At 38.5% G+C, this 72,089-nt stretch overlaps 2 protein-coding genes across 7 annotated transcripts; both read left to right on the forward strand.

Annotated features, from left to right (window-relative positions):
- Window positions 1-7,834: 7,834 nt before the first annotated feature.
- Window positions 7,835-13,293, forward strand: LOC114265917 (V-type proton ATPase subunit F). 6 transcript variants are annotated; one of them, XM_082920460.1, is made up of 6 exons: window positions 7,835-8,246; window positions 9,844-10,009; window positions 10,216-10,431; window positions 11,601-11,683; window positions 12,151-12,267; window positions 12,828-13,293. In XM_082920460.1, exons 3-6 carry the CDS (start codon window positions 10,380-10,382, stop codon window positions 12,927-12,929), a joined length of 354 nt encoding a protein of 117 aa, XP_082776586.1. In that variant the 5' UTR covers window positions 7,835-8,246; window positions 9,844-10,009; window positions 10,216-10,379; the 3' UTR covers window positions 12,930-13,293. The 6 variants fall into 6 exon arrangements, with proteins under 6 accessions (XP_082776586.1, XP_082776585.1, XP_082776588.1 ...); XM_082920459.1 differs by having other exon boundaries at window positions 7,890-8,125; window positions 8,191-8,246; window positions 9,844-10,431; XM_082920462.1 differs by adding an exon at window positions 11,101-11,182 and having other exon boundaries at window positions 7,890-10,431; window positions 12,151-12,272.
- Window positions 13,294-18,029: 4,736 nt separating this feature from the next.
- On the forward strand, window positions 18,030-43,721 carry LOC114316934 (proline-rich receptor-like protein kinase PERK15). The gene is made up of 8 exons (XM_028263636.2): window positions 18,030-18,636; window positions 19,949-20,497; window positions 21,431-21,517; window positions 24,788-24,858; window positions 25,539-25,615; window positions 41,281-41,422; window positions 42,190-42,351; window positions 43,324-43,721. The coding sequence occupies exons 1-8, from the start codon at window positions 18,102-18,104 to the stop codon at window positions 43,597-43,599; spliced, it is 1,899 nt and encodes a 632-aa protein (XP_028119437.2). The 5' UTR covers window positions 18,030-18,101; the 3' UTR covers window positions 43,600-43,721.
- Window positions 43,722-72,089: the final 28,368 nt, after the last annotated feature.

Here is a 72,089-nt window from a genome sequence, read left to right on the forward strand (position 1 = left end):
CGATGTTTTGAAAATGGATCGCCCATTCACATTCTGCGAGTTTTATGCCCATTTTTCTCGGCCTTCTTACAGACGTCTTCCAAAAATCGACCCCCCTATATCTCTTCCAGGGTAGTTTGCATGGCCATCATCTTGTCTGACTGCGTGAACCTTTCGCACTACTCTCTTATTCTCTACTACCGGACTTGCCGTCACGGTAGCTGCGGCTGCATCGTCTTCGACTCGGATGTGCTCATTGATGCGCTGCATTAGTTGGCCCATGGATGTCGACTGGTTCATGGTAAGCGAGTCCCGCAGCCTATGTCCGACTGGGAGAACCCGCTTGTATTGAGTGATCGCCAGATTGGTAGGGCAGTCGAGGATTTTGTAGTAAGTTTCCCAGTACCTTGCATTGTATGCCTTCAACGAACCTCCAGATTCCATCTTGATGCCCAGGAGATGGTCGGCCTCCTTTGGTATCCGAGTGTTGGTTTTGAATCTAGTGACGAATGCTTCCGCTAGTTGTTGCCACCCCTCTATACTCCCTTCTGGAAGCCTTTCAAACCACTTCAGGTCCAGTTCTCCCAAGCTTGCTGGAAATATGAGGCACATCAAGGCGTCATTGCGCCAGTGGCCAACCATTACTTGCCGGTAATGACTCACGTGCATGTACGGATCCATTTTGCCGTCGTACAAGGTGAACTTAGGCTGGTGGAATCCGGCAGGGAGCGGTGTACTCTCGATTTCTGGCGACAGCGGCGTAGTTGTAAGTCTCGCCAGCTCTTTGTCCACTAGTGCAGGGGCCATTACCCTAGGTGTTGGCATTGCCACTTCTTCGCTGCAACGAACTTGGGTGCTCAACCTCTGCAACGCCGGCACTCTTTGAGCCTCTCGACGGCGCGCCCTCTCCTCTAACACATCCCTCAAGTCTCTGGAACGGGTGGAGAAAGAGTATCGCAACGTCGACGTCGGGTGCGAAGGGTGGGAGGTGCTGTCGCGAGTGAGGGACTTGCCTTTCCTTGGGTCAGAATCCCCAACCCCATAGTTTCTAGTGATAGAGGGAGAGTGCGTCCTTTCCTGGCGGTGACTGCTAGGACGAGGAGACGGGGTGCGCTCACTGTGGTTGCCCTCTCCCGCAACACTCTTCCCCTTGATTTGGCATTTCAGCATCTCCATCTCAGCCGCCATCTTGTGGATGAGGGCGTCCTGGTTTTTGAGTTTGTGCTCCAAGTGCTGCGTACGGGACTCCCCCCGCCGCCGATGGCCCTCTGGACTCTTCGAGCGATCGGTGCTCCTCCCGCGTTTGCCTCGCGCACCTTGCGAAGAAGTTTCTAGGCCTGCCATGGCTGGAACATTCGGGGGGCCTTCTCTCCGTCGGACAGACTTTGGTGTGATACCATCAACGACGGATAGTGGAGTTTCGTCATTGTTGGCCATGGAAAATGGTCGAAGAAGCTTAAAGAGCAAGGTTTAGTATCAAAGACTTCCCACAAACGGCGCCAATTGTACGGGGGCGAAATATCCTCCACTTTCCGTACTCCTTGGACGTCAAGCTTCTCGTGACGGCGTCTATCTCTGCAACATAGAAATGGTGAGCTGCCCGGCGGTGGTGTGCCGGATAGACCCTCCGACGATCAAGTCAGACCATTGGAGGAAAAAAAAGGCTAACAGAGAGAGAGAGAGTGTTAGTGATAGAGTGAATTTTTCATACCTCTAACGTTCCTCTTTCCTTCTATTTCTAGGCTGGCCATGCAGCCTCAAGATTGTGCGCGCACTACCCCTGCTGTCCTTCCCTGGACAGGTGACAGTGCTCGCCTCTCACCACCTTACGCGTGTAAAGGCTTAGTTCTCCCACCAGTACACGCAGAACTGTCCAACGGTATTGATGCGTGCGCGGAGCAGATGTCCTCTCCCTCACGCCATTGGCTCAGGTGGCACACCTAACCGAAGTACCACGACCGGCCTATCCCTTGTGGAGAACTGTCACCACATGTACGCAACCGAGCTATGTGTCGCCGGCCTGTCCCTTTGGCAAAGGGGCCAAGAGGTGATGCCCATGACCGGGCAGATATTGACCGGTTTATTGTGGCTTACCAGTTTCGAGGCATGCCGGCCTCCATCCGTTCTACCTTCATCCGAGGTTATCTGGAATCTGTCCATCTCGGCTAACCGTTCAAAGGCATGTCGGCCTTCGCCTCGTCCTCGGTTTAGCCCGAGCTACTCAAAGCCCGGTCTCGCCACTCGACTGCGTGCCCTGCCAAATGTCTACAAGTCACAGCTCAGCCGGGCGTAGTTCACGCCTGGTCTGCCGATCTCCTTGACCGAGCAAAACAGATCCGCCGGCCGTCTCAGTAGAGGAAATAATGCGGCGCCGTGAAGTTTGTCACGACCGGCACTATCGTAGCTCGGTTGTACTAACTGTGCAAATCTCCCCTATCAATTGCCCCTTAATCCTATCCGAGCTAACGTGACTGGGATTATATTATAAGGCCGGGCTATACTTTTTGCTCGGTGATCCACTTTGCTCGGTTTAAGAACTCCAAGGCGAGAAACGTTCGCTCCGCGACTTGTTTCTTGGCGAGCAAGATCAGCTCGGCAAGGAACTCCAAAGAAGGAGAGCAAGGTCCGCTCCGCAACATCCTTCTTGGCGAGCATGATTAGCTCGGCAAGGAACTCCAAGGTAGGCGAGCAAGGTCCGCTCTGCGGCTTGTCTCTTGGCGAGCAAGATCAACTCGGTAAGGAACTCCAAAGAAGGCGAGCAAGGTCCGCTCCGTAACTTCCTTCTTGGCGAGCAAGATCAGCTCAGCAAGGAACTCCAAGGTAGGCGAGCAAGGTCCGCTCCGCGACTTGTCTCTTGGCGAGCAAGATCAACTCGGCAAGGAACTCCAAAAAAGGCGAGTAAGGTCCGCTCCGCAACTTCTTTCTTGGCGAGCAAGATCAACTCGGCAAGGAACTCCAAGTTCGGCGAGCAAGGTTTGCTCGATGACTTGTTCTTGGCGAGCAAGATCAGCTCAGCAAGGAACTTCAAAGAAGGCGAGCAAGGTCGGCTCTGCAACTTTTTTCTTGGCGAGCAAGATCAGCTCGGCAAAGAACTCCAAGGTCGACGAGCAAGGTCTGCTCGGCGACTTACTTCTTGGCGAGCAAGATCAGCTCGGCAAGGAACTCTAAGGTCGGCGAGCAAGGTCCGCTCGGCAACTTGCTTCTTGGCGAGCAAGATCAGCTCGGCAAGGAACTCCAAAGAAGGCGAGCAAGGTCCGCTCCGCAACTTCTTTCTTGGCGAGCAAGATCAGCTCGACAAGGAACTCCAAGTTCGGCGAGCAAGGTCCGCTCGGTGACTTGTTCTTGGCGAGCAAGATCAGCTCGGCAAGGAACTTCAAAGAAGGCGAGCAAGGTCGGCTCCGTAACTTCCTTCTTGGCGAGCAAGATCAGCTCGGCAAGGAACTCTAAGGTCGACGAGCATGGTCCGCTCGGCGACTTACTTCTTGGTGAGCAAGATCAGCTCGGCAAGGAACTCTAAGGTCGGCGAGCAAGGTCCGCTCGGCGACTTGCTTCTTAGCGAGCAAGATCAGCTCGGCAAGGAACTCCAAAGAAGGCGAGCAAGGTCCGCTCCGCAACTTCTTTCTCGGCGAGTAAGATCAGCTCGGCAAGGAACTCCAAGGTCAGCGAGCAAGGTCCGCTCAGCGACTTGCTTCTTGGCGAGCAAAATCAGCTCGGCAAGGAACTCTAAAGTTGATTAAAACCATCAACAAACCTCTTACCAAGTAAAATTCATCCGACAAGGAATTCCAAAGTTGATCAAAACCATCAATAAATCTCTTGCCGAGGAAAATCCGCCTTGCAAGGAATTTTGATTTTTCCATCAAAATGATTGTTAGTTGCCCATTGGACCGCACTAAATCTGCTTGGCTAGGCAAAAATACAACAATTCTCAAGAAAATGGTCTGCTTGTTTCATTGTGCCAATGGCAAAAAGGGTTACAAAAATATAACTAAGAACAAAACTTTAGATTGGCAGAGTTCGATGTTCTGAAAATGGATCGGCCACTCACATTCTGCGAGTTTTATGCCCCTTTTCCTCGGCCTTCTTCCAGACGTCTTCCAAAAATTGAACCCCCTATATCTCTTCCAGGGTGGTTTGCATGGCCATCATCTTGTCCGACTGCGTGAACCTTTCGCACTACTCTCTTATTCTCTACTACCGGACTTGCCGTCACGGTAGCTGCAGCTGCATTGTCTTCGACTCGGATGTGCTCATTGATGCGCTGCATTAGTTGGCCCATGGATGTCGGCTGGTTCATGGTAAGCGAGTCCCGCAGCTTATGTCCGACTGGGAGACCCCGCTTGTATTGAGTGATCGCCAGATTGGTAGGGCAGTCGAGGATTTTGTTGTAAGTTTCCCAGTACCTTGCATTGTATGCCTTCAACGAACCTCCAGACTCCATCTTGATGCCCAGGAGATGGTCGGCCTCCTTTGGTATCCGAGTGTTGGTTTTGAATCTAGTGACGAATGCTTCCGCTAGTTGCTGCCACCCCTCTATACTCCCTTCTGGAAGCCTTTCAAACCACTTCAGGCCCAGTTCTCCCAAGCTTACTGGGAATATGAGGCACATCAAGGTGTCATTACGCCAGTGGCCAGCCATTACTTGCCGGTAATGACTCACGTGCATGTACGGATCCGTTTTGCCGTCGTATAAGGTGAACTTAGGCTGGTGGAATCCGGCAGGGAGCGGTGTACTCTCGATTTCTGGAGACAGCGGCGTGGTTGTAAGTCTCGCCAAATCTTTGTCCACTAGTGCAGGGGCCATCACCCTGGGTGCTGGCATTGCCACTTCTTCGCTACAACGAACTTGGGTGCTCAACCTCTGCAACGCTGGCACTCTCTGAGCCTCTCGACGGCGCGCCCTCTCCTCTAACACATCCCTCAGGTCTCTAGAACGGATGGAGAAAGAGTATCGCAACGTCGACGACGGGCGCAAGGGGTGGTAGGTGCTGTCGCAAGTGAGGGACCTGCCCTTCCTTGGGTCGAAATCCCCAACCCCATAGTTTCTAGTGATAGAGGGAAAGTGCGTCCTTTCCTGGCGGTGACTGCTAGGACGAGGAGACGGGGTACGCTCACTGTGGTTGCCCTCTCCAGCAACACTCTTCCCCTTGATTTGGCATTTCAGCATCTCCATCTTAGCCGCCATCTTGTGGATGAGGGCATCCTGGTTTTTGAGTTTGTGCTCCAGGTGCTGCGCACGGGACTCCCCTCACCGCCGATGGCCCTCTGGACTCTTCGAGCGATCGGTGCTCCTCCCACGTTTGCCTCGCGCACCTCGCGAAGAAGTTTCTAGGCCCGCCATGGCTGGAACATTCGGGGGGCCTTCTCTCCGTCGGATAGACTTTGGTGTGATACCATCGACGACGAACAGTGGAGTTTCGTCATTGTTGGCCATGGAAAATGGTCGAAGAAGCTTGAAGAGCAAGGATTGAGTATCAAAGACTTCCCACAAACGGTGTTAATTGTACGGGGGCGAAATATCCTCTACTTTCCGTACTCCTTGGACGTCAAGCTTCTCGTGACGGCGTCTATCTCTGCAACACAGAAATGGTGAGCTGCCCGGCGGTGGTGTGCCGGATAGACCCTCCGACGATCAAGTCAGACCACTGGAGGAAGAAGAAGGCTATCAGAGAAAGAGAGTGTGTTAGTGATAGAGTGAATTTTTCATATCTCTAACGTTCCTCTTTCCTTCTATTTCTAGGCTGGCTATGCAGCCTCAAGATTGTGCGCGCACTACCCCTGCTGTCCTTCCCTGGACAGGTGACAGTGCTCGCCTCTCACCACCTTACGCGTGTAAAGGCATAGTTCTCCCACTAGTACACGCAGAACTGTCCAACGGTATTGATGCGTGCGTGGAGCAGATGTCCTCTCCCTCACGCCATTGGCCCAGGTGGCACACCTAACCGGAGTACCACGACCGGCCTATCCCTTGTGGAGAACTGTCACCACATGCACGCAACCGAGCTATGTGTCGCCGGCCTACCTCTTTGGCAAAGGGGCCAAGGGGTGATGCTCATGACCGGGCTTATATTGACCGGTTTATTGTGGCTTACCAGTTCTGAGGCATGTCGGCCTCCATCCGTTCTACCTTCATCTGAGGTTATCTGGAATCTGTCCATCTCGGTTAATCGTTCAAAGGCATGCCGGCCTTCGCCTCGTCCTCGGTTTAGCCCGAGCTACTCGTAGCCCGGTCTCGCCACTTGACTGCGTGCCCTGCCAAATGTCTACAAGTCACAACTCGGCCGGGCGTAGTTCACGCCTGGTTTGCTGATCTCCTTAACCTGAGCAAAACAGATCCACCGGCCGTCTCAGTAGAGGAAATAGCGCCGCGCCGTGAAGTTTTTCACGACCGGCACTATCGTAGCTCGGCCGTACTAACTGTGCAAATCTCTCCTCTCAATAACGTTTGGGAACACATTTATGATGTGGGTGTATGTAACGTTTGGAAAAAGCTTACTATAGCTTTTTTATGATGTGGGTGTATGTAACGTTTGCGAAAAACACATTTATGATGTGGGTGTATGTAACGTTTGGGAAAAACTTACTACAACTTTTTTATGATGTGGGTGTATGTAACGTTTGGGAAAAACACATTTATGATGTGCCTGTATGTAACGTTCGAGAAATGCTTAATATAGCTTTTTTATAATTTGGGTGTATGTAACGTTTGGAAAAACATTTATGATATGGGTGTATGTAACGTTTGAGAAAAGCTTACTATAGCTTTTTTATGATGTGGGTGTATGTAACGTTTGGAAAAAGCACATTTATGATGCGGGTGTATGTAACGTTTGAGAAAAACTTACTATAGCTTTTTTTGGGTTTAGTAGTGTATGTAGGGGTGTCCACGTTATTTATGACCCACACGTTTCAACCACAAAAAAAAAGGGTATATTAGTTAGAAAAACCATTCCATAATTACATAATGGGATCCTTCGGATCACATTACCAAAAAAATAGGACTTGGTCGTCTATTAATTTTAAAATGGGACTTGGTAGACTACAACTCTCCAAAATGGGAGTTTCCAATAATTTCTCCTATATTCAATTAGACTTTTGTGATAAAAATATTCTTTTTAGATATAGAATAAAGTACACTTTATCTCCTTGAACTATCATACAATACCACTTTACTCATTCAACTGAAAAAAGCTATATTTTACAATCTTAAACTATAAAAATTATATCAATGTAAGATTTTTAATAATGATTAGTTACATTAATTGATGAAAATTAATATGTGACTTGCATGTGACATCTCAAACATTATAAAATGCATAAAACAATATTATTCTTTTTTTTTCTTTCATTTCTTCTACTCAAGGCAATAGCAATGGTAGCCATAATATAGACAGATGTGGTTGTCAACGTTGATAGGAGAAATAAGTAAAACAGAAAAAATATATATATATATGAAAAGAGAAGAGTATGTCTTTTTTAAACAATTCACAAAGTTTGAAATATCATATACAGGTCACATGTCAATTTGTTTATATATTTATATATCAGATTATTAATGAAATGTTTACATTGATCAAAATTGATAGTTCTGGGTGATAACGTGTAACTTCTTTTAGTTGAGAGAGAAAGAAAATGAGTGATGGTTTAATGGAGTAAAATGTAGTTTGCTTCTATAGCTAAAAAGGTATTTTCTTCTTTGAGAAAAAAAAAAAAAACGCGACGGTGTTATCTTTTCTCCTTCATTCACTGCTAGAAATATGAGTTTTTGCGTCTATTTTTTTGCGACTGATTATTTAACTGTCGCAAAAAATCACTTTTTTCCATAACAATCCCGTTTTGCTTAACCCCCAATCCTGTTCTTAACTAAACAAAAAAAAAAAAAAAAAAAACCCCAAAATCGTGTAAAACTTGCCCTATCCCTTTCACTCTTATTTCCCAACTCTCTCTCTCTCTCTCTCTCTCTCACTCTTAAAACCTCACAAATCATACTGGTAATCTCACAAATTCTCCTCTCTCTTACTCGACTCTCCACTCTCTCTCGCTCGACTCCCACTTTGATGAAGATATGAAGATTTTGATCGATTGTTGATGATGGTTTGAAGATTTCGATCTGCTGTTGATGAAGATTTGGATCGATTCATAATCCGTAAGCCTAATTTCTATGTATGAATCCAACTCTTTGTCTCTGTAATCCCTGTGTCTTTTTTTCAGCTCCCAAATTCTCTTCGACTCATAGCTTTGTTCGATTTCGAAGATCAACATCAACGGTAACAACATGAATTTTTTCCAATTCAATTTATTATTATCAATGCGGTGCAGATTCTGATTTCGAAACATCTTTTTGATTCGAAGATTCATTTTATTTTTTATTTTTATTTTTTTAGATTATTAAATCTTGATTTGCTTTGGCTTTAAAACTTGATCTGAGCATTTCTCTAGATTGTTTGCTAAATTTCATTTAGTTTTTGAGCCTCTTGTTTGTATGCTAAGAAAATTTTAGGAACCAACCGAATTTCAAACTTTTAGTATTATGCTTTAATGTTTGTTTGGCTAGAAAATTGAAGCTCACCTCAATTAAGGTAAAAAATATATATATATATATATATATATATATATTTGTTTTCCTGTGTCTACGTTACATTTTCTTAGCAACCAAACTGAGCATAATTTGGTTAATCTTTGACTGATTTTTCTAGTTTATAATCTTGTTGTTCTGCTTTGAATTCTTCTTGGTTACATGTTTTAGTCATAGTTGATTTCTATATTGCTCTGTTTAATTTTGATTTCAAGCTCTCTCTGCAGTTTTCAATTTCTATTTAGTTTGAGAAAGCTCAGAAGTAATTTAGATCTTGAATTAAATGATGAATTACTTGGTACTGATATCTTTCTCTCTCGTTTTTGAATTTGAATTCGATTCATATAGCTAAATGCATAGAGTATTGAATATTTGAATGTGTGTATCTATTGTCTTGCAAACATCTTCGTGTCACAAATAATAGTCATAAATAGGGAGATATTGATATTTGTGGTTTGTTGAATTGAAATGTTTCACTATGAAGTGATAGATTTGGAATTGGTATAAAAAACAACAGGTCAAAACTTGGGCCCCAGCTCAAGCTTGGATCAGGTGCAAGCTTGGATTTGAGGAACATATATTTTCTGTAGAGAAATCTTTTCTTATTGTTAGTTCTCTTGCATATCTGCATGTGTTTATTTTTCGTAGAGAATTTTTGCATGTGATATTTTTGTAGTTTTCTTGATACCACAGCTGTTAAATTTAACTGAAACTTGTTGAAGTCAATGCTCATACTTGGACAGATTGATGTTTTGCTTTGGCTTCATTTCTGTGAATATTTTATCTCTGGAAAAATCGTGATAAGTGGACAGAAAGAATGATAGTGAGAATTTATGCTGACCTGCTTATTTAGAGACCTATTTTGCCTTAAAGAAACATACATTAGAATTCTTAAATTATATTGAATTCTTCTGTCTTTATCGAATGATAAAATTGTGCCCCAGATTCCTCTTCTAGAATTCAAAATATAAAATTATCATTAGATCTTCATTGGTCTCAACCTTCCAAGTCCAAAACCAGAAGGTATTATAAGTTGACATTACTACTGCCATTATTGTTGCCACCATAATTACTGTTGTTGCTTCTTAGATGCCCATGTCACTGAAATAGGGCTTCTAACCCTGGAAAGACCTTTGTCAAAGTGCACCCATATCAAATGCCCTTGAGTAGAGCTCATATTTTTGTTGTTATTTTCTTCCTTGAAATAATCCAAACTCTGTAACTCAACTGCTGGTTCGTATATTTGAATATTAGTCGTTGCGGTTTAACTCTTACTTTGACTCCTTCAGGTTCCACTACTTCGACCAATTAAATAGAATTAGGACTCCCTACATTTGTCAATTGCCTTTTGATCACCTTACTCATCTTCCTGGACGTGAACATCACCGAAATCGAGGGATAATTTATGCTAAAACCCCTGTTCTCCAGCAAAGTCTCATGGCAACTCACATTCCTGTGAGTAATTGTGAAAATTTCTGATTTTGTGTATCCCAGGGTGCACAGATGAGTGAAATACTCATCTGGCCTGATATCATATACCAGTCCTGGATTGATGGCTCTCTTGGGTCCAGCTCCAGTCGCGAAAACTCCTGTAGGTTTGTCTCCATCCATTATTGGCCTTCTTGAATGGTTTGTGATTTTCGCTGTTGTCATGATTGCAGATTTAATAGCTACTGGGGTCTATGTTGGATGAGCTAAGTGAATCAGAGCAACAATTCCACCGACATGTGGACAAGCCATGGAAGTCCCTGACATGGCAGTGAAGTTCACTCTTCTAGAATCTTCTGGAAGAGCGTTGGGGCCCAAGTTTTGAGGCCAGGCAGCGATGATGTTCACTCCAGGAGCAAGATTGGATTTGAGGAACATATATCTCGATGGTGAGTTTTTTGTATATCTCTTATTTCATATAGGAATGATGTTCACTCCAGAATCCCTATATTTAACATTTTAAACTGATTTTTGGTATCTGAAATCCATACCCACTAAAAAAAATTATCATTTCATGAAGAGAAATTGGCTTCATAATTAAATTGGACAAATAAATAAATACAAATAAGAAAAGATGAATTTGATGACTTGGGAGTGAACATAGCAAAAATTCGTGTTGTTAGTGGGTGACTCCATTGAAGGAGGTGTAGAAGGCTTTTTTGTGAGTGGATTTTGAAATTGACTCAAAGCTAGTGTACCTCTTTATTCGTTTCAACTAACTTTAATATGTAGAAAGCACTTTGATTTCTTCATCTCTGAATCTGTTCTCACTGTTCCGTCAGAACTTGGTCGTTGATTTTCCCATCTTATGTGAGTTCACAGTCAATAAATGTGCAGTGGATTTATTCTGTCTTCTCTTACGTTGAGTTCCCACAAGGATAATGTAGTTGCAGATAACAGTACTGATCATGTGGCTTGGTAGGTTGTTAAAACAGCATCAGATATGTTTTTGCTTGTCCTTGACATCTTGGTGTATATTTATGAAGGTCTTTAAGATGACTGCTAATGTGATGCTCAATATTGCTGGAGCTGATTGGAGTTAAATTTATCTGATGTAGGACACAATAACTGGATTTTTACTGGCTGGAGTAGGCAATGTGGATTTGCGGAGAAAGACAAATTACCTAATTGTGGACTCAAGTATGCTTTTGAGCTCCAAATGTTGTGAAATTTTAATGTTTTAGGCATATGATGAATTGAAAAGCTATCTCCAATAAATGACTGGATGGTCAACATACTTTAATTTTATGATAAAAGCATTAAAGCCTGTTAGTTACTCTTGTCATTTATGTTGTAGATTTTGTTTCTTTGTAACAGAATAGGCAGCTAAGGAGATTCAAAATTTGCTTTAAAATTGTTAAGAGAAAGAGAGAGAGAGAGAGAGAACTTGAGACTACATGGGTTTTAGATGCTGTTATACTGCTCCAAATTTTTGTTCTTGCCCTGTATCCTTAGTTATGGAATTAGAATCTGTCATTTCCCCCGAGTTAATTTCAATTCAATTGAATTTTTGGATATTCTTATTTTGGCTTATAAATGTTCTTTTATTATGGCTTAGAAACAACTGTTAAGCAAATTGAAGAAGCATTCAAGGCATTTACAACAAGAGAAGACGTTGCAATAGTGATGATCAGCCAATATGTAAGTTTTTGTTCTACTCTGCCATATTTTTGATTGATTTTAATGCTCTTATGTGGTATGACTTATGCATATGATTATAGTGCATGCTTATACCCTATCAGATGTATCATGAGCACCCTAAGATGCTTCTTTTTTCTTTTTCTTCTTCATTTAAATTCTATCATGTGAATGAGAAAAAATATTAAAAGTTTATGATGAATAAATATGGGTCGTGTCATAGATTTAGCATGTTACATTAATGTTTTAGTCAATGGGACTTCATACTTTGGTGCTGAATTTACTAATGCTTCCTAAACTTCAAGTTAAACCTTTATTGCAACATTCATATAAATCACAAAGTCCCACAATTATTATAGTCCGGTAGTAAGAGACGAATGAGTACATTGATTTTGTGGTGGTGTGATTTTTCATTTGTCATTTGATTTTGTGGATAAAACATTGTTTAATGCAACAATGTTCATCTTCAGGTTGCAAACATGATAAAGTTTTTAGTAGATAGCTACAACAATCCAATTCCAGCAATTTTGGAGATTCCTTCCAAGGACCATCCTTACGATCCAACACATGATTCTGTTCTTTCAAGAGTGAAGTACTTCTTCTCTGATTTTCCCATTTTATGTGTTGTATGCTTGAATGTTTGTTCTTTCTTTATTTATTTCTAATTTGGATTTGCAGATTCTAACAGTTTGTGGGGTTACTCTCTCTGTCTCTCTATCTCCCCCTTAAAATTTTAATTTCAGTTCAACTATTACTATTAGATCACCAATTTCAATATTTTAAGCTTACTAGTATTGGTAATGAGTTTTTGAAAGTCTTAAAACATTTTTTGCCTAGGTCAGTTTAGTGAAAGGTTAGATCTTTTGTGGAATTGATTAAGACTACACCATAATGGTAATGGGATAATTTAATCTCCTAGTACGCATCTTTTAACATTTTTGCTTTATTATCCATCTCACTAGCTAGTGGGGTAACTTGGTATTTTAGTAAAGAGTATATTCCCTTGCGTTAATATGGAAATTTTAGGCGTCACATGACCATTAATTTGTTATTAATGTAACATTTTTCAGGTTTTTATTTTTTTGGTCAAATTGATGAAATGAAATATATGAAGCTTGACACTTCATCTGTCGATTTTGTGTTTCAGATGCTAGTTGATGATATTGGTGATATAACAATTACTAATGATGGTGCTATAATACTCAAGATGTTATATGTTGAGCATCCTGCTGCAAAGGTGGAAGAATAACACATCCATTTGGCTGAGGTTCAAGACCAAGAAGTTGGAAATGGGACAACTTCTGTGGTTATTATATCAGTCAAGTGATCCAGCAGATAATGATGCATGGAAAGATAGTGACCGAGAAGCTTGACACTTTTTTTTTTTTTTTTCCTAGCCCAGTTGAATGGCTCTGAAGAACATTAAGAGTTTCAAGCATAAGAAATGACAGAAAAAAAATTAAAAATTCACTTGGTTGAGTTTATTTTTTAGTTTCTTGTTGATAGAATTCACTTGGATTTAATTTGTTCAATGTAGTCAGGTTTTTGGAAAGATCATAAATCATAACGATGTACTATTTATAAATGTCATTGAAAACTATTTGCGACGGTAATAAGATGGTCGCTAATACATTATAGGTAATTTTTATTCTTTTTTTGCGACGGCAAAACATCAGTTGCTATAAGTAGGTTAGGTGGTCGCAAATAATTTGCGACTGCTGTTTTGCGGTCGCAAAAAGTATTTGCCACCCCCACATTCGCGACCCCCATTTGCCGTCGCATAGGCCGTCGCAAAAAGTCTTTTGCGACTGTATTTTTATTATTTGCGACGGTTTATAACGGTCGCAAAAAGTACTTTTTTTAGTAGTGATTGTTGTATGAATCGCCAACACAAGCCACACTGTCACACTGTGCCTGCTTGGCAGAAATTATAATCAGCTTATTTCAGCTTTCAGCTTAATTTAAGTTATTTTGATGTATTTGGTTTAGCTTATAACTTATAACTTATAGCTTTTTGGAAGTCAGAAATCAGCTTATTCTTTGAGTGGAGCAGGAGATGCTTTGAGAATAAGTCAGAAATCAGCTTATGTTCATAGTTATAAGCTATAAGCTGTTTAGGCATAAGCTATAAACACTTTCCCACAGCTTTACCAAACAGGGCTACTATCAAGCTCACTAGCACGCACGAAACAAAAGAAAGAAAAAAAAAAAAAAAAATCCTACCAAGGTGTAAGGAGACTACGAAAAAGTAGGGGAAGAAATGGTGGAACCAAAAAGGTATTGACGTTAATGTTAATTTTGGGTGGCAATGGGAGATTAAGGTGTCGTTTGGAAACATGCTTTTTTAGTAATTTTTTAATTTTTTAGTTAAAATGTGAAATTTTGACTTTTTAGTATAAGTTGTTGGGTTTTTGACTTTTTAATTAAAAAAGTCACCTGCCAAACGAGGCCTAAATGAAAGTTTAACCCATTTAAACATGGATTTTCAATGTGTCAACCAATATTATATGATAAAATTTGTTAGGAATTATGATTTCAAGGACAAAATAGAAAATTCCATTCATATTTTTGTCAAACCATTACAAAGACTAACCATAATTTAACTTAGAATAAAGCTTGGGAGCTCGAAACCCCTCCCCCCGAATCCCCCGAAATTCAGGAGGGAGAGAGAGAGAGAGAGAGAGAGGGAGAAGAGAGGGGAAGAGGGCTCGCAGTCACCGTCCGATCGTCACCCGGCGTCCTCGCAGCAGCTCATCGCAGCGTCACCCGGCGTCGCCTCGCCCGATCGTCGTCTCCGGCAGCCTCCGCCTCTGCTCGATCGTCGTCTCCACAGCTCGATCATCGTCTCCGGTAGCCCCCGCCTCTGCCTCGCCTCCGCCTCCTCCTCCCCCTGTAATTAGGGCCCCCTCTAGTCCTCTTCCCTCCTCCTTCCTTCTCTTCTCCTTCTTCATCTTCTTCGTTTCTGATTGAACCAAAATAAAAAAAAATGCAAAAACGACATCGTTTCTGGGATTAGTGGGATTCGGGGAGCTTAGATTCGAGCTCCCTAGCACGACCCTTTAACTTATGGGTGCAATTTGTTATGCAATTATAATATTATATTGAAGGGAGTATAATGTAATTACATCAAATTTGCAAGATTAGAAGTATTTTCTCTACTATTTAGGGTTGCGAATATAATATAAATGATAAGTTATCTTTTTTTTTTCTAATAGTCTAAGCTCTTTAATGAATGGTGGTGTAACATATACTAATTAGTGTATTAAATACTGTACCAATATTAGTTACGACATTATTATTGACCCCACTAATTAATTACATTACAAATCCCAAAAACCTTTTAAATTATGTCACATTATCAATTGGTACATTAGTTAGTATACTAATTGGTACATATAGCATTATTTTTTAGGATACTTACGTGTAGGTCCTAATAAGTGGACTTATTGTCTAATAAGGCCTGGCTTGGGATGTTAGAAAAAATTCAAAAAATCAAAAAATTATAAAAAAGCAAAAAAGTCATTACTATTCACAAATTAAAAATATAAAAAAATTAATATACATAATATTTTAATACAAATCAATTTTACACTGTCAAAGGTACTGAATTGATGGGAAAGTACCGTGAAAGGAACAAAAAGAAAATTACATATATATATTCACTAAGTTGGACGGTAATGTTGGGCCCCGTGAGGACCCACCACGAGTACTGTTTTGATAATCCGAACCGTTCAATGTGTAGAACTCGTCTAGCACTATATGCTTGTAAAAAATCACGTTGATCGGATATTGCTAACAGCATGATCAAATCGATTTTGTATAAAAAATGGATGGTGTTATAGTTAATGGTTGACCAAAAAACTAATCCGATCAGATAGCTATAACTATCTGATCAACGTGATTTTTTACAAATTTATGATACTCGACGAGTTGTACACATTGACGGTTCCGATTAGCAAAATGGGACCCGTGGTTGGCCCCTACTGGCCAAAGAGTACCGTCCAAATGGTTGCCCGAAAAGGAGGCAACCATTTCCTATTACACCACTCTGCAAACCTTGCTGCCACCATACAGCCTACGCCATCAAAACTTTTCCTACACACTAATTTATATAATTTTTTAATACACATTTTTTGTAAAAAGTCAAAAAATTAATCAAAACATCCATATTTTTTTTCTTAACTTTTTAGTCAAAAAAGGCAAAAAATGCATTTATTTAGGACATTCCAAACAACCCCTAAGCCCTATGAAAAAAATTTGTTATATAAAAACGTCACTAATTATAAGTTTTAGTGACAATTTATAAAAATTATGACAAAAAAACTCGCTAATTGTCAATTTTTAGCGACGTATGTAAAAAATTGTTATAGCGATAATTTTACCAAGATTTATTTTTAATAGGACTTGATGAAAATTAAGTCTAATTATTAGAACTTATTGATAATTTATCCTTATTTTTTTGTCTTAATGAATTTGTGGTTAACAATTCACTCAGAAGCTAATCCCAATTACTCACCCTTTTCTTTTCTTTTGCGATTTTACAAAGTAATGCTCCATTTGGAACTAATGGAATGAAATTGAAAGAAAGGGGAATGCAAGTGAGCTATAAATTCTAGGGATAGTATATTATTTTTCTTTGCTGACGAAAGGGAGAAACAAAATAACAATCCACTTTCTCTTTTCCCTCCGAAGGGGTCATTTGGGAATACATGAAAGAAAGCTAGTTTTCGGTTAAAAGATAAAAAAAAAAAAAAATCATGATGTTAAAGTCAAATCCCATATTAATTTTTTCACTCATAAAAAAATGAAGTTTTAACAATTTTTCAAATACATTAACTAAAAAACTGCTAAAAAGTCACCCAAAAAACAAAAAAAAAAAAAAAATTAAACCCCAAACAATCATTCAAATAATTTTTCTTGTCTATATCTCTTTCCTTGAGTTTCAAACACACTAAAACGAAGAAAAGAGAGAAATGGAGAACACTTTTGTATTTGGTTGAGGGATTTAACGAGAGATTTGGAAAGAGAAATAGAAAACATAAATAAAATATAAATAAAACATACGTATATTTCACTTAGTTTCACACATTTTTTTATTTTCTTTTTTAAATCTTTTTCCAAAACTCCCAACTAAATACAGTAGAATGTGATTGTGTGGTTTGTATTTGTTACAGTTACGCCTATGAACATCAAAGCTGGAGAGCAATGACAATTGTTCGGTCATTAATGAGTTGTCCATATGAAGTCAACTCCTATCCACCCCAAACACTAAAACTGGCAAGCAAAACACACACACACCCCCCCAAAAAAAGAAGTTTTATTGATGAAGTATTAAAATCACCTCCTATAATCCATTTAAAATTCCTTAGCCAACCAATCAGTGTCTGCCATAAATATAAAAATTTATTAAATAATCTTTGAAAAGGTGGCACATTGTCTATGAAGTATTTGCGGCTAATGAAAAATCGCAACACACATTAAGTATGCTAATATTTATTTCTTAACTACATAGTTCAGATGAATCAGCATATTCCATTCGTAAAAAATTTCACAGCCTGGTTGATTTGAAACACCATATAAACAATGCCACATTGTAGTACTCTAAAACAACATAGTAATTACTCTAAAAACATAATAATAAAACTAGCATTAATTTTCCCTAGTTATTTATTTTCCTAGTATACCCTTATTTTTGTATGAAACACTATTAATGCGTGAAAGGTGTATTGTTAAAACAACTAACAAATGAAAGAAATTATTTAATAAATTTGGTGTACAACAAATGCGGTGTGTCTTTACAATAGTAAGAGAATACATAATCATTTTGATTCTTATGTTTTAGATAAGATAATCATATATCCCATACTATTGAATGAGCGCATGATTACGTGATACATCACACTTACTAGATAATTTCTCCACACAAAAAAAAAAAAGAAAAAAAAAAGAAAAAAAAAAAGAAATAAGTGAGAAAGACAACTCAAAAATGTTGGAGAGTTAAATTCCTTGTTTGTAGGAGATGAATGGGTGTGCAGAGCTTCTTTGTTGAAACTATTACCATGCAATCTCTTTTTTTCTCTCCTTTCTTTCACAATCTACCCTGCCCTTCTCCCAAAGGTATCTCTCTCTCTCTCTCTCTGTGCAATACAACAATAACATATTGTTGAATGCATTTATAGCATTATATATTGTTGAATACAAGTAAATGATGAAAGAAGACTATATACCTATCTCATTGGCATAGTTTTTTTCTTTTTTTTTTTTTTTTTTTCTTTCAGATTTTTGCATTTGCTTAATTTTAACCTAGATTGTTTCTATATTTCATTTTCTTTCTTGAATCTTGATTAGGGTCAATTATTGGAGAAGCGGTGGGGTTTGTCAGAGTGCTTTGTGGTAGATCATTGCAAAAAACTCCGTTAAAATGTCTTCCTCAAATGAGGATCAAAACTCAGGGTCTCCATCTCCATCACCACCTAATTCATCGTCGCCACCGCCATCCTCTTCAGAATCACCACCACCACCATCATCATCATCGTCGCCACCACCATCCTCATCAAAATCACCACCACCACCATCATCGTCGTCATCTCCGCCACCTCCGTCAAAGGATGACTCACAATCACAATCACCACCACCCCCTTCCTCCAAAAAATCACCTCCTCCTCCATCTTCTAGCAACTCTAAATCCTCTCCGCCGCCGCCGCCTCCACCACCACTCGATTCATCAAGAAATTCCTCGCCTCCACCGCCTCTCTCGCATCGATCATCACCATCGAGTAAATCTGGTTCATCTTCATCAAGTAGTGACCAAGAAGCCCTCATAGCTGGAGTTGCTGCAGGTGTAGGGTTACTGGTCATTATCATGATAGTCTTGCTGTGTCGTTGCTGTAAAAAGAAGAAAAGAAAGCCCCATGATCAAATGCCATACTACAATCACAATTCTCTTGGAAATAGAAGTATGTAATATCCAACCTAAACTTATACGCTAAATTGTTAATGATCATCTAGTACAAAATTTAAGTTGTTAGAAACATGAGTAATTTTGTTATTTATATTTTTTATGGAAGTAAATATTAAATATAACAGTGATAACACATTACAATATCACTAATCGATGAGAGTTTTCATATTGTTGTAATGAGATGACATAGCTTGATTAGTGGGAAATAAGAGTTGCCTATCTAATCTCATTGATGATTTTTACACCATATAAATTAATGTTACTGTTACACTCAATATTTGTTCTCTCAAAACACCTCTCACATGTGACCAAATTATTCTCTACAAACAGTTTAAACATTTACAAAATATTGTAATTATTAAATAGGCAATATGGTATGAATATTAGGTCTATTGTCCATTCTATAAACAAATGCCATTTATCACCACATTTGTATATATATTGGGCTCATTATATTTAAAAGATGATGGAAAATCATATTGTATTTAAAGTCACATAAGAAGTAAAAGGTTTTAGTAAAATATTTAGGTGATAAATAACCATTTTGATGACATCTTAGTTAAAAGACCTAAACAAAATATTAAAATTGAAAAAGGATTAATCACACAAATAGTATCCAAAAAAGAGGAAAAAAAATCCAAGATATAAGTTTTGCATAGTATATAGTATATAGTCTCTAATTTTTAATTTTTATCAATTTGATTCCTAATCTTATAAAAGAAATGCTAACGATTGCCCAATATGGGTAATATTGAAATATATATAGCATATTGAAATATGTAAATATATGTATATATATATACATAAAAGTTATAAACATATGTAAAATGTGTGTTAAAATTTAAATTTTTTGATATTAATTATTTGATTCTTATAGAATGCCGATTGAAAGGTCATTAATCGAACCCATTTTTTAATATTAAAATCGCGTAGGATTGATATTTTAATAATACAATCGTGTAGGATCGATATTGATACAAGTCATTAGGGTTGATAAAATGCCACAAATACATTTTTTTGTCCTTAATTTCTATAGAATTCACAAAAATTAAGAGTTAGAATGTATTTATGATATTGCCATGTTAGTATTACCAATAACACTAACATTGTGTTTAGTTGGGAAATTTGAAAACAGATTTGAAAGGGGAAAGAGAAAAGGAAAAAGTTAGGTGAAATATGAATAAAATATATCTACATTTTACATAGTTTCACATACCTTTTTCCTCTCCTTTTTACCTTCCAAATTCCTCCCCAAATCCCCCAACCAAACACAGCATAACTAATAATCAAGGATTTTATGCATGCAGATGGAGATTACTACAACGGCGGAAAAAACCACACAAATTGGAACAACACAGGAAATGTAGACCCCTCTATACAAATGCCTCTGCCACCCAGTTCAGCCACCTCACAACAATGGTCGGCGGTGCCTCCTTTGCCACCACCTCAAATGCACAACAATGAGATGATGAGCACCATGGGTTTCTCCTCCGGTCCGCACCAAGCCTCACTGCCTCCGCCTCATCCATCACTTGCCCTTGGCTTTAACAAGAGCACCTTCACCTACGAGGAGCTAGCGACGGCCACCGGAGGGTTTGCGAAGGAGAACTTGTTGGGACAAGGAGGATTTGGGTATGTTCACAAAGGGGTGTTACCAAATGGGATACAGATAGCAGTAAAGAGCCTCAAAGCGGGTAGTGGGCAAGGAGAGAGAGAGTTTCAAGCCGAGGTTGACATTATTAGCCGAGTTCATCACCGCCACCTTGTATCGCTTGTGGGCTATTGTATTGCTGATGCTCAGAGGATGTTGGTTTATGAATTTGTTCCCAATGACTCACTTGAATTCCACCTCTATGGTATGTTTCATACTCCTCTACTAAATTTAATTACAAACTTGGAACCTATATGATTGTCTATATAGTGTTCGGAACCAATTACATAGAGATAAATTTTATAGTTACGACTTGACTCACCTTTTTGGTCGGTAGTTAGGAGGCAAGAGATGCCACATTTAATGTGTGTTGCTGTTTTTCATTGATTAAAAGTATCATGTAGACCGTTATTACTTGATACTTGAAGAATTTCTATTAATTTTCTCAAACAAATACCTATAATTTTATCTAATGTATGGCTTAAATTCATTCAAAACATAAGTTGTGCCAAGAGTCGAACTACACCAATTTTTTTTTTTTTTTTTTGCTGACTAAAAAGTACTAATTTCATTGACCTTACTAAAATGTTAAACACATAGAATATTTATAGAGAAAACACTTACATGATGATGTGCCAAAGATATTTTATAATTATAACCAAATAGGGTTTTTTGAGTTCCAATAAATGAAAAAAAAATAAGCAATTCATTCTGGATGGAAAAATGTCATATACATATTTATTAATGTTGGGCTCGTTTTCTTTGTGTCTAATAATATGAAAATCTTTTGAATAATTCATTTATGTGTCATTATAAGGAGTAGAAGGCTAATGGGACCTTTTGAAAGTTTTGGTCATGTAAATATGCATATTCCTAGTCTCGAATTCTTCTTATTTCTAATTATTTTTATTCTTCTATATCAATACATTCTTACCAATAAATTATGTAGAATTCTCAAAATAAGTAAATTTCAAGATAAAATTCAATAGTTTTTTTTTGGGTGAATAAAAATTCAATAGTTAGATTGCATTAAACTAGAAAAACAGAAAATTTTAAGAATAAAGAAACTTTAGCTTCATTTCAAGACAAATATGCAATTGCATTGCAGGCATTTTAAGTTGTCATTGCAAATTTACAGGAAAGGGTTGCACACCAATGGACTTCCCAACTAGGCTCAAAATTGCATTGGGATCGGCCAAAGGGTTTGCTTACCTTCATGAAGATTGTAAGTGATTCATACTCTCTCTCTCTCTCTCTCTCTCTCTCTCTCTCTCTCTCTCTCTCTCTCTCTCTCTCTCTCTCTCTCTCTCTCTCTCTCTCTCTCTCTCTCTCTCTCTCTCTCTCTCTGTGTATTGTGTAAAAAAAAAAAGGCTTAGGAATACATAAACATGTCACGAAATTGGAAACATCTCATATGACATAGATTTCATATTTTTGTGAAGCCCACACTCATATAAGAAGATTGTATCTTATTCTATAGGGAAAATTACACCGGTAGTTACTGCATTTTGCCTTTCGTATTACTTTGCTTTTTGTCATTTCAGTTAACTCAATTTTGATTTTTAATTTTAAATTTTGTATCAATTTGGTCTAGTTGATAACATCGATTAGGGTTTTTGAAAGAAATGGTAACTAAGTTGGCTGGGTTATGTCCTGCCCCCCAAATAATTCCAATTAAACATCAATGAAGAACAAGTTCCATATTTCCAAACAACACAAAATTAATCCCAATAATTATCTTTCTCGTTGAACTATGGATTTCAACTTACAAAATTACACATGAACAGTTCACAGTTAGAGAAACAAAACCATTGTCCCTTAGATTTACTCATTAGAATGTGGTCTTTTACAACAAAGAGGGCATAGATATCAAAAGAGGATAATAAAAAGTTCAGCAGTTAAATTACAGCGGCAAAAGTTCACAAAAATTTAGGTAACGTTTAGTAGAGTTTTCTACATATGATTTGAGATTAAGAGTTGTATTTTGAGTTTGTGAGTTTTGAAATTATGATTTGAGTGTAGAAAATTTGTTTGGTTATGATTTTTGAATAGAGTGTTGAATTAAGTGTGAAATTGAGTTTTGAAAATTTGATGTGACATGTGAAGTAAGAAAATTTATTTAGTTATGAGTTTTTTTTATTAGATTTTAAAACTTAATTCAAAAAGTTATAAATTATAATCAAATACACAACTCAAAACTCAATTGAAATTTTTTATCAACATTCCTAACCAAACAACCCGTACCACTCACCTTTATTATTGTGCTCCATCCATATTAATTGAAGTTGATTGATGGATGTGTTTGCCAATGAAATGTCTAAGGTACCCCTGTGTTATGAAATGCGAAAGTGGTATGGTAGTGCAAACTGAAAAGGGCAACATCGTAATTTCACTCATACTTTTCAGAGCCATCACCTGCAAAACATCAGTTGGTCTGTTTTGATAAAAGAAAAAAAAAAAACACACCTACAAATTTTTTTATCATATATTTGCCTAAGGCTTTACATCGTGAGCACATACAACCATCTCCTCTTGAAACATGCAACCATACCCGTGTCAAAGAAGAGAGAAACAACTTTGAGCCAAGGTTCACTACACCAGCTTCATAATTTTAGGTTGCAGAGAGGAAGAAAAAGAGCAGAGGTTCACAACACTAGCTTCACAATTTTAGGTTTTAGAGCAGTCGAAAAGTACGCTTATTCGGTGGACTGAGAGGTCAACCGTTGGGTCATTTGGCCGGTCAACCAGCTACGCCTATTCCCAGCTTCCAGGAAGACTGAAATCTAGGCTGAGCTTCGACTATCTGTTGCTTACCTTATACACACCATTTGGAAGCTTGTCACAGAAGATAGAGATGATTGTACGTTTGAAAGCTTTTCACAGTAGAGAAACAAACGGAAAAATCTGCCAAACAGGATGTGAAAATGCATTTTGAACTGTATGGTGGAATTTATTTTAGAAAACTATATCCAAACGTCAAGCGCAAATGGGAGAGTGGAAATATATTTTGAGAACGCAACCAAACACAGCCGTAAAGTTTGAAAGGGATAGTCGTCCTCTTCTTCATTGGCGGGGTTCTGGTTCATCGAGTCCTAAAATGTTATTAGATAGGAATGAACAATTGTCCAGTAGAAAATCTATTCAACCAAGAATATAAATATTTGATTTAAATTATGCATGATCATTACCAAATGCCCATGAATAACATATTTCCAACTTTGAAGACAACACACTATTCTATAAATCAATTCCACATTTTTTTCGTCCTCACACGGATAGCCAATGGGCACCTCAATTGCTTCTACATTTGCCATCCTCACACGATTGGGCAAGTGGGCACCTCAAATTCCCATGCTAGTAAAGCCATAGTGCATGACAAATAACATTCCAACAAAGGAAGCTAAACACCCCTCAATTCTACCCATCAATTTCCTTTCCTCTCTAAACCATAGTCTATGAACACGATTTAGAGTTTCACAATAAACTTTAGGGTTTTTCCCCTTATGTCTTAATTTTCCTTAATTTATTCCTTTTTACACTATTTTACATTCGTAGACACTCAATCATTCACCCAATTTGACCAAAACTCACTATTATCATAAATATCCATATATGTATACACATACCTATAGGTATATATATATATATATATATCCATTTCAAATCATCCACCCATACCATAACATTTACACACACTTAAACCAAATTATTGATATACAAGAATAAAGATATTCCTACCTCAAAAGTTATGAGAGAGAGAGAGAGAGAGAGATAAAGACCCAAGGATGAACCTCCTCAAAGTAAGATCCAATCGGTTCAAAATGTAGCCCTTGATGAGATGAACAACTTTGATGAAGGAGCAAGAACGGATTTTAGCTAACAATAGATGAAATCTAGTGTTGACAGGCTAGGGTTTTGGAAAGAGGGGTTTTAAAGAGAGAAAGAATGTAAAAAGTGAGCCCAAGATGTGTTTGGATTGAAATTTAACATTGTTGTCTCGACTAGACTACTCAAGCGAACTTATCATCACTCAAGCGGTAAACGCATGGTCCTAGAAGTTTTGCAAAGCTATAGTGAAAATATTGGGAACCTTATTTCTACACTCGAGCGACGATTACACCGCTTTAGCGGTCTCACCTGCAAACAGGCAAGATACTAAGAGCTCTGCATCTCTGCTCAAGCGAGTGACTGATAGACCGCTCGAGCGGTCTCCTAGAACAAATTGTTATAGGTTAACTTACAAAGTTGGACAAGTTTACAATATTACCTATAAAGTCATGACATATGACACTTATGTACACATTTTTCATTAAAAAAAAATACTAAAAATTATAATTAAATTAACTAAATTGAAGCAAAATTATAAATTTATGGTCAAAATTGAGCCAACTAAAATTATAGGAACCAAAATATAAAGACTATTGATATAATTTACCCTATTCTATAATTAATTTATGCACAAGTAAAATAATTGTAATGTGTCTTGATTGTACAGGTCACCCTCGCATTATCCACCGAGATATCAAAGCTGCTAATATTCTAATTGATGAGCACTTTGATGCCAAGGTATTTGCAACCTTTTTATTTGCAGTTATGCTATAAACACATAAAAAATTTACAAACGAGGATGCAAATGTAAAATTCACTCTATATCTCACATCTGTATGTCATTCTGTGAAAATTCTCTGTACACTTAGATTTACTTTTGCATTTTACCCAACATAAATATGTTGTGAAACACACATAAAATGAGTGGGAGTAAATTATTGTTCTATATTTTGTTGCATTTAGTGAAAGGTATATATCACATTTGTTATATTTTAAAAATAAAATACTTTTATTAAAAATACTAAATCCTTCATTAAGAATATGTTGGAATAGTATTTTTTTAATAATTAAATATCATTTTATTAGGCATTTTGTTTTAAAATAATTTTTAATGTATCCACATCATTTTATATGCCTTTTTATGTTTGTATATTATGCAAAATTATTAAATAATCTAAAGTATGACGTGACATTACTTACATGGTGCTCCCAATAAATAAAAAATTACAAAATAGATTGTATTGCGTCTCCCACTTATCTAATATAGGCATTTCAATATTATTCTATCTGTAAAACTTTTTATTACATTATTGATTAAAGAATATTACTTTCTATATTTCATACCATTAAATAATTGTTCATTTATTATTTATTCATTTTAAAATGTGTTTTCATTATGAAGTACCTTTTATATTCAGGTGGCAGATTTCGGATTGGCTAAACTTTCCAGTGACAACTACACCCATGTATCCACACGTATTATGGGAACATTTGGGTAATATTTCCTTTCATTCTGTAAATTATGTATCCAATTTAATTTTTAAGTCCCTTTGATGTAGTATTTTACAAATTGATAATTACAAAGTAGAAACTAAAATCATTCCCTTCTTAGCTATAACGCCCCGAAATAAATACTATAAACCATCCACAATGTTAATTATATCACAACATATGATGAGGTAATTATCTTCCATTAGTTCCAATTATTTTTACAAAAGAGTAATATATGCAGGTATACGTTCACAAGTTTAACCCTGAATCTATAGAATATGTTACATGATAGAGAAATAGGATAAAAGACAAACAAACAAGAAATGCCCTAAGAGTTTACAATTTTCCAAGTCCACACTTGGTGATGGATCGTTTTACACACCAGAAATAAACACTAAACTATACCAAATTCCTTAGAATAACCGTAAGTCCAGGTATCAATCCATAGAGACAAACGAGAAATTAAACTAATTTAATTGTTAAATTCCTAATTCAATTTTGATTAAAAAGATAATGATTCATAAACTAGTAATAACTAAAATAAACTAATAGATTAAACTAGCAATTATATGTAAAATTGGAATTATTGATTTTTGAAAAAAACCTAGGGTAATGAATTCACCACTAGTTACGTAAATAAGCTTTAATTTGAGACTCAATTATGTTATAGTTCAAACTAAATAATACTTCGCAATTACAAGCTCAAAGCATTTATTAAAAAAATTAACACGTTCAATGTATAAGCACAAACCATCTTAAGTAGTACGAGTCGTTCGCTCGAAACTAGGGTAACAACACCAGAAATAAACACTAAACTATACCAAATTCCTTAGAATAACCGTAAGTCCAGGTATCAATCCATAGAGACAAACGAGAAATTAAACTAATTTAATTGTTAAATTCCTAATTCAATTTTGATTAAAAAGATAATGATTCATAAACTAGTAATAACTAAAATAAACTAATAGATTAAACTAGCAATTATATGTAAAATTGGAATTACTGATTTTTGAAAAAAACCTAGGGTAATGAATTCACCACTAGTTACGTAAATAAGCTTTAATTTGAGACTCAATTATGTTATAGTTCAAACTAAATAATACTTCGCAATTACAAGCTCAAAGCATTTATTAAAAAAATTAACACGTTCAATGTATAAGCACAAACCATCTTAAGTAGTATGAGTCGTTCGCTCGAAACTAGGGTAACAACACCAGAAATAAACACTAAACTATACCAAATTCCTTAGAATAACCGTAAGTCCAGGTATCAATCCATAGAGACAAACGAGAAATTAAACTAATTTAATTGTTAAATTCCTAATTCAATTTTGATTAAAAAGATAATGATTCATAAACTAGTAATAACTAAAATAAACTAATAGATTAAACTAGCAATTATATGTAAAATTGGAATTATTGATTTTTGAAAAAAACCTAGGGTAATGAATTCACCACTAGTTACGTAAATAAGCTTTAATTTGAGACTCAATTATGTTATAGTTCAAACTAAATAATACTTTGCAATTACAAGCTCAAAGCATTTATTAAAAAAATTAACACGTTCAATGTATAAGCACAAACCATCTTAAGTAGTACGAGTCGTTCGCTCGAAACTAGGGTAACAACATTACTTGTCCCTCGTAGTATGGCTCGCCTTATACCTTGAACATGAAAGCACAGAAAATCATTATATGGAAAGCATTCAATAACCACAGAAAGAAAAATACTTGAAGAGAACACTAAAGAATATATTTGAAACTTTTTAAGCACCATACAATTTGTTCAAACCTTTACATAATCGAAAAGCAAAAAGAAAACCCTATTTACTTGGCTAGGGTTTCATCAAAACCCTAGAAAACGGAGCCTAGCCACTCATGGAGGCATGGGAAGGAGTATAAGAAGAAGAACCCTCCATGAGAATTACACTTGAAGCTTGAGAAATCTCTTTCCAAACCCTAGCCCCTCATTTTCTTTGAAATACTTTTGAACCCTATCCGACCTTTCTTCTGTCTTTTTATACCTCTCCTATTTGCCTTACGTTCAAAACATTAGGCACGCTTCCCGAGGTACAGCCGCACATGCGAAGAGGGTTCCACATGTGCGAGAATGGGCCTTCGGACGTGCTATTTTTTCAGGCTCTGTTTGGCTGTGATAAATGGGTTGCACGTGCGTAAAGCATTTTTCTCTATAATTTCTATATTTTTGCTCATTTTATACTCTATTGTGTCCAACCTGATTGACATTAAACCTACATAAAATATATAATAGTGGCAGGCAAGTGAAGTTAAGAGATCTTAATTATCGGCCTCAGTGTTGTACAATTCAACCTGAATCACTTGGTTACAACAAAAAGGATTTAAAACCCAATATAGTTAAAGTCCTTCACTTGTTCAAAAATAAATACAACCAATACACAAAATGAAGCTCTTGCTCCAAGTTCTCCCCATGCTATTACCTTGGTGGAGGCATATCATCTGCACCTAAAAATGTTTTTTTCCACATAGGGTAAGCTAAAGCTCAGTAGAAATAATCCAACATAATATATGAATCTTAACAAAGATATAAGGGTGAAATACATATGCAATGCTTGTGTCAAAACATTTTATATTCATTTCCTAAAACCATGTAATGCCAACTTAATGTCAAAATTCATAATTCACTTCCTCCACAATAGAAAACAGGGCGATGAATCACACTTTAGGAATCTCAAAACAATATCAACCATTCATGAGAATTTCGTCTGCGGGAAACCGTAAATCGGCACCCATGTAAATGTAGGCTACACAAGCACTACTATTGCTATTTCATGGAAATTTTGTCCGTAGAATCGACACCATGTATACACACGGTTTTTAAGACTTTCACCATGGACACTTAGGCCAACTTATTTCAACGAGATAATACATACTTCCTAGAAATAATGCTCAATGTAATGAATGAGAAAATAATTTCAATTCCCCTAAACTCATGTAATTTCTACAACAATCATAGCTATCCTCCACCGATAGCCCAAAGCAGATATTTCTAAATACATAAACAATTATTAATGAAGATAAACTTTCAGAATCTCAAGATGTGAGTGATAATACATATCCAACTCCACAATTCTTATCAATATCAATCCAATTTCACATTTCCAACATTAATTCCATTATTTATACAAAATCAACATTTTATATATTTAGGGCAAAACCCCAGTTTCCTTCAAAACCGAATGCAAGTTCCAAAACCAACCATTCTATCATAACTCAACCCCATTTCAAATCCCACAACCATTTTCAAGAATCCATTTGAAAACCCCTCTTTTCATTTTTTAACACAAAACTTTAGATTTATCCAAAAATTCCCAAATCCCAATATTGTTAAAGAAATAATAAATAACTATGTTAAAAATCATAAAAAGAGTGCGAAGAATCCCTACCTCAAGCTTAAAAAATGAGAGAAAGAGTGAAGGAAACTCAAAGACGTTGAAAATCAACTTTGCTTCAATTAAAACGAAGCCCTCATCAAGCTCTACCTTTTTAACAAAGGGACACAAGTGAAAAGGTCGATGGATCTAAGTGTATTTGAGTGAAATCAATGATTTTTAAAGAGAGAGTGAGAGAAAATAGGGTTTTGAAATGTTTTGAGAGAGAGGTGAAAAATTGACCTTACGAACTGATATACGCACAGGTCGCTCGAGCCCATGATGTGTCGCTCGAGCGTCTAGACACAAAAGATGTGATCGCTCGAGCGAAGAAGTTTGTCACTCAAACGAAGATTACAAACTCTCAGAAGTTTTGTAGACAAAAGACTCACACTCGAGCACAAGAAACATTGCTCAAACGACCATTGCTCGAGCGCAAAAAGGACCGCTTAAGCGAAGAATACCAACTTCCAGTATCTCTGCAGACCTGCAAAAGTACTGGAAGTTCACAAAGACTGCTCGAGCATATGAAGTGTCGGTCAAGCGAAGAAACCAAAATCTGGGCAACAACCATTTTGAAAACTAACACCCGACTTGTTCCAAACGCAACCAAAACACAACAATAACCAAACTCAATGAAGTGTAGGATGAAATAGGACATGAACCACCATATACAACAATAAAACCAGGATCCAAAACATCAAATGGGTCGGGTCCAAACCATCATCGCTATAACCTCTCCCCTTAAGGAATTTCATCCCCGAAATTTTAGATCAACAACAAAATCAAGTTTAAATTAAATACTACAATGATAACAAGTCAACCCACTACCATGACCCATCCATCGGTCATTTATCCTCATCATAATGAGAAACAAGCTTCCAATATTTAATATACAATTCATATTTCCAAAACATATACGATGTTTATATCACATTAACATAACAAAGGTTTCAATACATGTTCAAACATCAACAAATAGGTCCGGATACTTTCATGGACTTCCAACTCACGCTCCTAAATGGCCTTCTCAACCCTGTGGTATCGCCACAACACTTTTATCAAAAGAATCGTCTTGTCTCACAAGACTTGGTTTCAAGTATCTAAAACTCTAATCGGTTTCTCTTCGTACGAGGCATCCTCGTCAACCTCTAACTTAGTCCAATCCAACACGTGTGAAGGATCCAGCTCATACTTCCAAAGTATACAGATATGGAACACGTTATGAACCCTTAAAAGTTGTGGCGGCAAGGCCAAATAGTAAACTAACTCCCCAATCCGTTCTAGGATCTCAAAAGGCCCAATAAATCTAAAAGACAACTTCTCACTCATTCCAAATCTCATCAAACCCCATCTAGGTGATATCTTCAAGAAGATGTGATCTCCCACCTCAAAGGATAATGGTCTCCTCTTACGGTCGGCGTAGCTCTTCTGATGACTCTGAGCCGTAACCAACCTCTTGTGAATAAGTGCAACTTTCTCCATAGTTTCCCAGACTAGCTCTGGAGCAATCATAGTTGCATCACCCAAGCCGGCCCAACACACGGGAGATCTATATGGTCGGCCATACAAGGTGTCAAACGGTGCCATACCAATACTCCACTGGAAACTATTGTTATAAGAAAACTCCACTAAAGGCAAGTGTCTCTCCTATAATCCCTTAAAGTCAAGAACACAACCCCAAAGCATATCCTTTAGGATCTGAATTGTATGCTCTGACTGCCCGTCAGTCTCGGGATGATACTAAAGGTCAATCTAGTGCCCAAGGCATTCTGCAAGCTCTGTCATAATCAGGCCGTAAAACACGAATCCTTATCCCTAACAATTGTCACAGGGACCCCATGCAATTGAACAATGTCCCTAATGTAGAGATCGGCTAGTTAATCTACCGAGTCACTTATGCGCATGGGTACAAAGCGCGTTGACTTAGTTAACTGATCAACTACCACCCATATGGCATCATTACCCTTTTGAGTCTTCGGAAGACCTATAACAAAGTCCATCATGATGTGCTCTCACTTCCACTCTGCTATAGGCAAGGGTTCCAATAAACCCGTTTGCCTCTGATGGTCGGCATTCACTTACTGACAAGTAAGGCATCTCGATACAAACACGGCTACATCCTTCTGCATCATCTTTTACCAAAACTGGCGACTAAGATCGTGATACATCTTTATGCCTCCTGGATGTACCGTAAGGCGTGAATGGTGAAACTCTCGGAGTACCTCCTCTCGACAAGACTCCAGTACTAAAAAACGGTCAAGATATCTAACGCTCTAGTCAAAATACACGTTCAAGCCCTTCTTTACCTTTCTACTAGAGATTTTCTCCCAGAGGGTTTCTACCTTAAGGTTACCCCTCTGTGCTTCTATTACCTGGTTCACAAGTGTAGGTTGTGCAACTACAGTAAATAAAGTAGCCGAATCAACAGACTCGCCAAGATGCAAGTCGAACTCACCAATAACATCCAACATCTCCTATTCCCGGATGTTAATACTCATTACACTTCTAAAAGGATGCCAAGGTCACTCTCAGCCTATCATCTTCAATGCCATGCATCTCAAACGTTTCACCATCTACTCTAACCACTCATTCGCCTTCAGTGGCTCCTTAGGATCACCCAAAAACTCATCTGGATTCGACGGGAAGAACTCTCTCTTCAAGAAAGACGACCCTGCTTCAGCAACTTGGGTTTGGACTTGATTCTTAGCCCTAAGAATGTCTATAGATTCCCACAAAACTCTGGCCATATCAAGGGCTAAAGCGGCCATGGCTTGTTAAGCCACTGGCTCGGCCATATTGGCCTGACTAACCCCTTCCTCCTACGCCGAAATTTCATCCGGTAATGGCATCCATTACCATCTAGGCTTGCCATGCCTATCACCACCACGTCCATATCCTGACATCCTAATGAAGGTAACACAAGAGATTAGTACATTTACAAATATGTCGAAGCTAACTCACTCATGTCCTAATGCGATGGACAACATTAATTCACTCCACATAAGCACATAATCACATAACATACATACGAATTTGCTTCCTAGATAATGATCGCCTTGCAACATTGCCAGAGTTCCAATTAGAAATAGCAGTGATTAAGTGTTCTTCTAACAGGACTTCCAAAAACTTGTAGACCCAATCCATATCTTAAAAATTAAATCCCATATCCATATAATCTCATAAGCATGTTATCACATAGCATACCAAACATACAAATATCTCTATCAAGCGAGATAAACCCATTGTGGTAAGAACCACTTCCCATATATCCAAAGTATCCAAATCTAGTACGCTCTGATACTAAGTTGTAACACCCTGAAATAAATACTATAAACCATCCACAATATTAATTACATCACAACACATGATAAGATAATTATCTTTCATTAGTTTCAATTACTTTTACAAAAGAGTGACATATGCAGGTATACACTTACAAGTCTAACCCTGAATCTATAGCATATGTTACATAATAGAGAAATACGATGAAAGTTAAATAAATAAGAAATGCCCCAACGGCTTACAGCTTTTCAAGTCAACACTTAGTTACAACAAAATGGATTTAAAACATAATATAGTTAAACCCCTTGAATACAACTAATACACAAAATGAAGCTCTTGCTCCAAGTCCTCCCCAAGCTATTGCCTTAGCGGAGACATATCATCAGCACCTGAAAATATTTTTTTCCACATAGGGCCAAAGCCCAACAGAAATAATCTAACACAATATATGAATCTTAACAAAGATATAAGGGTAAAATGCATATGCAATACTCGTGTCAAAACATTTTATATTCTTTTCCCAAAACCATGTAATGCTAGCTTAATGTCAAAATTCATAAATCACTTCCATTACAATAGAAAATAGAGCAGTGAATCACACTTTGGGAATCTCAAAACAATATAAACCTTTCACGAAAATTTCATTCACGGGAAACCATAAACCAACACCCATGTAAACGTAGGCTATACAAGCGCTACTATTGCCATTTCACGAAAATTTCGTCTATGGGATCGACACCCATGTATACGCGTGGTTTTTAGGACTTTCACCATAGACACTTAGGCCAACTTATTTCAACGAGACAATACATATTTCCCAGATTCACCCATTTTCTCAAAACGATAAACATTTCCAATGTATAAGTGTGAGATAATGCTCAATGTAAATGAATGAAAAAATAGTTTCAATTCCCCTAATTCTCACGCAGTTTTTACAACAATCATAGCTATCCTCTACTGATTGCCCAAAATAAATATTTTTAAACAGATAAACAATTATCAATGAAGATAAACTTTCCAAATCTCAAGATATGAGTGATAACATATATTCAACTCCACCATCCTTATCAATATCAATCAAATTTCACGTTTCCAACATCAATTTCATTATTTATACAAAATCAACATTTTATATATATTTAAGGAAAACCCCAGTTTCCTCCAAAACCAAATCCAAGTTCCAAAACAAATCATTCTATCACAACTCAACCCCATTTCAAATCCCACAACCATTTTTAAGAATCCATTTGAAAACCCCTCTTTTCATTTTTAATCCAAAACCCTAGATGGTCCAAAAATTCCCAAATCCCAATATCGTTAAAGAAATAACAAATAACTAAATTAAAAATCATAAAAGAGTGCGAAGAATCCTTACCTCAAGCTTAGAAGACGAGAGAAAGAGTGAAGGAAACTCAAAGACGCCGAAAATCAATTTTGCTCCAATTAGAACGAAGCCCTTGTCGAGCTTTACCTTTTTAACAAAGGGACACGGGTGAAAAGGTCGACAAATCTAGGTATATCTGAGTGAAATCAGTGAGTTTTAGAGAGTGAGTGAGAGAAGATAGGTTTTTGAAATGTTTCGAGTGAGAGAGACGTGAAAAAATGACTCAGAAAAATGACTTTACAAACTGATATACGCGTAGGTCGCTTGAGTGCACGATGTGTCACTCAAGCATTCAGACACAAAAGATGTGACCGCTCGAGCAAAGAAGTTTGTTGCTTGCGCAAAGATTACAAACTCCCAGAAGTTTTGCAGACAAAAGACCAAAGCTCGAGCACAAGAATCTTCGCTTAAGCAACCATCGCTCGAGCACAAGAAGGACCGCTCAAGCGAAGAATATCAACTTCGAGTATCTCTGCAGACCTGTAAAAGTACTGGAAGTTCACAAACACCGCTCGAGCGTAAGAAGTGTCGCTCGAGCGAAGAAGCCAAAATCTGGGCAATAACCATTTTGAAAACTGACTCTCGATCTATTCTAAACACAAACAAAACACAATGATAACCAAACTCAAGATGAAATAGGACATGAACCACCATATAAAACAATAAAACCTGGATCCAAAACATCAAATGGGTCGGGTCTAAATTAGAATCGCTATATCAGCTTACCAAATATTCAATTTATTTAAGGAAATTCAACCCAAATGTCTAGTTTTAGATCTTTTGGACCATTAAATTCAAGTTTAAATCTTTTAGGGTTAAAAGGACAACAACAATGTGAAAGACCAAACTAAGGAGTTGTAGCATGTATGCCTAACCTTTTGGCTATCAAGTCTCTTCTAAGGGAAAGCCTTAGATTCCACTCTTGGAAGTGGAATGTAAGGCAAGAATTATGTGTGCTTGCAAAGAGAATATGTGATTTTAACTTCTTTTAGGTGCTAATCTGTAATGCCCCGAAATAATTACAATAATCCAACTCTAAACCACCAATACAAGATGACATAATCGAAATGATAAGCTTTCATTAATCAGAACTGATATACAAAAAGTGATACATGCGATATGTATTCATAAATAGTTTATCCTAAATCTACAGCATGTATGACTAGTGGCGATAAGAAATGAAAGCTAAACAAATGTTCACATGTCCTAAGGGCTTATATCTTTCCAAGCCAAGGCTTGGATACATAAAAAATGAAGCTCAATACAATTAAAGTCATTGGCTATACAAAATAAATACAACAAAAGAGAAGCTCTTGCTCCAAATCTCTCCAAGCTACTGTCTTGGCGGAGGCATATTACCTACACCTGAAAATGATTTTTCCCAAATAGGTTGAGCCAAAGCCCAGTAGAAACAATCTAACACAATATATGAATCTTAACAAAGATATAAGTATGATATGCATATCTAATGCCCACGATAAAATCATTTATAACTTTTTCACAAAACCATGCCATGCCGAGCTTTTTATCTCAATTCATTTTATCTAAATTCATAAGCCATTCACCATTTCATTTAGATAACCAAACTGAGGATACAACTCAGTGGGTCTCTAACCAACACAACCATTATACAAATACTTTCATTTTGTCATTTTACGAGTAATTTGTTTGCGAGAATTGGTACCCATGTATATGCGCCATTTTTGGGACTTTCACCCTAGACGGACATGCCAACTTAATTCAATGGAGTCTATTCCATTTCTTCTTCCAAACATAGAGTTCATCCAATTTCTTCTCCCAAACAGCATACATTTACAATGTATTAAAGACATAGTCATATTTAATGACAACGAATAAGAGATTAGTTTTAATTCACTTAATCCTCAATCAATTTCTACAGCAATCATAGCTATTTTCCACCGATAGCCCAAAACAGATATTTCTAAACAGATAAACAATCTCCAAAATAGATAAATTATCTAAATTTCCATAAGTGAGAGGTATTACATATCCAACTCCACCATTTACATAAATATCCATCCAATTTCATATTCTCAATACCAACATTTATACAAAATAACTATTTCAGACATTATAAGGCAAACTCTATTTTCTTCCAAAATCTATCCCGGGTATCAAAATCAACAAATTTATCACAACACAACCTCACATCTACTCCCATAACCATTTTTAATACATATATTTGAAAACCCTTCTTTTGATTTTAAACCAAAACCCTAGTTTTGTTCAAAATCATCCTAAATTCTAATATTCTTTACACATCAACAAATAACTAAGTTAAAACTCATAGAAGAGTGTAGAAAGTCCCTACATCAATTTTAGAAGACGAGCAAAGCAAGGGAGAAACTTCAAAGACACCGAAACCAAGTTTTATTCGGACCAAAGTGAAGCTCTTGAGATGCTTTATCACTTTCCTAAGGACATTAGAGTAGAGAAACCAACGGATCTAGGTGAAATATATATATATATATATATAGAGTCTAGATCTAGGGTTTTGAAAGAAAAAGATATGAAAAAGTGATGTAGAAAGGTGCTACTACGAACTGATATACGCACAGTCAGCTCGAGCACAAGAACTGACGCTCGAGCATCAGACACAATAAGTTATTTTGCTCGAGCACAAGAAGTGATGCTCGAACGCAGAATGCACACTCCTAGTAGTTTTGCAGACAACAGACCCAATGCTCGAGCGTAAGAAAGGCCGCTCGAGTTGAGACCACTCGAGCGTAGAAAGCACTACTTGAGCGTAGAATACAGTCTTCTAGCAATTTTGCAGACCTGCAAAAGTATTGAGAGTTTACAAAACCCACTCAAGGGCAAGAAGTGCCGCTCCAGCGAAGAAGTAAAATTCTGGGCAACAAAAGTTTAAAAACCAATCAACCAACTTGTTTTGAACGCAACCATTACAATCCAATAGCCAAACTCAAAGAACTTTGAGGAAAAAAGACATGAACAACACTACGAAACCACGAAACCCAAATCTTAGATACAAAAGGGTCAGGTTAAAATTGGAATCGCTATAATCTCCCCCCTTAAGGAATTTCATCCCCGAAATTTTAAATCAAGTTTTAAAACTATGTTTAAACTGAACACAATAAAAATAATTAATCAATTCCGTCACCATGACCCATCCTCCGGTTACCCATTCTCATCAACTCGATACGTAAGTTCCACCATTGAGAGCATAATTCACATTTTTCCAAAACATATGCAATGTTTACATTAAATTCGTGTTTCTAAAACACATACAACATATGCAATGTTTCCACATACAACAAATTAGTTCAAATACTTCTCACGAACTTCCAAGTCACGTTCCCAAGTTGTTTCCTCAACCTCTTGATGTTTCCATAATACTTTAACCAAGGAAATTGTCTTGTCTTGCAAGACTTGGTCCCGAGTATCCAACACTCTCACCGGTCTCTCCTCATATGAGGCATCATCATCTACCTCTAAATCGATCCAATCCAACACGTGTGATATGTGACACGCCAAATTTTGATAATATAATACAATGATACACCGGGGTTTAACTAGCAGATACACATCATTTTCAAGCACAAAATACGAATAATTACACTAAAAGAACTATTGGTAATAGTTACAAATAAAATTCTGCAAGTCTTTAAATTCAAATCAGTTCCTTGATACAAAAAGATTATCCAAAATACAGTAAATATAAAATCTAATCTCTATGGCAGCCATGGTTCCTCAAAGTTTTTAGGGATTTCATTCTCGGTGTAAAACTCGCCTTCACCTGGCATAAAACGCCATAAGCTTGGAATGCCCAGTAAACACACACACTCCGACCCTTTTCCCATTCCAAATACACAAGTAACATAACGGCACGATCATAACATACAACAAAAGCAATAATTCAGTAGAGCTTATAATTAAATTTCAGTTCTCATGAATAATAGTCAATTTTAGTTAGTTTCAGGCAACTCCCCTCGGAATGCCATTTTTACCCAACCACTAACACTGGCCACGGGCAATTCTGACTCCCCCTTGGTTAATACAATACCAATGCATCGCTTATTGCATAATTACCAATGCGTCGCTTACCGCATAATTACCAATGATGCCCACGCACCTAGGTTACATACCCGAGTGGTGACATCATGGTCTGCCCTAAGGGAATGGGCTTCTAGTGATACCCTCCCTGTGTGAGACCCTCACTGCCACCCTTATGCCTCCTATTTTCGTTAAGCAACCAGAATACCTCCCGTGCCATGTTAGGGCTCGAAAATACACTTGCGCAAGACTTCACAAAAATGGAATACATTCCACTCTATCATACTTTTGAATCCATCGTTCATTATCTCATAAAATTTACTACAATGATCGCAACCCATTACCATCCCATTTGATTTTTCCTTTATTAAGTGCATTATGTTTTTAGTTATAGCAAAGCATAGTCAGTATAATTACGAATCCAAACTAAACAACAAGTAATTTATTCTTTATCATAGATTACATATCGAGACTAAAACATTCAAGAAACATAGAACATAAGAGTTGCAAACCAAATAAGAGCATATTAACACAAATTTCCAGATTCCCAGATTTGAACCAGTTTGAAAATAATTATGAAAAAAATACTTTTATTGGCCCTAAGTACCTGGCCTCATGTGAGATTGTAGATAAACAAGTTTAGTTTCAAAATCAATTCACGAAAGTAGGATAGGTATTTTAGATTTTAAGATAACTCAGAATTACCAAGATTTGTCCAGATTCGTTGACCATTACCTCAATCGATTTTTCTCTCAAACCCCTCACTCTCTTGAGTTCAAACAAATTTTAGTTAAAATATAACACCAAGATTAAGATTTTGACATAAAAGTGGACTCAAGATTATTTTTCTGGAATTTTATAAAAATAGAGAAAGTTGACTGTTTTTCTGGTTCTGTGAGTAACAATCTTAGAAAAATTGTTTACGTTATAAAAATACATTCTTAGGTCCTACCAAAATTATCAAATACTCTAGACATACCAAATATTATACCATAAAAACGGATTTTGAGTTTATGGAGTTTTGATTGGAAAATAAATTCAAGAAAGGGAAAAGATTTGCTGTTGAAAATTTAAGAAAGAAAGAGAAGCATACTATTTCTTGATTAATACACATTTATACAAGAGTGTAGGCCTAGACTGCAACATATATATACAAAGAGCATGTATTAGGAGGGGAAAATCAAGTGGTAAAAGAACTTGAGAGAAGAGGTGATGTATGTTTACCTTTGTTGTACAAGACTCAACAAAATTCTTCTTTTTATTCTTCTCTTTCTCTCTCTCTCTCTCCCTCTCTCTTTTTTTTTTTGCCAAGATCACTCTCTCTGTCACTCCTCTAGTATATGGCTGAAAATGTGTAAAATGAGGGGGAGAAGTGTGCATATATAGAGAAGGATTGAAAGGTTTTTTAGGAGCCAAGTTCCATAGCTGTAATTTGTCAAAGTTGTCCATCAACGCCATCAACGCCATTTCAGCCCTCACATGACTAGCTACTTGGGCTCCAAGAAATATATATATATATATATATATATATGAGATATTTGTATTTATAAACATAAAATAATAGGCACAAGTACATTAATTAATAAAATATTACAATTAAGGGTTGGAATGAAATAAAATAGAAGTATATAGGGACCAAGTCTAAATTTATGAAACCTTGATATTTATAATTAATATACTAACATTAGAAAATAGTTAAAATAATAAATTTGGGTCCCGTTAAATTAAAAGGGAAAACAAAGGTGAGAAACGAAGCGAAAACGGCATTGCTGGGAGTTAAGATTTTTAAAGTGATTAATCTATAATTATCGGATCTAATAATTAATAATAGGGTTTTAAACATGATTATTAATCTACGGGATCGATTAGAGTTTACTCGAATTAATTCGCGATGCTTCTCGATTCTAGGGTTTAAAACGCAATGAAGTGAAAATTCAAGAGCTTTATTGAAATAAACTCAAGGTTAGGAATTTAATGGTAATTACAAAAATTAGGGTCTCTACATGATAGATCCGGCTGATACTTCTGAAACATGCTAATATGAAACACATCATGAATCCTGGAAAGCTGTGGCGGCAACGCCAAACGATAATCTACATCTCCAATTCGCTCAAGGATCTTAAAAGGCCCAATGAATCGAGGGGATAACTTCTCACTCTTTCCAAACCTCATCAAACCTCTCCTAAGTGATAACTTCAAGAATATATGTTCTCTCACCTCAAAAGACAAAGGTCTCCTTATACGGTCAGCATAACTTTTCTGGCGACTCTAAGCCGTAACCAACCTCTTACGGATAAGTGCAACTTTCTCCATCGTTTCCCAGACTAACTCTGGACCCAACATAGGTGCATCACCCACCTTAGCCCAATACACAGGGGATCTACATGATTGACCATACAAGGCCTCAAACGGTGCCATGCCAATACTTGATTGGAAGCTATTTTATAGGCAAACTCCACTAAGAGCAAGTACCTTTTCTACGACTCCTTAAAGTCAAGAACACAATCTCGAAGCATATCCTCAAGGGTCTGAATGGTGCGCTCTGATTGCCATCAGTCTGAGGATGATATGCGGTGCTAAAATTCAATCTAATGCCCAAGGCACTCTATAAGCTCTGCCATAACCGAGCCGTGAAAAACGGATCTCTATCCGAAACAATCGTCATAGGGATCCCATGCAACCTCACTATGTCCCTAATGTAAGGGTCGGCAAGGTAATTTACTGAGTCACTCATGAAAATAGGTTACGACTTTTCATTGATAAAAAAAAATAATGTGAAAGAAAATATTACTCTTATTTGTCCACGTGTCATCCATCTATTTACCTATTTGTCTACATAATTTGCCAATATGTCCTTATCATCACCACCACCACCAATGATTGTCCGACAATAGTGGTGTGTAAGGATATAACAATGCAAGGGTGAACATAGAACAAAAAAATTTAAAACAATAATTTGTCCTTTTCAACATTTTTTTTCATCATGTCCTTACTAACAAAATAAATCAATCATTGAACATAATGTCATAAACTCCATAGAAATGGACTTTTCATCAATTTTCTATTTATTTAAGTAATTTTTTTTTTGTAAGGGGAATTATACCAAATTCTTTGGCACAAACAAACAAAATTTAAAATTTAAACAACAAAAAGAAAAAAAAAAGGAAAAGAAGAAGAAGAAGAAGAAGGTTTAAGCACTTCTATGAACCTGTTTGGTATATCTTCTTACAAACTAAAAGTTAATAATAAGAAAATAAAATAAAATTTAAAAGCATCTATTCCTCAACTCCTCAATAATTAGTTTATTTTTATTTAAATTATATTTTCCTTATAAATCAAAAACAGAAATTACACCAAACACACACAAACTCTAAAAATACATTAAAAATTTTTTATAAACAATTTTATGAATTACACCAAACAAAGCCTATGGCAGTAAGCAAAGTCAATATAACAAAAACAAACGACACAAATAAAATGCACAATATATTAGATGAAAATTTATTGCAAATAAATTTGGCTTGGGATTTGGATATAAACATGTAAAATTAATGTAGGTATTTGGCACCAGAGTACGCATCAAGTGGGAAGTTAACTGAGAAATCAGATGTATATTCATATGGTGTTGTACTCTTGGAACTCATTACTGGACGACGCCCTGTTGATATCCGCAATGATGATGATAGCTTAGTTGATTGGGTAAGGATACAATCCCTCTTTTTTCTTTCTTTCTTTTTTAATTGTCACAATTAAATTTTCATATTTCAACTTATATTTCAATGTCATCTTTTCATCACATTATTATTTGCAATTTAAGTGAAATTGAAACGGGAACAATCAAAATAAAATTTGAGTGAAAATTATAATTTTTCATAAAAAATCTTTCGTATGAACATTTTTTGTCATTAGTAGCGGCTTGATTTGTTGGATTTTTCCACAATTTAATGAAGTTCAAGGTGCTTTTTCATCTCGTAGAGTTTAAGTGAAAGTTGGAGGGCAAAATTTATTATTACCATGAAAATTTCCTTTATATGTTGTGTTTGGTTAAGGGATTTGGAAAAGAAAAGGGAAAATGTATGTGAAACTAGGTGAAATATAGATATATTTTATTCACATTTTATCTATCGTTTCCTTTTTGCTTTTCAAATCCATTTTCAAATCGCCCAACTAGACACAACATTAACACCCATAAAATGTATTCACCTTAACACATTTTGTCTAAATTTTTTAACAGTAAGTGATGGGAGAATCATGTTAAAACAAGAGTTGAAATCTGAGTACTGAATTATTACAAGTATAATGAAAGGTCAAAATGATTTGGTTAAAAAAAATTGACAATGAAAAGCGTAATTTATCCTAATGAACCTATTTGGTGAAAATTTTCTTTTTTCCAGTAATATATATAGAAATCCTCATTCATTTGTTGTTGATAGTTTTATTGTTTTGGGATATTATTGAATAAATAGGCTAGGCCTATTCTAAACCAAGCAATAGAAGGTGGAAGCTATGATGAGTTGGTAGATCCAAGCTTGGAGAATGGCTACAATTCACAGGAGATGTTGCGCATGGTAGCATGCGCTGCTGCTTGTATTAGGCATTCTGCTAGGAGGCGCCCTAAGATGAGCCAGGTAACAATTTGCTTTCATTTTTAAATTTTGTCTTTTATTTTTCCAAAAGAAATTAATTTAACAAAAATAAACACTAAAATTATTATCTTGAATTTGCAAAAAAAATAATTCTATCTCCAAAAAGATAAAGCTATATGAAAATGACAAGTTTTTTTTTTTTTTGAAATTGTTTAGAAAACAAATTTTAAAAACTAAATTAAATAGAAACCTCTAGTATTTATAATTATGAAGTAGCTTTAAACAAAATTAGTTTTGATTTTAACCTCATTTTAAACTCTTAATAAAATTTTCAAACCCTTCTCAATTTTGGCTACTTACACTATGGTTGACATGGCTGTTGTGTGAGTAGGAAAAAAAAGAAAGAAAAAGAAAGGATAAATTACACAATTAGTCCATGTAGTTTAAGTAAAGTGTCACTTTAGTTCCCGTAGTTTCAATTTGAGCAATTTGGTCCTTACACTTTCAGTTTTGTTATACTATGATCCCTATGTCACTTACCAAAGAATTTTGAACCAAAAAAAAGGGCTATGTGTCTAGCGAGATTAAAGTAAAATTCAAAACAAACTACAACGAGCACTTGTGTGATAAATATATCCTACTAATGGTCTTTGTAGTTTTTTTTGAATTTCAATTTGACCCTTCTAGTTTTACACTTGTTTTTTTCTGTTCAAAATGTTAACAACCCATGATAGATCGACTACATTGTAACAAAATTGAAATTGTAAGGACCAAATTATCCAAATTGAAACTACGAGAACCGAAGTAAAGTTTCATTCAAATTAGAGAGATCAAACCAGTTTTGTAATTTACCCCAAAAGAAATGAAGATCATTTAAATTTGCATAAAAAATTACTAGAGCTTGAAGATATAACGATAAGTGGATAATATTGATTTAGTTTAATTGATTGGTTCAATGAAATTTAAACATATATTTTCAAAGGAATTTAAATTACTAAACTAAATGTGAAACAGATTGTACGTGCACTGGAAGGTGATGCCTCTCTTGATGATTTGATTACTGATGGGGTAAAACCCGGCCACAGTTCAGTTTTTGGGTCAAGCGGTTCTGAGTATGATAGTTCATACAATTTGGATGGGAAGAGATTTAAGAAGAATGCATTGTCAAGCCAAGAATTTACTAGTAGTGAGCACGGGGTCACTGGAGAGTTTCGCGTCCATTCTTCCCCTTCGAGCAATGGTGATTCGCAAGAAATCCGATCCAATGGAATTCGCCGACCTAGCCCTTAAGAAAACCCTTTTAGTTGCAGCCATGGTTTTAAATAATGGTATTGAGATATGTATCGGTATTAACAATACGGTCATACAACGGTCAATATCGAACAGTATATGTCGATATATCCATGAGTAACAGTACTGAAAGACCAAAATCTCAATACTTAATGACAAATATTTAAAACATGCTTGCAACATGACAATACAAAAGGAAAAAATATATATATATATATAATGAACAAAAATGTTGTCACGATTGCATTTCATACGTTTTTTTGTGAAAATTTATGTGTTTGTGATATTATTGCAATAGATGTTGACTGGTGAAGGGAGCACTAGAACCCTGTACTAAATTTCTTTATTTTCCTATTTTAAAACTTTCATAGTCGTTGAATTATGTTTTCAGATTTTTACGTGATTCAATGATTATGTCTGTTTTGAAACTAAGAGACAAAAGAATTTACGAACAAAGGATCCTTAATTGATGGGGGGTTAAATCATTATGCAATTTTCTATTTGCTAACAATGTTCATTAATTGAGTTGTTTATTAAATATGTTGGGTTTAGGGTTTGATCTACTTGGATTTGTATTATTTGCTACATATAATATCAATATATATGTGGAGGCATAAGTGGTTTGTATACATATGGATTGTTAACTAGAAGCCTTTGTTGATTAGAGCTGGTAAAACAAACATTGACACATTTTTATTCTCTTTTTCTTTGTTATGTGACAATTTGGTCTTAATAAAAAGAGGAAAAAAAGAAGATAAAAGATAAACAATATGATTTGGTTTAGAACCACAACTGAAGTCATTGAATCTTGAACATAATAAATCATGAAAAAAAAAAATCAAATTAGACATGTTAAGAAAACTTAAAAAGATTATACATTTTTTTATCTCACTTGCTTTCATGTGATTATATATCATTTTAAACTTGGGCAAGGTTAATGTTGTATTTTATTATTATTATATTTTTAATGCACAATAATTTTGTTTAGGGAATTTAATAGTAAATATTTTTTTTCCTAAACTTGTATCCCAACAAATCCCATAGATATTCTTATATCCCAATTAATCACTTTGTTTGGAAAATTTAACCTACTAGAACCTAAATCCCTCATATTTTATGCTTTTGATGGACATTAATACCCTTAATAGATATGGTATGTATTAAGTTTTTATTATGAAATATATATATATATACACACAATACCATTGTGGGATCTCTCTGCGGGTATCTAATGTGCCTGACGGTTCACTCTTTCGTCTTGCTCACAAAATGTAGTGTAAAACGAGTGAAGGTATATGATACTTCGTTGTCGTACTTCATTGCATAATATGGTGTGACCTGCACACTAGATTCCATTTATTCATGAGGTATATGACGGACCACTCTCCATACCATTCATTTTATGAGGAATATGATAGACCACACTCCATACGGTTCATCTCATAAGGTGCATCACATATCGCTCCATGCATATCTCACAGAATGCATTATGTACTACTTTCCATGCCATTCATGTCTCATGAAATACATCATGCATCATGCACCATTTCTTTACATATAGCGTTCTCATAAGGTGCGTCTCCTCGCACTATCCTTTCTACATTCAAAAAAGGTGCGTCCTCTCACACCACCATTTTTTGCATTCAAATAAGATGTGTCTTCTCTTACCACACTATAGCGGTCGGACTAAGACCCAACCCTTTATACTCTTTGATTCGGAATTTGGTGCTCATTATGGTTGTCCATGTTGATTCTTTTCTTATATTATTGTTTGGAGAGTTGATATTATAATTGTGAGATTGTTTGAAACAGGTTGAGAGTTAGTTTTTTTCAAAGGGATTTTGCCTAGTTCTTTTCAGGTTAGCTCGAGCATTTGGTTCCTTCTAGTATTTGTTTGCAATTTGAATTTATAGAAGTGGGTGGGTCTTCACTCAAGTCATGGGGTCGCTTGAGCAGTATTTTGTGTCTGACGCTCGAGCGGTATCTTTATAGGTCTAAACTACTATGAGGGGGTCATTGTGCGCTCGAGCCATGATTTGGTTGCTTGAGCGGTTCCTTGTGTCTGACGCTTGAGCAGTGGTTTGGTTGCTTGAGCAGTCTGTGTGCATATCATTATGGGAAAAAGATCTTTTCTTTCACATTGATCTCTCTCTCTAAAGTGTTTCTTTATCAAATTTCTTCACACACTCTCTCTCTCTCTAGTTCTTGTCTAAATACCCTTTTACACTCAAATCTATTGGTCTCGCCGCTGTAGTGCTTTGGGAAAAAGTATACAGCTCGTAGAGATGAACGTTCTAATTAGAAAAGTTCTAATTTTCGGCTCCGTCAAACTTTGGATATTGTTCATCTCTCCTTCTAATCTTGAGGTAGAGATTTCTTTAACCTCTTGTATGATCTTTAGCCTTGTTATATGTTCTTTGAAAGTGTGGTTGTTACCCATGAAGGGGGTGAATTGAGTTTCTAAATAAATTGCCAAATTATAAATATTAACCCAAATGATAAATAAATAAAATAGCTCAACAATATAAAATAGAGTAATAAAATAAAATGAGCAAAGGGAAGAGAAAGCAAACTCAGCAATTTATAGTGGTTCTACCAATGGGCCTATGTTCACTCCCCAAATATCCTTCTCTGAAATTTCTCCACTATTCTTTAAATAGTAATTACACCACTAGCTTTACGGGTGCCAATGAACCTTTACAATAAGTAACCAATCCCGATCACTTCGACTAGTTTAGAATCTGGTGCCTAGTCACACCTAACCCAAGTGATTTTATCCAAAAAATCACTCACAAAAATATCCGGACTAGTTTTGAATCTGGTGCCTAGTCTCACCTAACCCAAGTGATTTATCCTGAAAAATCACTCACACAAACTTTCTCTTTTAAAAGAATGATAAGAAAGGTGCGAAACCCTTTTACAATTTTTGTTTAAATTCTCAACAAATTTTCTCACATAAAATACAACTCAATGAAGCACAATAATATTTTGAGAACAAATAAATATCACAAATTTTTCCATTTCGTCTCTTCTTCACTTCATTATTTTTCTCCAACCAAAATACTTCTATTTATACCCAAAAATATATCCATTGGAAGGCAAACGCTTCTCCGGATCATGAGGTGACCGAGCGCAAGACGCTCCTCTATTTGATTTTGTATCACGTGGGCACGCGGAGAAAACGCACGCCAGCTTGAAATAATCCGTCGCTTTTGATGAATAGTGTTCTACTGATTTTTTCTCCCAAACTTGACGAATTTCAAATGTTACATAGTGTAGACACCCCATTTTGACTGGCCCTAAGACTTAGGCCATTTCTTTTGATTACCTGATGATGAAAACAAGAGTGTGTTTCTCAAATAATCTTCAGTAAGAAATATGAAATTTGTGCTTCATTCCAAACCCTAAGCCTGTTTTAGCCAAGTGCTTAAGTCCTGTTGAAAACTGTCTTTCGAAACTTTCTTTCCGTACTTTGTTCCGAATATTTTCGTAGTGTCCTGAGGCTCATTTTTAAACTTCAAAATGAAACTTTTTCTGAGAAAATTGAGTAAAGAACAGTGTGGAAATAAGAGGAAAGGATGATAATTATGTCAAAAAATCATGTTTCGTGCAAAATAGTCAGTCACGGCCAGTCAATTTTTTGGTCGGCCGGCAAACAGCCAGCCAATTAGTTAGCCAGCAGGCTAATTTTTCCAAAAGCATGGTAGTTTCAATAGAATTCTTATTGAATGCGTATGGGTCATGCCATTACAGCTGTTTCTTTATAGATTCATGCACGAGATACACACCCACCCCCCTCCATTATCCTCCCTTTGGCCTCCATTGTCAAAAAGGAGATTGTTATCCTTCCAAAATGTGGCACCTATATTCAACCACCCTTGTCATCCCATCATCCTTGTCTCCCACCTTCTTGACTTTGCATTCCCTGATTGTCTATATGGAGAGGATCAAAATGTATGTATGAAGAGAAGGGATGAAAAAGAGAGGAATGAATAAAGAGAAAAGAGAGATGTGGAGAGAGAAAGAGAGAAGCCTTCAACATTTGAGCTATAAGCTTCCACACACTGATATACCATCTTTCTATACATGAAAATCATCCCAAAAATTCAGATATAGCCATATTCTAGTAGCTTTGATCAAAAGAGAGTGATTGTTGTTAAAAAAGAGAAAAACAGAGAGTTGAGCAACTTCCCACACACATTGTTAAACAACCCCAAAACACCATTCCAATAAGAATTTCAAAATTTCGAACTGAGAATTGAGAGCACACTTCCTACATTTGAGCGTGATTAAAAGGAAGTTGAGAAATCAAATTTTTCATTGGAAAGTGAATTTTGCGCACTTTTTATGTTCTTTTACTTTCTTGCATTTTCTTTCTTCTATTGCTTTTTTTACTTTGATTTCATTGTATAAACTTGTTGTAAGCTAACTGGAAGTTGTTAGTTGAGCCACTTGCATATTCCCCCCCCCCTTTTTTTTTTTGGTGGTTGAAGCAAAACAAAGTTTTCGGCCTAGCCTGGCTAACTAGTCACTTTGTCCTCGAAAGAACCCAACAGTCCCCTAGATGTCTAGCAGAATAGTCTCCGATGATCTCCAAGGCCTCTTGAAGCTTTTGTTTTTGTTTATTTATTTTAATTATAAAGAGTTTGTGAGGATTTAATTTTGTTGTAATATTTTTATTCCTCTCTTCCCTTATTCAAATTTGTAATATTCAAAGTGATATAACGCTTCTTTTTATTCCGTTCTTTTATTTGCTTTCCATATTCTGTAAATATGCATCTTATATTATGCTTGTCATCGTATCCATGTTATGTATCCATGTTTTATGCCTTAAGATCCAACTAAATTTGCATCTATGAGTTTAATTGATTATTATGTGATTTTCTGCGCTGCCTCATGTTTTGAGATGATTTACATGTCATATATTAGAAACCGGATCTGTAGTTGCATTTCATGAGCGAATTGCATCAGGATCTTATATATAGGATCATGCATATTTTACTAACTTTGTTTTGTAAATATTTGCGAGACATCAGTAAATATGTAAGTTTTTGTAGTTTAACATCCCAAATGTGTGTAATTTTCTTACTATGTTTAGCATCCTATCATGTGGCTATATGCTTATTTGATATAACTCCATGCATGCCGATGGGTGAAGGTTGTGTTGTTTAATTTGGAATAAAATTGATTTTCATGATTGTACTATTCAAAACATTTTCAAGATAATGAAATCAAACTATTCTAAAATGAACGATACAGTCTATATTTGTTTGCTTCTCATAGTAAATTTTAGGATTTAATATTAATAATCAGAATATGAACATATAAAGTTAATAAAATTCATATCATGGCTTAGTAGAGGCTGATCTTTTGATCAGGTGCAGGGGGGTGCTCAATTAACGACCTTCCCCTCTCATAACTAAGGTTTCGAGTCAAGTATACTTGGTTACGATGAACAGTGGCCTTGGCACGAGTCACGGGTTTCATAATTTTTTCAAAACACTAGGTGGCGGTTCTGAGATCTCAGGATGTAGTCCATTTCAAGTAAAAGAATTTGTAATAAAATGGATTTTCTATAAAAATTGCCAAATCTAGACTCTCGTCTATGTTTCACATTGCACTTGTGAGACTAGATCGAAAAAATCGAGAGTCTGAACTATCTTACGCACACGAGTACCCCTCGAGCGCACAGTAACTTTTCTATTAAAAAATATATAACGCATAGTAAAATTTATTTAAATAATCTTTATAACAAATATATCATACAACATATATTTTAACAGATAATATTTTGTGTCGAAGAACATAAAATATGTATATTAAAAAATCACAATTTATATCATAATATTTTAGATATCATCAAAATTAAATCACATGATTAACAATCTCCTTCTTTTTTATGATGGCAGTCTATACATGAATTTGATGCAAAATTTCACAGGAATAAATACGACATAAAAATATTCAACAATCATAATACAGGCATTTATTTGTATTATATTTTCTTCCCATTTATTAACAAATTCTTTGTCAAATAAATTTATGTATAAATCATGTTTCTTCTCCCCATTTGACATCATCAAAATAAAAGGTTAATATGGGTATAAAGAATCAATATTGCAACAAGAAATATTTAACAATAATAATGCAAGCATTTAACAAAATATAAAAACTTCCCCTGAATTAATGCACAAAAATAACACAATAGATTACCAATTGATAATGCCAAGGGCTATTAAAATCCGGACATATACAACTACACTAAGTGCACTAGCATAAAAAGAGAAAATATAAACGAAACCAATTTCTTCATACCAGGTAGAAGCAATTGTTATTAAATGCAAAACTGTTTGTAGCACATATAACCGTACAAGAATATAACAAATTGTAAAAAAAAAAATTTAACATTTTGATAGGGAAATAATGGTGGTGGATGTGAGAATCGACGATGAGGATCTATGATGATGGTAATGATTTGCGATAATAGTATAAATGGTGTAGATCGGTAATGATGATGTAGATTGGCGATGATGGTGTAGATGTCACGACCCCATTCTGCCCCTAGTAGAATGATGTCATGATGGCTAGTAATCCGAGATTACGAAAGGGCAACTTACAAAGATTCACACAACAAAGTATACATATGGAGCATACATGTGCGGAATCATAAATTTAAATCTAATTAATCCATAAGAGTTGTGCATAGACCAAATGAAATGGCATGCGTCTTATCATGGTTTTACAACTTGAATACAAAATAACATAAAGTACATATTACATTTTGATCAAAAGCCTTCTCAAGCCAAAACATATAAAAGAAATGAACTATAAAGCCAAGAAGTAAAATCTTCAAGATGATACAAAATGCATGAACCAAAACACATCTTCCAAATAAAGCTTAGGTGACAACGCTTTCCTGCTCATCATTTACATATATATAAGGAAGAGGGGTGAGCTGAAAACTCAGTGAATGATATAAGTAACAAAGGTTTGAATGAATGATATCCAAGATCTTTACCAAAACATTACATAACATAGCTTGTAACAAAACAAGAGATGAACCAAGTCCATCAATTAAAGCCTTTCAAAGCTTCTTAAGATGTTTACTAACATCTACATAGTACAAAGGATGACATTCATTGACAAAACAAGGGAACAATCAACCCAGAATCGATTAAACAAACCCACCCACCCGCAAGGGAGATATCTCAAACAAGGGTGCTAGTTGCATTAAAGTCCCCTAACACTAGAATGTCATCAAAACAAACATAATACTTGATACAAAACTAAAGGATAATCATTCACTCTTGATCAAATACTTTTCCAAAACAAGGCAAGCTTTTATCAAAACTTTATAACATAACTTCATTAAAAATACCACTCACAATAGTTCTTCAGATATAGGGAATTAGGGCAAGAATCCAAGACCTACAAATACATGGGCAAGTCCACCGAATGCATTTCAAGAAGACAAGAATAGATGCTCAAAGATGGGTATGTGATGCACTCTTAAAACAAGCTTCAAATGAGTAAGAAAGATCCCGGCATTTCTTTCCAAACCAAGTCAAGACAAAGCAAAACATGTGCTGAGAGTTAAATCAATGTTTTTCTTCTTAGAAAAGCATGCTGGGTACAAACCAAGTCTCGGAATGGATGCACAGAGATAAGCTGGGCCGAAGTGGCTAGCTGGGTGAACTCAGGAGGTCTTGGCCAAGGTTCCACACCTTTTGGTTGAGGTGTGGTCTCCTTGGCCTAGGTGTGGGGCTGCTTGCCAAGATATTACAAGGTACTGGCAAAGGTGTGCAGTGGTCGGCCTAGGTGTGCATGCAAGATAACTAAGGTGTAAGTGATCATGTAAGGTAGGGCAAGGTAGACCAAGGTGAGATACAATGCTTGGCCTAGCTGTGAGGTCTGGACAAGAGTGAGTCTCAGTGACCACACTTAGGGAAATAGTGAAGCCTGGAAATTTGGGTTTCCCTCTTAAAGAACATAAACGTGAAAAATGTGAAGAACATGAAACTAAAATCATAACTTTTATTCAAAATATGATATTTCATGATATGAGTTCGAAAACATGGACCTGGGTACCCCTACTTCATGAAAACAAACACAAAAACATGGAACTTGATAAAAACTTTTGAATCAAAACATGATTTTTCTTCAAGAACACAAGAACATCACTTTTTCTTTCTAAAACAAAACTTTAAATCAATGCATGGCTCATGAATCATGCTAGATCATGCAATGTGATCAGATTAACATAAAGAATAGCAAGAGTAAATCAAGAATCCAACCTCAAAACACAAATCAAACTGTTCAAACTCTAAGGATCAAGCTTGGAAATCTAGCTCCTTCAAGAACTTCTTCTTCCTCTTCCTAAAGTTTCTCTCTCTCCTCAAAACAAAGATATGGAAAATGATAAGGGTTTCTCACTGCTAACCTGACCAATACCCACTTTTGGGACACATGGAACTATCTGATCAAATCTCCTCAAAAAGGTGCCAGAATAAAAAGATGAGAGTAGATCAAAGTGTGTATAACAAGTAAGGTGGCATGGGCATTATGATAAGGCAATGATCCCGGATCAATACATAGCGTAGCTTGACTTTTCGTGCCCCCCTCTGAAGACGAATAAGCCCTACAGTATCAGACTCCCACGATTCTGAATCTGATCTCACAAGTGCAATGTGAAATAGATAAACACCAAAGAGTCCTAATCCAGCAAATCTTTTGGAAAATTGATTTTGAATAAAAAATGTCAAAAATGGAATACTTTGCCAGATACAGAGTCGCCACCTAAATATTTTTGAAAAATTTAGGAAACCCATGACTCGTGCCAAAGGCCCCATGTCTGTCATTACCAAGATTGTCTCGGTTCGGGAGCTTGGGTACGACAGGGGAAGGTCATGAATTGAACACCCTCGCTCACTTGATCAAAGATCAGCCTCTACTAATTATGATATGAATCTTATCTACATTATATGCTCTTGTTCCAGTTTATTAGGCTAGCATTACTATGTGATGCGCACACACACAAGTGTAGACTAACTTACAAGAATTGGAACACTTGATTCATGTTTGTTTTGAAAATTGTTTTGAATATGTACCACTTAAAAAAGTGATCGCATATGAACATTACTCAAATTATTCCAATTCAAGCAATTAGCCTTCATCCACAGGCATTCAAGTAGTTTATCAATTAAGCACTTAACCTCATGATAAGCATGCTAAAACATGGCAACATTCACACGCATGCGATATGCTAAGGCGAGTAAAGACTCACCTAGTACTCCAAGCCAAAAATAGAAATTTAGTTAGAAAAATGCATGATCCTAACTATGCGATATGACTAATGCAACGCATGCAATATGCAATCTAAGTAGGCTCGGCTACTTAAAATGACATGTGAAGCAATTTAATAATCATGCAGTCTAAGCACGTATTCAAAGAAGTTTTTAAACTAACAATGCAAGTTAGAATAATGAATCGAGTCTCAGTGCATGCAATATAAGTGGATGTAAACATAGAGAATGCTAAACAAGACGTGATGTCCCTAACCTAACCATTATAAGTTAGTAAATAAAAAGGAGAAAGACGTGGGGTTGGAAGACATACACATTATTATAACATTGCGCTGTCACGAAGGAGAGTCTGACTAGCCAACTAACTAAGCTAATTAATTAACTATTACAAATTAAATGAATAATTAGCTAAACTACTTAACTAATTATTACAAACCGAATTAATTAACTAATCTTGCTAATTAAAATAATTACAACACGAGACGAATTAACTTATTCTAACTAATGAATCAAAGCCACTATTTTAACAACATTAACATATTTACAACACGGATCCCGAGGATCGATGGAGGGCTCATGCATGAATGCGGTTTTTCACCTGAAAAAGCCACTGTTTTTCTGCCAAATGCCTCTATTGCACAGTAGAATACTTGCACTGATTTCCACCTCCAGACCAACTATGTTCTGCTTCAGAAGAACACTACTAAATTTTGCACTGGTGGCTGGCAGAGGGCCTGTCATCCGTTGATGATGCCCTGCGGCCACTGCTGATTGGGCTTCCCTGTTGCAATAGAGAGCAAATAGAGCAAAGACAATGTATTCTCAAGGGTTTCTTTGCACAGTTCACCCTTCCTTATCATTTGAATAACTCAAAGGAGTAGTAAGTTTGATTCACAAACCACTAATGGATGCAATTGCATTGCATGATGGCTTATGAATCAAGTGTGCAAGTTCAATGAATGTAACAAAACAAGACTCTCAAAACCACCTCCCTATCATGAAAGATCAAGGGAAGTAGTTAACAATATATCTTTGCTCAATGATGATCGGACGCATCCGGACTCCCAGCGGGATGTTTATATAGAAGATAGAGTTGATAAGGCATCAGCAAACCTATTGTTTTCTCTCAGTAAATGCGTAAAAGTCAGCTTTTCAAACCTAGGAATCAGAACTTCCAGGTGATAAATCTTCATCTTTTCTTCTTTGACCTTCCAGTCTCCATTTGCTTGAGACACAACTAGGTTCGAGTCCCCGATCATGTCCAACCTTTTTGCCCTTAGTACCAAGGCGGCTTCCAAACTAGCGATACACGCTTCATATTCTACTTCGTTGTTAGAGACCTTGAACCGGAGTTTGAAGGCTAAAGGTATATGGGAGTCATCGGGTGCTATTAGCAACACACCAATCCCATAACCATATTGATTGGACGCTCCGTCAAAGTACATTGTCCAAGTCTCTTCTTTAACTTGCAAAATGATTTCATCTGGGCAAAGGTATTCTACTGCTTCATCCCCTTCTACTGAGTGATCTTCCAGGAACTCCGCCATAGCTCTTCCGTTGACTGACTTGCAAGTGACATACTTAAGATCAAATTCAGAGAGAAGAAGCAACCAACGAGCTAACCTATCCATAAGCGTTGGTTTCTCAAAGAGATGTTTGATAGGGTCTAATCTTGAAACCAGAGTTACGGAGTGAGCTAACAAGTAATGCCTCAACTTCCTAGTGGCCTATACCAAGGCTAAGTAAGCTTTCTCCAATGGAGTGTAGCGGGTCTCGTAATCTAGCATTTTCTTGCTCAAGTAATAGATGGCTTTCTCCACCCTATCCTCAGATTCCTGAGCAAGCATTTATCCCATTGTTGTGTCCGTGACTGACAAATAAAAAATCAAAGGCTTCTTTGGCTCTGGTGGCAACAACACAAGTGGATTTTGAGGATACTGCTTGATCTACTCAAAAGTGAATTGACACCGATCATCCCATCGAAATTTCTTTCCTTTCTTCAGGAGACCAAAAAGTGGTTCACAAGTCAAGGTTAATTTAGAAATAAACTGTCTTATGAATTGCACTTTACCCAGAAAGTCTCGCATCTCCTTTTCAATCCTTGGTGGTGGCATTTCTAGGATGACCTTGATCTTGGAAGGATCTACCTCGATACCTCTTTGTGTGATCAAGAAAGCCAGCATTTTTCCTGCTGTTACGCCAAAAGTACACTTCTGTGGATTCAACCTAGGGATGGCAATCTGAAACCGGCCCGATGGGGACCCGATCCCCCGATCCCGAATATAATGGTTATTCCCCGAAAAATACCCCCGACGGGCCGGGGATGGTGATAAAAAAAAAATCCCTGATGATATTCGGGCCGGGGACGGGGACACACGTTTCAGTCCCAGCCCGCCCCGGCCCAGGCCCCGAGCCCCGCCCCGTTGATCTCCCCGAATAATATATATATTATATATCCCCGGTCAATGTCATCCTATCTTTTATTCATTTAGTTATATATTTATTCATACTTTTTTTTTGATTTCATCTCCATCTTATCTACTCTCTCTCATAAAGTAGATCTACTCTCTCTCTCTCTCTCTCTCTCCATTCTTCACATCTCTCCTCCTCCTCCACGGATCACTACGCCATCGTCTCTCTCTCCCTCACTCACGGCGGCTCCTCTCTCTCCTCGCAGAACCCCCGCAACCACAGCCCTAAGAATGGCCACGGCGGCTCTGTTCGGCCTCAGTCCGTCGATCCTCCACCACCACATCCTCTGCCGCAGATCTGAACAACACAGCCTCTGCCCGTCCTCCGCCACAGATTTCGACATCACTCCCTCCTCCGTCGCAGCACCACTTCTATCCGGCCTTCGTCGCAGCTCCGGTGTTTGACCTAGACGACGCCGACGGCATACGGTATACGGCTCATCACTCAGATCTGGTTTTTGTTTTTTTTTTTCAAATTATTGTTGATCACCAGTTCATCATCACTCAGATCTGTTTATTTATTTATTTATTTTTCAAGTTGTTGATGATGAAGATGATGATAGTTATGTTTGTATGTGTTTTGTGTTTCAGATTATTTCTTTTTAAGTTTTTTATTTTGAAGTTGATGATGATTGTTGATGATCATGAAGAAACAAATTTAAAAAAAAAAATTTGTTGTGTTTCTGTGTTGAACAAAATTAAAAAAAACAAAAAAACAAAAACAGGTCGGGGATTTTTCGGGGTCGAGGAAACTCGATCCCCGTTAGGGAGCGGGGGCGGGGGGGTTGATGGTGTCCCCGTCGGGGATCGGGGGCAGGGACGGGGATTTTCTGGTCTTCGAGGATCGGGGACGGGGAGGGTGATCCCCGGCCCCGCCCCGCCCCGCCCCGTTGCCATTCCTAATTCAACCTCAGTCTGTATTCTCTGATCCGTTGAAAGAATTTCTTCAAGATGGTGTAGTGGCCCTCTCTTTCTTTAGACTTGACAATCATGTCATCCACATACATCTCAACCTCTTTATGGATCATATCATGCAGAATTGTGGTTGTAGATAGCCCCGGCATTCTTCAACTCAAATGGCATCACTCGATAGCAGTAGGTTCCCCACGGCGTAGTGAAGGCAGTTTTCTCTCTGTCCTTGGGCGCCATCAAAATCTGGTTATACCTGGAAAATCCATCTATGAAGGAAAGCAAAGCATGGCGCGCAGTGAAATCCACTAACTCATCGATGTGTGGTAAGGGGAAGTCGTCTTTCGGACTGGCCTTATTTAGATCTCTAAAGTCCACACACACCTGAATTCTGCCATCCTTTTTCGGCACTGGGACGATATTGGCCAACCAAGTCAGATATTTAGATATTAACAAGAAACCTACTTCGATCTGCCTGGTGGCCTCTTCCTTAATTTTCAGTGCCCAATCCCGGCGGTTTCTTCGTAACTTCTGCTTGATAGGTTAGGCCTCGGGGTTGAGAGGGATCCGATGTTGTACAATTTTAGGATCGATTCCAAGCATATCTTTGTAGGACCACATGAAAACATCTTTGAAATCTTTTAATAAAGCGACTAAGCGCTCGCGCTCATCTGAAGACAACTTGGACCCAATCTGGATCAGATGCGGATCCTTCTCAGTATCCACATTAAAAGCAATGATTTCATCAGCAAGGGGTTTTGCAAACCTCTCATCTTCTCGATTAATCAAAATTTTCAAAACTAGAGGAACTCCTTCCTCTTTGTTTTCATTAAAATTTTGAAAGTCTTGATCAATGCAATAAACAAGCAGCATAGAGAAATACTCAGAATCTGCAGCAGCATTCTCATTCATAAGGTCCAGCTCATCTAGCTCTTTGGTTACAACCAACTCAAAAGCAAAAGAAAAGGACGATCTGGACAAGACCTTGGCATCTGGGTTATCACCCCCAAGAATACTGGACTTTGACTCAAAAGAACCGAAATCTGATTCTGAATCCATAGACTTTGTTGAATTAGATTCTGGCTCACTACACGACTCAGAACTACTAGACAGGTACCTCCTCTAACTGCCAAATGAGAGATGGTGCTTCAACTACATCCAAAATGTTACTAGATGGGTTCACACCCGGTTGGTCCCCGATCATGGAGATGGTTAGGTTATCCCCCAAGCTCTCTAAGTCTACCGGAGAATCTGAAAGGAGACATGCCAGTGCTGCCCCTACTTCAAGTTCGTTGTTATCTGAGTCATTTTCTATGCTCTTGTTAGCTTCAGCAGTTGGTTTAGCCTTTTCCTCTATATCACTATCTTGCAGCTGCAAGTCAAAGAAAATCTCAAAGCCGGGAACACGCTACTTCTTAGAATTTAACCAGGGCTCGGGAAAGCCGCAAAATGGGAAGTTTTCCCCTTCCCAGAAAAAATAGCTATTCAGCGTTCCCTGGATCGGCCTGTGAACAAGCTCATAGCGTTTCTCGACCTGCTTAGCTCTAGCTCTACCTGCCATCTTTTCTCTTTTCCTGACCCAATAGCATATAGCCAAGACCAAAAACATGTGGATTATGTGGCACATCAGCCAATGCTAGGATGCCTTTCCGGCCACTTCTTCCCAACCCCATTCTTGGCACGTGTTGGAGTTCGTTCATGAAATAAATTGATTGGGCGTTGACATACATGCCCTCATCTGCTGCCAAGATGGTTTGCACTGCCCGGGCCTCGACTAGAGTGAACTCTGAAAGGAAAATATCCTCCTCACCATGAACGATTTCCAGCACAGGGGTAGTTACCTCTGGCGGAGGATGGATAGACGAATTCCCAAAGACGATAGCCACTCCCTTCTCATGAGGATATTTTAGCATTTGGTGGAGGGTAGAGGAGACAGTTTTTACCTGGTGCAACCAGGGTCTCCCTTGTAGTAGATTGAAAGTGGCTAGCACATCCAGGACATGGAACTCAATATCCTGTTCAGCTGGGCCAAGTTGGGCTCTGATCTGTACGGTGCCCATAACCTCTCTGCTCATATTGTCATATACCTGAATCACTTCGGCTGTAGGCACGAAATCTGCTGGTTTCAGGCCGATGCCAAAAGCTGTACGAGGAGGACAGACGTTGATAGCTAACCCGGTGTCGATCAATACCACTGGCACCCACTTTTCTCTGCACTCAACTAATATGTGCAGAGGTTTGTTGTGTGCTGAGCCTTCCGGCGGCAGTTCCTTGTCCAAGAAGGTTAAAGTTGACGTAGTGCCTCCCGGGAAGACCAATCCCACAAGCTGTTCAGGAGTCGTGTCAATGGACTATTTTGCTTTATCCATAGCTAATAGTACAGTCTGTCGATGCACTCGAGAAGCCATAAGTAGACCCCAAATTGAAATATCTGCTTGGATCTTCTTCAATTGTTTCGGCATCGCCTCTTCTTCTAACTATTTTTCCTTCTATTTTTCAACTTTTCTGTTTTTCCTGGAGGATTCAGCTTGGTCCAAGCGTGGCGGCTTAAAGTATTGTCCGCTTCTTGTCATGTGGTCAATCTCATCAGTGTACCAGGTATTGTCTGGTAGGTTTTCACCCCAATCTTCATCGGTGTGATCCAAAAAAAGATCATCGTCTTCCCACCATGCACCTCCGGTAGCCGACAAACAATTGTCCAGCTCTGGTCTGATCATTCTCACATCAGAAATATCCTCCGCAGGGTGTTGGGCATTTTCAGCTTCCCGTTTGTCTTGGTCCCTTTCTTGCACAAACCACTTTAACATGGCTTCCTGTTCTGTATCCGCGACACTCACGGCGCCCAGTTCCTAAGCTAAATTCTTGATGCCAGTGTTCTCCGGCAGTTTCCCCTTTTCTTCGGCCATTCTGGCCACTGCAGCTATTCTTGCTTCTTTTTCTTCAGGGTTTGGTTCAGTTCCTTCCTCTCTGTCAGGTTCATTACTTAACCACCCCAGGTTGTCCGTCGACCCATTCAAATTAAACTAGTCAATCTGCACGTCCCCTTGATCTTATTCGTCATAGAACTGCAGATTCTCTAAGTCCTCTTCCAGCTTCGCTATATCATCCAGACCTTGGCTTGGGCCATCCTCCCGAACCACATTGACCTCCACCGCTATTGGCAATACCACTTCGGGCTTGGCTTGATCAACTAGCACAATGTAATAGCATAGGGTCATATTCCTCCTTAGTCAAATCCTCAGAGCACTCAGGCAGCGGACTTGTACTCTCTTCTAAGGCCATCATCTCTTTTTCTACCATTGTCACCACCACAGTTTCTGGTTGTAATGTGGACGTGTCCATCATGCACGAGTCCGTGCTTTCAGGAATGAACAATGTCTGTCTGGGTAGGTGAGAAGGGGTAATATATACGCTGGGGTCATAGAGGATGGCCAATGTATGTATTAGGTTTAGATTCCAGGGTGGGGGAACTTGATTGTGGGCCAGGAGAGGGTTAGTGGTTACATTTGGCTTTTGGGGTGGTGCTATCACCTTGTTGTCAATGAGATCTTGAATCTCATGACGTAGCCTGAAGCATTGGTCGGTGTCGTGACCGTGCTACTGGTGAAAAATGCAGTATTTGGCTGGGTTGTGTTTAGGTAGGAGAGGATCGAGTAGTGGGCGAGGCTCTAATGGCTTAAGATGTCCCTTTTTTATTAGCATCTTCATGGTTTGGGATAAAGGCATGTAGAGTGGGGTAAAGACCCTTTGGGGTCGGGCCTGGTTGTTTGGAATTTGTGGAGTTGTGCTGACGAAAGGGTTGGCGGTCTTAGCTGTGGCAATAACAACACTTACATCAGATGGCCGCGTAGTTGTGCTTTCACTGGTGATTGCATTGGAACTACGCGAAAAAGGCCTCTTGGCCTGCTCCTTCTCATCGGTTATCAATCCCTATTTCATTGAATTTTCAATCTAAACCCTTATCTCATGAAGCTTGGTGAATATGAACAATGGTAAGACGATCATCTTTTACAATAATTTCCCTTGCAGATTGCAGACCACCATCCTGATTTGATCCTTCTTTGACGGCCTAGTAGTCATCATCAAAGCCTTGGCCCTCCACCTCATTACAAAGTCTAAGAAGCCCTCCTTTGGCTCCTCGAGTTGCCTTAAGATCATGGGTTGTGACCTCGATCTGTGTGTTGTATGAGTATTGTGCGATGAAGGCCTCAGCCATTTTCTTCCAGCTCCACTTTACTGAATCCTCCAGCTTTGCATACCAGATAGCTGCTATTCCTGACAAGGTTCGGCCGAAAAGTGACAGCTTTGAAGTCTAGTAAGGCCCATCGGTCGTAGGATGTCTGAGAACAGTCGCAGATAAACCATAGGATCTCTAGAGCCATCGAATCGATCTATGTGTGACATTTTAAACCGGTCTGGCAAGGTTACTGCAGAGTCGGTATACCCATCTTCGATGTCGGGGATTTAGTTCACACCTTGTGCCTGCTTGAAAAGCTTCCCCAAATTGTTGACCTTAAGTATAGTCGGGTCAACTTCGAATTCAAATGGAGGCTCGGTTTGGTACACTGGTGCCTTGGAGGCTTGCGGTGGGATTAGGTCCACTGGATTGCCCTGATTCTCAAACTAGGCATTTTCAGTGATCCCGGGTGCTAGGATACGCACAGGGGGTGCATGGGAAGCAGAAACCGCTACCGGCTGTGGTTGCTGTTGTTGCAGCTTGTTTATCATTTCGGCTTGATGGGCTGTAACTTCAGCATGGCGGGCAGCATCTTGCTGTATGGTTTCCACTGTTTATTGGAGATGACGAATCAAGTCCTCCATACTAATTGTAGGGTATTGAGTCATCTAAATAGGCGAGAGATCTCTTGCTAACCTAGATATAGAAGATTGAGCTTGACTAGACGTAGGTGATTACTGAACTGGTGAATTGTGGCCTAACTCTCCTTTGTCCAGTAACCGGTGGGAGTGAAGTAAACACAAGTTGTCCCCTAACAAGATCTCCAGATCTGTAAAGTCTCTTTACACTGGTCCAAAGTGCTTGGGGGGTATCCGAACTATCCGAAGCAATTGTGATAAACTACCTTGCAAAAAGAAATAAAGCAAAAAGGAAAGCAGTAATCAAAAACCGCAAAGCACCTCAGCTTAGATGTTAACAACACACAGTTGTAATCAAAAGCTGTAGGACTGCACTGAACACTGAATTCTGCCTCTCAAATCTGATACCCAAGCTTGCAACTGATATGCACATTCTTATAGAGTTTCACGCTAAAAGCACATACCAATTAGGTGAGAGCCAAAACACCCCTATGAGGGGATAGGGTTACCCTATCCTAGTTTCATCAGGAACTAGGGTTAGCTATTCATGCAAAGTGGTTTTACACAATCATGTATTCAGGTGAGCATCCTGTCCTAGTTTGGAATAGTCTCTATGGCTTCCGATATGCAACTAGGCTAAATGGTCAAAAAGGGTACCTCAGCAAGACTACCTAATATACCTCTCACACCTAACACCGAGAAGTGAAAGGTGGATCAAATAGTACAACGGTAGTCCAGATCCAAGGGCTGTGTTCCCATTGTGGTAGAGCCCGCAACCGGTCAGCCTTTTGGCAAGCTTTTAGGCAAGCTTCTGACAAATCGTCCAGGAATAGCAGATGGCAAACACAGTGATTTAGGCACACCAATGCAAATGCAATGTAAAGAAACATATTAGTGTAGATAAAATTTCATATCTGTAGACACCCCATTTTTGACTGACCTTAAGACTCATACGTCACCGATTGAGCGCTCGGTGATGGTGCATATTGTGCTCGTTCAGAAGTTTCAGAGTCTCGGCTGCGAGCCTTGCCTCCGGACTTTCGGGCTCTTTCGTGTCTTGCCTCGGTTTGCAAACCAGGCTCCCTTTTCTCTGTTTTCTCTTCCCGAAGGGAGGGAGAGGTCTTGTAGATCATCTCTCAGTAGCCGTAGGCTACGTTTCGTGGTCGTAGGCCATTTTCATCGTTAGGAGCCCGGTTTTCGATTTTTCGGAGCCGACGGCCGTGTGCCTCGGTTCAGGACCACTTAACCACCTCCGTTTACTCCGGTTTTTGGTATACACCCCACCACCATCCATTCCAACAACTTGGAGCTGTTTTTCAGAGCTTAGGAGCACCATTTCTCAGACCAAGAGCTGCTGGTCCATTGGTCTTCAAGGGTAAGCTTCTTTTCCCTCTTTTTTGTTCCTATCTTGTTCTATATCTAAGCCTTGCTTGCAAGCATTTTTGGACTCCGAACCAAACTATAAATAGTCATATTTTGAGCTCCTTTTCATGTTTGATTAAGGACCTTTTGATGTTTGAGGTCTCCTACTATCACTTGCCTCTTTAACTCTCTTTTAGGCCTATTTTTGCATGGTATTCTAGGCTTATTTGTGAGCTGTTTCGGACTTGGTCATAAACTGTAAAATGTCTTGTTTTGAGCTCCTCTTCAACTTTGTTGAAGGGCTCTCTTCAGTTTGAGGCCGGCAGCTACCACTTGCCTCTTTATCTCTCTTTTAGGCCTATTTTTTGGGGGAAATTTGAATTTCATTTTCCCCCCTTTTCCTCCACTCCTTTACCTATATAACCAGCACCCCCAGCTGTGTTTTCAAAGGTTACAAAATTTGCTTTAAGGTTCTTGCATTATCTCTCTCTCTCTCTCTCTCTCTCTCTCTCTCTCTCTCTCTATTCCAAGCTCCAAAACCCCAAGTTTCCTATACCATTTCTACACTACCTCATAGCACAAAGCCTCCATACTCCATTCCAGACCTTTGAAGCTGATTTCTAGAGGTAAAGAGCTTCTAAACTTGGTCCAAAAGTCATTGAAGCTTGGTTCTACAAAGGTGAGTCCCATTTTCCCTCTTTCTTGCCTTGTTTTGTTCCATATCTAAGCCATACTTTCTTACACTTTCGGGCTCCGACCCTAACTGTAAATAGTCATATTTTAAGCCTCTTTTCATGTTTTATTAAGGACCTCCTACTGTTTGAGGTATCCTACTACCACTTGCTTCTTTATCTCTCTCTTAGGGCCTAATCTTGCATGATATATTAGCCTTCTTTTTTATCATTTCTGGGCTCCAAGACAAACTATAAATAGTCTTATTTTAAGATCCTCTTCAACATTGTTGAAGGGCTATTCTCTGTTTGAGGTCCCCTACTGCCACTTGCCTCTTTATCTCTCTTTTGGGCCAATTTTTGCATGGTAGTTTAGGCTCATTTTTAAGCTGTTTTGGACTCTTCCATAAACTGTGAAATGTCTTTTTTTGAGCCCCTCTTCAACTTTTTTGAAGGGTTCTCCTCTGTTTGAGAACAGAAGCTGCTACTTGTCTCTTTACCCCTCTTTTAGGCCTTTTCTTTCATGATAGTTTGGCCTTATTTGTGATTATTTTCGTGGTTTGATGTAAACTGTAAAATACCTTGTTTTAAGCCCCTCTTCAACTTTGTTGAAGGGCTCTTTTCCATTTGGGGCCAGCTGCTGTCCCTTTGTGTTTAATCTCTATTTTGGGGCCATTTTTGCATGATAGATTAGCCCTATTTTTGTTCATATTTGAGACCATTTATAAACTGGAAATATGCATGTTTTAGGACTTTCTTGATTCTGTCTTCATACTTCATGATCAAATAATGCATGTTTTGTATAGCTATAGGCCAATGCATATGCCTAGTTTTGTGTTTCGGGTTCATTCCATGCATCGGGTGCCATGCTTCCATGTTTCGGGGCTGTTTTGCATCATATTTCAGCACTGAAATTTGCATGTTTGCATACCATGTTTCATGCCTTGCCATGCCTTGTTAGTGTTGCATGCTATGCCTTGGGTTCGGTCCTCGGTTTGCGTGCATGCGTGCACGCATCTCGAGTGTCTCATTTTCATCTAATGGCTACCGATGTGAGTGTGGCTGAGGTCCACTCATGTTGGTGTAAGTCCATTGCGCATTGTGTATGCCATTTCATTTCATAGCATTGTGTATGCTAGGTTGTATGTTAGCGCATTATGTATGCCATGTTACCTCGTGCATCGTGTATGCCATTTCATAGCATTGTGCATGCTAGGTTGTATATTAGTTGCATTCATGCATGTCATGCATATTGCATTGTGTTTGGGATAGGAGTTAGCCCGAGCATGGAAAACGAGGTACGTTTCGTACTCCGAGTGACCGAACGTATCTCAATTCCTGGTCGCCGACACTCCGGATTATCCATGATAGAGTCTAGGCCCTGTTGTGTTTTCATGTGCATTCATTCCATATTGAGTCATGCAATTCGACTCCCCGGCCATCATGCATCGAGATGCGTGATTGGTGGCACGAGGATCGAGGACTACACTCCCTGAAGAGTAGTCATGCATACATATGTGAAAATACTTTGCCATGCCCTTTTGTTGCTCTCTGTTGTAGCAAATCAGAAATCGGCAGCCTTCCGGAGCTTGGCACGCATTCCAAGAACAATTGCAAATAGAGGCAAACCGGGGCATCGCGAGGGATTCTCCGCACAAGGCAACCCGAGCATGCATCATTCATCATCCGAAGCAGATTTGAGGCAGTCCCTGGCTTGCATGCAAATTTATTGCTTTCCTAATTTAATTTGTTAATTAATTAGGGTTTTGTAATTATTTAGACTGTAATTATTTATTCGGGACTGTATTATTTATTCGAACCCTCCGAGTGAGGGCACAACTGTAATAAGTGTGCATGTGTGTGATGTATGTCTTTCAACCCCACGTCTTTCTCCCTTTTATTTACCCGCTTATGATGGTTAGATTAGGGCATGTTTCAATTAGCATACAGTATGATAGCATGTTTGCATTCATTCATCTGTCTTGCATGCACCGGGCTCGGTGCATCATACTAACTGCATTGAATTTTCAATTCCAAGTTGAATACATGTTAGTTGTAGCATTTCATATGCCATGTCTAGAATAGCTGAGCCTGCTATAGTTGCACTTTTGCATGTGTTGCATTAGGCATTTCTGTATAATTAGGATCATGCATGGATTTCTAATTAGTTTCTGTTTTGGCTTGGAGTACTCGGTAACTTTTATGCTTTAGCATCCTTGCATGCGTGTGAGTGACTGCCATGATAGCATGCTTACCATAAGGCTAATTGCTTATGTGATATAACTGCCTGAATGCCTGTGGGTGAAGGTTGGGTTATTTGGATTGGAACAATTCATTCACTGTGTGTTTTAAGCCCACTAGATAGTGGCAAAATCATGTTTTCTAAGCCCACCTGAGGGTGGCAAATCCATGTCTTAGCCTACTTGCGAGTAGCACCATCAAACCATTTTCAAACAAACAAACATGAAACGTTTTGTTCCAATTCAGGCGATCCAGTCTATACTTGTATGCTGTGCGCATCACATAGTAAATCTAGGCTAATAACCGGAATAAGAACGCATAATGTTTTCAAAAATAGATATCATGGTTAGTAGAGGCCGATCTTTGATCGGGCGAGCGGGGGTGCTCACGAAGTGACCTTCCCCAATCGTACCCAAGTTCCCGAGCCGAGGCAACTTTGGTGATGACGGACACGTGGCCTTAGGCAAACGAGTCAGGGTTTCCTAAATTTCCCCAAAATAAAATATTTAGGTGGCGACTCTGTATCTGGCAAAGCAGTCCATGTTTGACACTTCTTTTAAAATCTGTTTTCTCAAAATGATTTGCTAGATTTGGACTCTTTGGTTCAGATTTAGAACAGTGACAAATTGAGAGTCCGAACTGTAGTGGGCCCAATATCGAACGGAACGGGGGACTCGTTCCTCCCGGGGCGTTCGACGACGTCTACAGTTTTTGGCGACTCCACTGGGGAGTTAGAGAACTTGACTTGAACTCATGATATCTGGTTTTGACTACACTTATGTGTTTCTTTGCATTGCATTTGCATTGGTGCGCCTAGGACACCGTGTTTGCCATCTACTATTCTTGAACGGTTTGCCGGAGGCTTGTCTTGTCAAGGCATGACCATGAGGCTAACCGGTTATGGGCTCTGCCAGTGTGGGAACACAAACCCCGGTTTTACCGGGGCACCCTTTTCGACCATTCGACCTAGTGCATATTCAGATCCATAGTGACCATTCCAAACTAGGACAGGTTGCTTACCCGATATAGGTTGTTTGAAACCGCTGCGTGCGTAGTGAAACCCTAGCTCCTGACAAAATAGGACAGGGAAACCCTACCCCAACATAGGGTTTTTTTGGCTCTCACTTGCTTGCTATGTGCTTTTAGAGTGCGTCTCTACAGGAATGCATGTATCAGTTTGCAAGTCTGTGTATCAGGCCTGCGGGCATCAGAATGTGACGAATCAGTTTTACCCAAGGGTATCAGATTTGAGGCAGAATTTTGGGGGCAGAATTGAGTAGAGGGCACAGTCATCCTACTATGCTCGTATCTGTTTTGGTGAAGTTAGGCTGAGATGCTGCGTGTTTTCTCTTTTGCTAGGTAGTCTGGGAACCATACCTTCAGAAGGCTCCGATATCCCCTGTGTACATTGAACTAGTGCTGATAGACTTTGTTAGGTCAGAGATTCAATTCAAGGGCAACCAGTGTTCTTTCGCTAAGGCAAGGCAAAGAAGGGCCAGACAAGGCTCATTGGTTCATCTGATCCGACAGTCACCAGTCACATCATCAGCAGACCCGTGATGGCACAGGGTTCGGAAGAATTTGTGGCCGTGATAGCAGCGTTAAATTAGGGAACTGCGATGCAGGCCTAGACCAGTATTGAAACGCAGTGCCCATCTGGGGCATCTGTTTCACATCCAGCTTTAGGACCCCAGCCGAACTTTGACCCACTACCGCCAGTTAAAGATTTGCAGTGTCCAGATCCTCGAGAAAGGTTGACTCAAGCTCAGGTGCTCAGACCCCTGGTGCAGCCTAATGAGAGAACTCAACCCTTTCATGTTGATGAGTTCAATCCGACTGCAGTGAAAATTGCGAACCTTGAGAAGCAGTTCAAAAAGGCACAGGGTCTTAACTCCATTCCCGACATTGAGGATGGGTACACCGAGTCTGCCGTACGGCTCCCAGACAGATTCAAAATGCCATATATCGACTGTTTCGACGGGTCTGGAGATCCAATGGTACATATCCGACTTTTCTTGGATGTCCTGAAGCCGATGGGTCTAACTAAGCCACATAAACTCTCTCTGTATGGAAAAACCCTGTCGGGTGTAGCAGCCACTTGGTACGCTAAGTTGGAGGACAAGGTGAAGCAAAATTGGGAAGAATTGGCTGAGGCCTTCGTCGATCAGTATTCCTACAATACCCAAGTTGAAATGGCCATCCAAGAACTTGAAGCAACCCGCCAGAACCCAACAGAGCCTTTTGTAGAATTTATTGCGAGGTGGAGAGCAAAGGCAGCACAGATGATAGATCGTCGCCCTTCTGAGAGGGATCAAATGCAGATGATGGTGCGAAACCTCGAGCATGATATGTTGCAAAAGTTGATAGTCGCTCCACTATTCACTTTTAAAAGTCTACATGAACTGGGGGTTCAGGTCGAGAATGCGTTCAACAGTGGGATCATTCCCAGAACAAGGGAACCGACAAGGAGGATGATTTCAAGGAGTACCAATGCTGGAAGTAGCACTATTCTCGAACCCACTGAAATCAATACAGTCACCACAACCAACCCTTTTGCCAAACCAAGCCTACAAACCGTCGGCCCAGCCTGAGCTCAGGGCAGAACTTTCACCCCCCTCTATATGAGCCTGACTAGCGCACTAAAACTCCTGATGGAAAAAGGGCATCTCAAACCCCTCGATCCTCAACCTCTTCCTAACCCACTCCCAGCCAGACATAACCCCTCCAAGTACTGTATGTACCATCAGCAGCGCGGTCATGGCACCGACCGTTGCTACTGCCTTCGTCATGAGGTCCAAAATCTCATCGACAATCGGACGATAGTTCCACCTTTAGACCCCAATGACCAAACATCTCCTGCCTACCTCAATCTCATCCATATACTGCCATCCACCTATGACCCCAGTATATACATCACCCCGGCCCATCTACCCAAGCCTGAGGTGTTTATCCCAGAAAGCATGGACTTATGCATGATGGGTGCACTTGAACCTCAACCATCTCAAACTTGTGAACCCACTACTTCTGAGTTGATGGGAATGATTAAAGATCTTCAAAGAACCGTAACAGATTTGGCCTCCGGGACATTGGTTCCATCATCGACCACACCACATACCGGGAACTTCATGTCAAAAGGCTCCCCGATCTTGAGACGGGCTGCATTTGAGGAAGGCCAATCCCTTGGCAAAGTGGAGGCGAGTGGAAAGAACAAGGTAGGGGCGGACATGGATCCCCATGAACATCTCCTGTTCGCTGTTAAGGCTTTGAAGGCCGAGGGACTGAACAAAGAGCAAGTCCTCACAGTTGTTGCAAAAGCTGTGGATGACACTTTCGCTACTCAAGTTGGGGGCAGTCTGAATCAAAGGGAACATCGGGAGAAGGGTTGTCATACCAGAGATGATCCTGTTATCTCTAATCCTCCATTCGGAAGAGATCGGCAAACCAGGCCAGCACCTGCCAATCCCTTTGCTGGTGCGCCCAGTAAAAATCCACAAGCCTTGAAGTACCAACCCCGAGGTCGGAGGGTCTTCCATGCCCTCTATATGCCTTTGTCCAAAGCTCTCCAAATCCTTATTGGACAAGGCCATCTCAAACCCCTTGAGCCTCGGCCTCTCCCGAACCCTCTTCCGGCTATACATGATGCTACCCAATACTGCGCGTACCATCAACAAACTGGCCATACTACCGACGACTGTTTCCATCTTCGCCATGAAGTACAGGATCTATTCGACAATGGGGCCATCCTCCCGTCGAGCTCAGCAAAGTCTATCGGCACTGGATCAGTGAATTGTGGGGGATAATGTTATGTGATCGGGGGATGAACCACCTGCAGGCAGCGCTCGATTAACTCTAGACGTGGGAATGGCATGCACTGTTCTGAGCAATATGCAAATACCAGTTTTTGTGCTTTCTGACTTGGGTATTGGGTCAGTCTTGTTGTGTCGTACAGAGTCAGTCTTTTCTTACTGAGTCAGTTGGGTCTGTCTTGTTGTATCGAGTCAGTCTTGTTTTGTTAGAGTCAGGTGATTCCGGGGGTGTTACCTCGGGCATCACTGTTTTTGTTTTGTGTTTGTCTTTTTGCTTTCTTTTGAGTCTGTTTCTGTCTTGGAGCTAGTAATGCCAATAGATTTGAATGAACAGTAGTGATTTTCACATTCTTGTGTTCGCTTCTGCCGTGTGCTAGTTGTGCCGGGATTTGAATGAAATGGCAGTGCATTCCACCTGCTCTCTTGTGCCTTGAAATTATTGCATCGACCTAAGTTTTTTCAAAACTTTTTTTGAACACTGCGGTGAAAACGAAGAGGAAGGAATTTCTCGGGTTTTGTAAAAATTTGATCAATTGAGAAAAAGAGAGGCATGCTAAGCCTTTAATGATCGAGATCATGCTTGTTAATATGAGTACTGAGAAGGATCCTGGCTTAATCCAGATTGGTTCTACATTATCTTCAGCGTAAGCGACTAGTCGCTTTCTTAAAAGATTTCAAAAAATGTTTTGCGCGGTCTTACGAAGACCCGTGTGGAATCGCTCTTGAGATTGTGCAGCCTAGGATCGCTCTCAGCCTCGAGACTCGACCCCTTGCTTTCAAACCTCGAACTCGGACTCAGAAAGTTCAAAGGTCAACCATAATGTGAGGCCTGCGTGGCCAGATTCGGAGCAGCCCTCGAACTAGGGGCAAGAAAAGTTAGATCAAGAAGATCAAGTGTTTTCAAAGGAAGCTTGGGAAGCTAGATCAAAAACCCTCAAACTAGGGGCAAAACTGTCAGATGTGCTCGAAGAGTCAAAAAAATTGGGATGTTTCTTAAGCTAACAAAGATCGGCAAGAATGCCAAATCCTAGAGGGAAAGAAAGAAGAAAGACATTGCTGAAGGACAACCAAGTTCCTATCCACAACACTAGGGGCAAATTCAGCCCCCGTTGGATGGACTCCTACATCGTCAGCGAACAGCAGCCACTCTCTTGGATTCAGACGGATTCGAGATCTCAGAACCATTTGACATGGACCAAGCTACACTTTTACCCTTGAGAGGCTCGCTGGGCCGAAAACCCGGAAGGGCGACCTAGGCAAAAGTTAGAGCAAGAAAAAGAAGAAAAAGAACAAAAAAAAAAAGAAAAATGCAAAGAACAAAAAAAAAAGAGAAAAAGAAAAAAAATGAAAAGAAATGAAAAGAAAAACAAAGCTCGCAATGTTGAAAACCCAGAAGGACGGCCTTGACAAAAGTTAGAGCGCAAAAGGAGAGGTTAATACCCGAGTGTACCTTAACCCCCGAACTACGTAAGGCTTGATTCCCATCGTTGGGATACATAGGCAACTTCATTCTGAAGTCCAGCCGTAAAACAATCCAAATCGACTGTGTCCATGTAATGGTTTTGATCATCTTTGCCTTCTCTGTATCCGAGGGTTCGGTTATGATCGTCACTCTGAGGACTGATTACAATGCGCTGCGGCATCATCCAAACAGGGGGTAACTTTCTGTTGCCATTCAGTATGCTGCGGTGTCATTCAAACAAGGGGCAACTTTCCGTTGCCATGCAGTGTCCTTCAGGCAAGGGGCAATTTTCCTTCAAATATGAGGTTGTGCATCTCAAGTGTAAGTTCCGTGCTCGTTGAGCAGTGGCCGTTTGCAAAAATAGTTTTTGAAATTTTTTTACTGAGGTTGACTAATTTCTCGAAATTATTTCATTTTCCCAAACTAGACCATTTCTTGGACCCAAAAAAAGGAAAATTTTCAATGCTCATAACCTGACTTGCATGATTTCAAATCAAAAATCGAACAAGTGTGTTAATCTAACTCTCATGTTGGTCAAAATTGTTTTAGCAGAACGTCAAAAACAAAAAATGGTCAAAATAATGAACTAGGGGCACAGTTGAGTCAGGCTTCCTGTCTTTCCCCCCGGTTGTCAATGCATTTGCCAGAAAGGGCACCATACTGGCCAAGAAGGGCACTCTCCCTGCCAGAAAAGGGCACAGCTGAAACTGTCAACAAAGGAGCTGAAAGCTCTCTCATCCTCCAAGCAACGAGGTATCAAGCCGAGTGCGAAGCACGAACTGGAATGGATCAAGATATCCCACTCCCTCATCTGGGCAGATCTAACCACATCCAAACTTCCCGGCAGAGCATTGACAGCCGATGTCAGCTGCAGATTTGCTACACACCCTATTGTAGCGTAATTCCTCTGTGGGAGGAATTCACTAGCTATGCGTAGAAGAAAGAGAATCTAGCAAAATGCTAGGGGCAAGAGCCCGCAACTTCTTATTTATCCATCAACCACCCAGGGGAGGGATAAAAAATGAGAGATTAAAGAATAGAGAGATGTGCGCTGAGAGAAAAAGTGAGGAAAAGGGTTTTGTGAGAAAAGCCGAGCCTGAGGGCCGAGTGATGTGAGAATCACAAATAAGAAAGGGTGGGAAACAATACCCGGAGAAACTGGCTCCTCGTGAACTGAGAGGTCTTTCGTCTTGGTAACACGTCTGTGTGTCGTGTCTTTTGTTTTGTTTGTCTCAATTCTTGCTTTGAGTCGTTCCGAGTGTGTCTCGATGTGTTTAGGTTGTTTACCTTTTGTTTTTCGTTGTTCAGTCTTTTTGGCTGTGGTCAGTTGTAGGCTCAATACTCGGTTAAGAATTCATTTCTCAATTTCAAAATGAATCGTTTTGTGCTTAGGAGTGCCGTGTCGTTCTCTACATTTGTGCAAAACAAGATTTAGTTCTCTCAAAAAAAAA

The sequence above is a fragment of the Camellia sinensis genome, chromosome 3 (assembly GCF_055761805.1).
Source record: "Camellia sinensis isolate YWXY chromosome 3, ASM5576180v1, whole genome shotgun sequence".
NCBI classification, from domain to species: Eukaryota; Viridiplantae; Streptophyta; class Magnoliopsida; order Ericales; family Theaceae; genus Camellia; species Camellia sinensis.

Bases quoted from the DNA above. Each gene is read 5' to 3' on its own strand.
- LOC114265917 (XM_082920456.1), top strand. The intron at 11,183-11,600 runs GTATGCTTTTGA...ATTATGGCTTAG, and splicing joins TTACCTAATTGTGGACTCAA to AAACAACTGTTAAGCAAATT. The intron at 11,684-12,150 runs GTAAGTTTTTGT...GTTCATCTTCAG, and splicing joins TAGTGATGATCAGCCAATAT to GTTGCAAACATGATAAAGTT.
- LOC114316934 (XM_028263636.2), top strand. From the start codon at position 18,102: ATGTCTTCCTCAAATGAGGATCAAAACTCAGGGTCTCCATCTCCATCA. The intron at 24,859-25,538 runs GTATTTGCAACC...TTTTATATTCAG, and splicing joins ATGAGCACTTTGATGCCAAG to GTGGCAGATTTCGGATTGGC. The intron at 25,616-41,280 runs GTAATATTTCCT...AAATTAATGTAG, and splicing joins CGTATTATGGGAACATTTGG to GTATTTGGCACCAGAGTACG.